General features: G+C 38.9%; 3 protein-coding genes across 8 annotated transcripts; 2 read left to right on the top strand and 1 right to left on the bottom strand.

The window, feature by feature from the left end:
* Window positions 1-15312: 15312 nt before the first annotated feature.
* Window positions 15313-47280, bottom strand: LOC309505874 (NACHT, LRR and PYD domains-containing protein 3-like; the record flags this gene model as incomplete). The annotated part of the gene is made up of 10 exons (XM_082179337.1): window positions 15313-15440; window positions 15492-15520; window positions 19823-19993; window positions 22484-22654; window positions 23343-23513; window positions 40585-40755; window positions 42957-44756; window positions 44831-44953; window positions 46701-46814; window positions 47249-47280. The coding sequence occupies 10 exons, from the start codon at window positions 47278-47280 to the stop codon at window positions 15313-15315; spliced, it is 2910 nt and encodes a 969-aa protein (XP_082035463.1).
* Window positions 30597-37013, top strand: LOC309505778 (putative N-acetylated-alpha-linked acidic dipeptidase; the record flags this gene model as incomplete). Its single annotated transcript, XM_082179237.1, has 11 exons — window positions 30597-30672; window positions 30793-30912; window positions 31021-31103; window positions 31573-31636; window positions 31794-31861; window positions 32014-32102; window positions 32211-32301; window positions 32419-32683; window positions 34125-34206; window positions 34390-34482; window positions 34806-37013. 11 exons carry the CDS (start codon window positions 30597-30599, stop codon window positions 35011-35013), a joined length of 1239 nt encoding a protein of 412 aa, XP_082035363.1. The 3' UTR covers window positions 35014-37013.
* Window positions 47281-53606: 6326 nt separating the features above from the next.
* Window positions 53607-62929, top strand: LOC309506300 (uncharacterized protein). 6 transcript variants are annotated; one of them, XM_082180101.1, is made up of 8 exons: window positions 53607-54302; window positions 55916-58283; window positions 58394-58502; window positions 58595-58678; window positions 58887-59003; window positions 59456-59732; window positions 61824-61983; window positions 62678-62929. In XM_082180101.1, the coding sequence occupies exons 2-8, from the start codon at window positions 57986-57988 to the stop codon at window positions 62848-62850; spliced, it is 1218 nt and encodes a 405-aa protein (XP_082036227.1). In that variant the 5' UTR covers window positions 53607-54302; window positions 55916-57985; the 3' UTR covers window positions 62851-62929. The 6 variants fall into 6 exon arrangements, with proteins under 6 accessions (XP_082036227.1, XP_082036226.1, XP_082036225.1 ...); XM_082180100.1 differs by having other exon boundaries at window positions 58848-59003; XM_082180099.1 differs by having other exon boundaries at window positions 58824-59003.
* Window positions 62930-72089: the final 9160 nt, after the last annotated feature.

Raw genomic sequence — 72089 nt, 5'->3', positions numbered from 1 at the left:
ATTGTGACATGAATTTTTAAACAATAAACAATAATATCAAATAAATAAGCAAATCCAAAATGAGTAAATATACATTTAGAGAGTAAAAGGATGATAAAATAAAAATTAAAAGCATAATACCATCTATAAGTATAAATGTTGGTGACTAACTAGCCACTAAATTAAACAGTCACAACTTCTGTAAAAGCACACAAACAAAAGATATTTCCTGTATATATTACCCTAGATATGTTCAGTAATATAACCCTATAATGAAGACATGTCATTTAGAACAACAACAACAACAAAGAGAAGAAAAAAAAAAAAAAAAAAAAAAAAAAAATGTTAAAACAAAGGAACCAAGACCATTCTTTATTTATTATTGAGCCCACCTCCAGGAGGAGGGATCTGACAACCCAAAAGCCCTAATTAACACACAAAACCATTTTTCTCATATCTGGAGGCAAGTGATCTATAAAAGGAGACCATACATTCTGAAAGCTCTGTATATTACCCCTAAGTACAGCTGCCAGCCTCTCGTGTGGTAAAACTGCAAAAATCTCCTTATACCACTGTGTGACAGAGGGGGGAGTACTTTTTATCCATTTAATAAGGATGCATTTCCTTGCCACAAGTAGCAGTTTATCTAGCAATCTATAACCTTTTGCATTAAGTGACAACGACATTGCCTGCCTTTTAGAAGGGAGCCCCAAAAGAAAGAGACCAGGATCCAGTTTCAATTTTATCTTAAGAATAGTGCTAATTTCGTATGCAATAAAGTTCCAGAATCTTGAAATGAACTTGCACCTCCAAAAACAATGAAAGTATGTTCCTAGTTCTGTATGGCACTTAATACAAAGAGATGGCATAGAGGGATCAATTTTATTCATTAAAACTGGCGTTATATGCAACCTATGCAAGATCTTATACTGAGTCTCTCTAAGCCGGTTACAAGTAAAAGTGTTTCTAACACTTTTCAGAGCCTCCTGCCAGTCATCGTCTATATAAACATTACATAGATCTTCCTCCCACTTTCGAGCCACAGTGTTTAAAAGTCCAGAGACATTAGAATATAAAAAAGAATAAAATCTAGAAATAAAATGAGCAGCATTAGTTGTGTTGATAAGGAAACTCTCCAAACTGCTAGGTGCTAATGGATCTGGCACCTGTTTTTGCTTTGAAATAGCATAGTGCCGAATTTGCAGATATCCAAAGTGATGTTGATTTGGGAGATCAAACTTTTGTTGTACTTGTTGATAAGACATTAGCGAGCCATCCTGAAACAGGTCTCCTAGCACACGAATCCCCTTCATGTGCCATGTTTTAAAGAGAGGTGAACCTATTCCAGGAGCAAAATCCTGATTCGAATATATTGGATTCAGCATGAATATAGTTCTGCCTCTCCCAAAGAACCTAGAGATCTGTCGCCAAACTTTAATAGAACTATAGAGTATTGGATTCTTTCTCACAGTCTCATCATACTTATGGGGACAGGCAAACAGGCTCCAGACAGAGAGCGGAGTGCAGGCCCAGGAATCCACAGTAGGACACAGATCATAGTAAGACCTAAACCACTCCCAAATAAGTCTAGCATGGCAAGCCCAATTATAATATAGAATGTTTGGCATAGCTAATCCACCCAACTCCACTGGCATCTGCAGAGATTTAAACTTTTGTCTAGGCTTTTTACCATTCCATATAAATCTAGAAAAAGCACTTTCCAGCTGAGCAGAGACTTTCCTGCTTAACCATAAGGGTAACATCTGAAGAGGGTACAATAGTCGAGGGAGGATATTCATCTTGATTAAACTTATCCTACCAAGCAGTGAAAGAGGGAGAGCTTGCCAACGGTTTAAGTCTCTTTTTACAGTATGAATAATTGGAGCATAATTAAGTTTCCATAATTTATTTAAATCAGTTGACACATTAATCCCAAGATAAACAAATCCAGATGTTGACCATTTAAAGGGGAAATTAATTAATGATTTAGTATCAAAATTACCTAGCGGTAATGCTTCCGATTTGTTAAAGTTAATTTTGTACCCTGAGATTGCGCTAAATTCATCAAATAATGATAATGTTGCTGGTATCGACAATTCAGGTGAGGATAGAAACAACAAGATATCATCTGCATATAGTGCAATTTTGTGCTCAGCACCCCTCATCGATATACCCTTTATATCCCTATTCTGTCTAATAGCCTCTGCTAAAGGTTCTAGAGCCAGCGCAAACAAAAGAGGGCTCAACGGACAGCCCTGTCTGGTGCCCCTAGCAAGCGGAAAAGAATCTGACCGTAGACCATTAGTAATAACACAAGACATAGGGGAATGGTAAATAGTTTGAATCCATTTTAGAAATTCACCCTCTATACCAAATCTCTGCAAAGCCTCAAACAGGTAGCCCCACTCAACCCTGTCAAAAGCTTTCTCTGCATCTAAAGATACAGAGATCGCCTCACAATTCTGCTGGTTGGTATACTGTATAACATTCAAGAGTCTCCTTATATTTGTGATAGAAAAACGTTTCTGTATAAAGCCCGTCTGATCTGGGTTTATAAGGTTAGGAAGAACCACCTCAAGTCTTCTGGCCAGCAGTTTAGAGAGTATCTTAGCATCAACCCCAATTAAGCTAATAGGTCTATAGGAGCTACATGAATCAGGTGGTTTATTCTTTTTAAGAATTAAATAAATATTTGCCAAATTTAAAGTGGGTGGAAGGTGACCATTTTTCAATGAATCAGTAAACATTTCAGTAAGTGATCCTACTATTTCTTTTCCCATTTTTTTATAGAATTCTGGGCAAAAACCATCTGGCCCAGGGGCCTTCCCTCCTCTTAGAGCGTTTATGGAAAAAAGAACCTCCTCCTCTGTAATTGGCCTACAGAGTTCTGCTTGCTCTTCCACTGTAAGAGAGGGTAATCTGATGTTATCAAGAAAAAGGTTCATCCTTTGCTCTGTCGAATGGCATTCTGATGAGTAAAGATTTTGATAATATTCTTTCATAATTTTATTAATGTATTTATTTTCAAACCTATGAGCCCCGGAGGTATCCTTTAAGGATGAGATTACATTAGTCTCTATCCTCCCCCTAGCCAGCCGTGCAAGAAGACGGCCAGGTTTATTCCCTGACTCATAAAGTCTGTGTCTGGCAAAAAAAAGAGAAGATTCAACCTTCTTGGTTAGTAGTTGATCTAAAGCCAAACGGGCTGCGTTAAGTTGTTGGGACACACCTCTGGATGGTAACAATTTAAAATCTCTCTCCAAAGACTTAATTTTCTTTTCAAGTTCTACTATGTTTTTCATTGCTGCTTTCTTTTTGGCTGAGGTGTAACCTATAATTACACCTCGCAAATAGGCTTTTGCTGACTCCCATAAGACTGACGGAGTGATCTCAGGAGCTTTGTTGATTTCAATAAAGATTTTCCATTGTTGTTTGAGAAAATGCATAAATTTAGGACAGCTCAGTAATGAAGGGTTAAGTCGCCACTGTCTACTACATGGGTCTCTATAGGGAGGACAGACTATTATTGTAATGGGAGAGTGGTCAGACAAAGTCCTAATCCCAATAGAGCTATCCACTGTTCTATCCAATAACTCCTGGGATACTAAAAATAGATCGATACGTGAAAATGTTTGATGGGGCTGAGAGTAGAAAGTATAATCTTTCTCCCTCATATGAGATACCCTCCAAACATCAAACAGTTCCAGATCCTTGCAGAATTCCAAAAGCCTAAGACTTTTCCTTTGTCTGATACCTCTTGAAGGGGACTGATCTATGGATGGGTCTAGAACGCAGTTAAAATCCCCTCCCAAGAGTATGCGAGAGCATGAAAATGAAGAAATGTCAGCTAATAACTTAGAAAAAAAATTAGGCTCATATACCGTAGGAGCATAAATGCAGCCAATCAGAACATGCTCCCCATATAAGAAACCTGAAAGGAGTACATAGCGACCTTCATTATCTGCAACTGATTTTTCAAATGTAAAGGAAAGATTTTTATGAAGAAGAATTGCAACTCCCCTACTATTGGACTTATACGAAGAAAAAAAAACTTGGCCAACCCAGTTTCTACGCAGCTTCATATGCTCTGTATCAGAGAGGTGGGTTTCTTGCAACAATGCAATCTGACATTTCTCCTTCTGAAAAAAAGAAAGAAGTTTTTGCCTTTTAACAACATGGTTAATACCTTTTACATTAAGGCTAATAAATTTAAGATCACTCATAATCAGATTATACCAATATATTTAAGTTGTCTTAATAATACAGAAATCCAAGTGTGAAAGGGTCTTGGGTTGTTGGAACAACACAGAGAATGGTCAAAATAAAGAACAAAAAAACACACAAAACCAAACCATAACCACCCCACTCCTTTACCAGAAACGAGTACAAACGCAGTTTGATAAACACCTCCCGCCCCCACAGCCAAACTTAAATGCAAATGTGTAGAGAACGTGAAAAAAAGTAGCCACATCACACCGAAAGACGGAGTATAACTCTATCTAACCCCCCCACTTCCATCGCGCAAAATCTTGCATAACAATAACTACGCGGTAATAAAATACGAGCCCTAGGCCAGACACCTCAAATGGAAAAAAATAATAACATCGCTCGTTATAGAACAATAAGAATTCCAGTAAAATAAAAATAAAAATAAAGGTCTTTAAGTGCACCATAAGTCACTCAAAACGAATTCAGCGCAGAACAGGTAAAGAATCAGCAATAAAGTCTTTAAATGAACCGTGTCTTTAAAGTACCTATCTGTCCACATATTTACCTAATGTGTAAAAAAGGGACACTGCGCTCCTCCCATCTGTTCGTGTAAGCAGTATAATGTTAGTCCAACCCGCTCAAAAACGCCCGGGCATCCTCTGCACAGCTGAAGGAGTAGTCTGATCCGTTAAAGTTGAAACAGAGGTTAGCAGGGTAGCGCATCACGAAACGGACTCCTCTTTGAATAAGCTGCCCGCAGACTTCGTTGTATGCCCGTCTCGCCTCCCTGACCTTGACTGACAGATCCTGTGTAAAATAAATGTCACTGCCTTCATATGCGAGATGATCCTTCTTCTTAGCAGCTGCCAGTATTTTAGTCTTGTCCGAGTAGTTATGAAGCTTGATCAACACAGGACGTGTGCGGTTTGGTTTGAGCGGGCCAAGTGTTCTATGCGCCCGGTCAATTTTAACAGCGGCATTTTTAGTTTCAATTCCCAGCATCTTAGGCAGCCAAGTCTGGAAAAATTCAACAGGTCTGCGACCCTCCGCGCCTTCTTTCAAGCCTATGATGCGAATATTATCACGCCGGCTGCGATTTTCGGCGTCTTCTGCTCTCTCCGAAAGGGACTGCACTGTTTTTTCCAGCGCCGCTACCTTATTGTGAAGTTCCGCCACTTTGTCTTCAGTCTGGGAAACACGACTCTCCGCCTCCGTGATGCGCTTCGTGTTGTCCTCTAAACGGGTTGCAATTGAGTCTAACGTCGACTCAAAACGAGCAAATTTCTCGTCCAGAAACGCACTTAAATTTTCAGTTACAGCCTGTGCTAGGCTGGACTGTTCGGCCGAGGAACCGCCATCTTTACTGCTTTGATTAGCGGCCGATTGGCCTTTCGTTGTCGTGCGACCCCGTCTAGTTTCTTGCTGGGAGGCGGCGGGACCGGTTCCCGACATGGTTAGGAATAAAATTCCCGGAGTTTAAGTGAAACAGCCACGCAGTTCGATGTGAATAAAATGAAAATAGCGCGACGGTCGCGGGAGCTCAGCGAAACCGTGCCACTTAGATGAAGAGCATCACGTCATCTCCAAACTCTGCTTTTTTGTTTCAGCAATTAAACATTGTTCTTAGGGGCGGCTTGTTACCACATCTTACCCTATAACGTTACATTCACTCACAATGAATGTCAGTTAAGAGCTATTAATGTCAGTCTGGTGTCCTGTACCTTAGAACATTAAATTAATTACTTCTCTGTTAAAAATGCCTAAAATCTCCAGAAACTTACTTTTTTTTTCTTTCCAAAGAAATTACGGATGTCAGCTGCTGCAGTCTTTCTCTTGTTCATTTTTGGCCACTACTGTGAAATATAACAGCAACGCAATTCCAAAGGGATGAAAATGGTGAAGTAAGAAAGAACAAATGGCAGGACTCTAAAATAACTTGCTAGATAATAACCCAATTCGGAAAACAGGAACGTGGCCCAAAACGCTAACGTTAGCTGTCAAAACTGGGTTTGGTACAGTACATTTGACAAGCCTGTCACTGACCGCTATCCCAGTTTGCTTTAAAGCCAGGCTACATGCTAGCGTGTATACAGTAACGTTAGCTAGCTGTCGGCTAGCTTGTCAATAGTCCCTCCCATTCATACAAGCTGTATAGTATTACAGTCGAAATTCACAAATTCTACAATTCGAAATTCTAGTGAAATTCACCTGGTCATTATCTAAGGCAGTGGTTCTCAACCTCTCCTGCAGGGACCCCCTGACAGGCCATGTTTTTGTTTTAACCCTGCAATGGCACACCTGATTCAATTAATGAGTAGTTATTAGAGTAGGAAGAGTAGGAATTAGTCAATTAATCAATTAGTCAACTACTCATTAAGCCTTTAATTAACTGAATCAGGTGTGCCATTTCAGGTTTAAACAGAAACATGGCCTGTCAGGGGGTCCCTGCAGGAGAGGTTGAGAACCACTGATCTAAGGGATTATGTCAGCCAAATACAGGATATTTACCATTCATAGATATGTGCCAAATGTCTGTCAGATTTCGCACTCCTAACTCTTCTTCTGTTTGGTTTTTCCTAACTCACTGACGGTGCACGAGCAACTAAAGGTATAGGGAAAACATGACATGGATTTCAGGAGAAATAGGTTTTGTTAATGTATAGTGTAAGCATAGACAGTATATAAACTGGACACAGCGACCCCATAGGTTTCAACAGGGAGAAGTGAAGCAAATTAGAAGCCCTCACTTCCTGATGGCTGAGCGTACTGCGCAGACTCAAACTGAGCTTGACGACGTAGATGTGACGTGAGCAGCCTGCCTGACAGTTGTAAGTCTTCTAGTAGTTGTGCCAAGCGAAATCTGAACCATTCCCTTCCGAATCTCGCAGAGACGGAGAGTGTGAGTAGGAGCTGTCCATGAGCTAGGAGCAGGAGCAACGTCATGACTCTCTATGGGCTTCTCCCTTGACTTTATCGGACTTTATGCCTCCACGCCCCCCCCGATTGACTGCGAGCTTCTCTTCCTGTCTCTACGGTAATTTCCAGAGAGTCGCATGGTTATGACCCAATCGTTAGCCTACTTTTACAAAAACTGCTTCTACAGGGCCATAACGTAAGATACAAGGTAATGGAGCCTTTTATACATTGTCGTGTTTCTTTAGAAATAAACAATGGACAAATGGAGTCTTTAAACGCCTCAGATGTAAAGTTATTCGCTGTCAAAGTGACGCCAAAATGAATGGGAGTCAATGGGATGCTAACAGCAGGTGAAGGCTTGTTAGCCAATGGCGGCTCCTGGGGGTGGTACGGAAATCGAGCGCTCGATTACCCCCCTGAGTGTAAGGCAAGTCGAATGGATTTGGGAAATGGACCGGCCGGGATTTTATATTTTCGGAGCTGGAAAGAAAGACGTATTTGCAATCACATCGATATTGCCCGCATTATCATACAGTATGATCAAATATTGGGGGGGACAAATTGTCCTTCTTTGAATATTGGGGGGGACGTGTCCCCCTGTCCCCCCATAGAATTACGCCTATGGTTGTAGTTGTTGAATGAAGTGTCATGAATGACCAACACAATCTCACGGCCTTCAGTCCTTCTTTTAGACTCTCATCCACAGGCTGTTTCGGGTGCAGGTACGGGTGTTTTTACTGCGGGATAAATATAAGCAGCACGGCACAACGGTTCATGTGCTCATTGTCTCCAAATTAGGACCTGACCCGTCATATATTAAAGGTCCCATATTGTATACCTTTCTGGAGTTTTATTTTAGGTATTGATGTCCTTAAGAATATACAGTATATTTGTGGTATAAGTACCAAAAACCATCTCAATATATTTTTACAGCCTCTTTCTCAGGAGCTCTGCCAAGAACAGTTCAATTTTGGCCCATCTAATTAATATTCATGAGCCTCTCTTCTGATTGGCCTGTTGTTTTCTGAGTGACGCACGGCCAGGCCAACCACAGGTAACTAGGGTAATGTATGCTCTACTATGGCTGTAGCCTGCGTTGGCTTGGTGATGCTCACAAGTTGTAATAATTAAGAAAAAAAACACCTGTAATGATGGACATTGCTGAGGGAAATGTTATATCCGGCCTTATATGTTCGAGCCGGACTCAGACCCCGAAGCGGCGGCGACAGGAGACAAACAACCACCTCCTCAAACGTGGATGTTTCAGAATAGTAAAAAAAAAATTTTTATTTTTTTTACTTTCCGCATTATTGTAAGAGTATTACATCAAGGCTGCACGCAGATTTAACATTAACGCTAATTTAAACTGTCTGTAAACAAACTAGTTTCTGTTAGCAAAACAAAAGACACAGAGACTGAGTGAACTCAATCTCACCGTCTTTAACTCAATAAAAACAACAGACACCAACAGGGCCGGTGTCTGTAACTTAGGAAAACGTATCACGTATTATTAATTTTTTTGTCTTGTTTCCAACAGATATTCGATCAAAGCTTGTGGCAACCATAGACTGTACAAAACAAAACAACACATCAGCATCAATTTGTATCCGTTTACAAACTATAATTTTAGATTATGCTGGCTCCATAATGTAAGATAAAATGTGTTAGAAGTTTATTTATGGGTTGCGAATTTGAGGTCGGACCCAACAATGTAGGGACTGCAGCATCTTTGAGGAGCTTCTTTGAAAAACATTGAAATGTGCCTGATTAACGAAGCAGTCACTTGTGAAATGTGCAGAACAGACGGTTAAGGTCGAACTAAATTGAACTAAATAAATAAACATTAGCCACTGGTCTCTTATATTAATTTTGTTGCCTGTGCAATAATGTAGTTTCCTGACATCCATCGATTGGACAGCGTTTTCTCGACATATTTCCGTGGTGTTGTTGCTCAGCAATGGCATGGACGCGATGTTGTCTGGGTTTGGGCAAAAGGAGTGAGGGACGGTGGGCAGTGCTCGGGGTGGGACTGAAGGCAGTGACTGAGTAGTTCTGACGTCACATTTCTACGGAAATCACAGTGGTGTGTGAAAAGGCACCGCTACTTTATGCAGGCTGTGCATTTGTCTGTGGATTGACTGTTTTGAAACTTATATGGTAGTTACAGTACATAGCCCCTAGACCTCTGTTATCATGAAAAAGCCAGGAAATTTCAGTTTTGACAATATGGGACCTTTAAGTCTGCTGTGCAAAACAAACAAACAAAGTATAAGAATAGTATGTGCAAACAGCTGGAAATATTTGTACAGTGTGTGCATGTCAAAAACTCAATTCTGATTTGAAGCTTGTGTCATATAAACACACACATCAACCCGATCATTTTATTTATCGTTAGGGGTGGAACGGTACATGTATTCATATTGAACCGAAACGGTATGGACGTCATGGTTTGGTGCATGAATATACACAGAGAATACACAGTATAAAAATAAATAAAACTCGCATGCAATTTGATTAATGTAATGCGGAACTACTGTTAAATACGCGGGTTCTTTAGGGACACCTAATATGCAGCTCCGCCTTAGTTCTGAAGCTCTGTGGCTATAATGAACAGGTTGCGATATCAAGATTGCAATGCTGGAATATGTTGTGTGTGTGTGTGTGTGTGTGTGTGTGTGTGTGTGTGTGTGTGTGTGTGTGTGTGTGTGAGAGAGAGAGAGAGAGGCGCGGGCGCGATCGAATAGTGGAAACATAAAAACATACTCATTTTGTTCATAGGATATCATTCAAACTGCAAAGTGTTTACTTATATTTGTGTACACTCGCAATAAAACACAACATTTTGCTTTTGTCAAACTGTTACACATTCTACATTGATTAAAAAAGAAAATCAAATTTGTTTTTAATGGTAGTATTATTTTATACATAAATAAATAATTTATCATTCAGATGAGAATAAAGTTAGTGTTAATCCCCTGAGGTCGGCTGTCGCGCCGGCGCAATAGGCTCGTTTTTTTCCTTATCAGTGCAACAGAGACGAAAAATAATCTGTTGATTTTGATCTTACATACTTGTGTTTTACATCACTAAATCCTGTTAAGTGTGTATTATTTTTATGTATACTCACAATAAAAACAAAGCGTTGTGCTTTTCGCCAAATAAAGAAAAATAAACATGATGCGAGTTCTGCTTTCTCTCTGTCAGTGTAGTCCATTCTGAAACGCGTCCGAAAATGAACTGTAACTGTAACAGCGAATACTCAGTCAAACAGGCATACAGACACACAGGCATGAAGCTTGAATTCTCTTCTTTTAAATGAAGTAATGTTTATAAAAAACAAATATTCACAGTTTATGTAATATGTATGAAAAGAGAGAGATGTCAGTCGTTCTCATCTCAGCTCATTAAATTTAATGTGACTCCGCCCACGGAGAGCGCGCGCTATTCAAACGCAAATGTGAGGCGATCCCATACAGACCTGTGAAACGCCCACATCAGCTGGATAACACACACCGCGAGTTCACTTTCAGACTGTGCTTTACGACGCTGTGAGGAATAATACTATTTTATAATAATCCTGGAAAATTTACCTCAGAAGTTCTGGAAGTTTCATTTCGAGGAGCAAACGGATCCGGCTGAGGAATAGGTCAGTTCTATTTGCTTTGTTCTAATCGCAAGTGTCTGTATGCAAAAAGACTGTTTAAATATGAATCGCGTTTCTGTGTGTGAATGAATGAACGCACAGATGCATGCTGTTGTGGAGCTACTACAGCTGGCAAAAATACTGTTTAAAAATGAATCGCGTTTTTGTGTGTGAATGAATGAACAGCTTTTTAAAACAGAGACTGATGTTGACATGGTTTGTTTATTTTGCTCACATTTGATTTGCTTAGAGCCCACATCAACGGGGGCATAAGCATTTACTGTGAGATACCTGCCTTTACTTTTGTTTATTTATCGCTCACAATTGCTTTGTTTATAGCCGACTGATTATTTTTTTATTTTGCTCACATTTGATTTGCTTAGAGCAAATTTAGAACATTTAGTTCCTCCACATAGAGGAATTACAATAAAACAGATTGAAAAACAAAACCTTTGAATCTCCTCTTTGTTCAGGCTTTGTAAAATGCTTTGCTATACTGAGATGAGTAAAAATTGACTGAAATATGTTGAAATAAAATGTCTTTGTATAAGCAACGTATTAAACTGCAAATTAACATTTATATGCCCTAATATTTCATAAAAACAACGTTACAGTCAGGCAAAATATGAAAGAACATTTTGTTGACTAGATTTGGGTACAGTTTTTACTGTAGAATATACTGCCACATCAAATAAGCTTTTGTTTAGCAATTGCTGCTCATATGTTCTATATATATATATATACTATTTTTGTCAAAAATAAAGTCATCAACTAAGATGTTAGCTGTTCCAATGTTGGCTATATTCAAACTAATTGTATAATAAAATGTAGGCCTATAATAATTTTTTTACAAAGAAAGAGTACACTTGAAATATTGTTGAAATTGTAATTATTGTTGTAATTGTAACCTTTTTAATAAAATAGCAAAACATATTTACAAGATAGATGTAAGCAAAATCTTAAATGGTCAATATAAGTCTAAATATATCTTTTGTCCTTGCATTCATTCTTGTGGCTCAGTCAGTGTCACACCTGAATGAATGGCTCATTATGCAAGTCATTACGCATAATGGGTGGGACATTGTATTCTCAGGTGTAAACCACTCCTCCTTCACGCCCCCCTCGCATATTGGCTTTCCAAGCAAAACCTGTCTTACACAATTTAAATCAATGTATTGTTTTATGTGAACGATAAAGCAATACTATTTTCACATAATTTTGAAGCCAGAACTCGAAGCGATAACATCCATTAGTCAAAAGTCTTGTGGACACATATTTTGTATGAGTTTTGTGGTCTTATTTCAGCAACTTTCATTTAAATTTTTTTCAATAACCACGCATAAACATTATTCTCTTAAAAATACAAACATCTACATACATGTTGCTCACATATTATGGTAGCCCTGTTTGTGCTATATAGAGTGAATTTACACCTTTGCCATTAACATGTTTATAAATAACTGAAAAAAGCACAAATGTCAGGGCATGTCAAAACATCCCAAGGGCCCCAAAAAAACCTCAGACCCCAGAGGGTTAATTAAAATTTTAAGGAAAACAAATATACTGATCTGAAATATAGGAAATTAATTTTAAATTCATTCAGGTACAATTACCAAACATATCTCAAGGTCTTTTTGTCTTTTTATTCATTTAATTAATAAACGAATTATATAAATCTATTTTCAATGCACTACAAATAAACTGGTTCTATGCCTTTACTTTATTAATAAAAACTATTTAAAAAATACAAGACTTAAGACATGTATTTTCCTTTGGTGGTACAGCCTGAGACATGCACAATAAAAAAAATTGCCTTCTACATTTTTGTTTTGCTTTTCCCTCCATTGTACTGTGGCGAAAATAAGGAACTACACTGACCAAAATGCAATGCGGTGTGGTGAGAGGGAAGTACGTAGCGAATTATTTAAGCAACAGGTGTGCGGGGCTTAAGGCGGGGAAGTTTGACAAACACAGTGGCCCTCATTTATCAAAAGTGCGTACACCACATTTCCAGCGTACACCCAAAACCACGGTGACTTTGAGATTTATCAAAATGGACGTTGGCGTACGGCACGCTCAAATCCTACGCCAGCTCAGGAGGTGGTGTACGCACGTTTTGTTAGTGCGGAAATGCGCAGAAAAACAATTCCTAACACCACAAAACGCACTGACAAACTAAAAGATATGATATATTATGACCCACTGTAAAAAAACAACAGCATAGTAATTATAAACTTCAGTGTTTATTTTTGTGCAACATAGACTTCAATGTTTAATTTGTGTGACTTTACCAAAGCATTTGATTTGTAGGCATATGTATTCCTTCAGTTGCGAGCCTGTGCGCTTTACCTGACGTTTCAAGCCTTGTTTATACTTTCGCCTGGCTCCGCAGCGCGAGTCTCCGCAGTCTGCGCGCGCACCTCCCCAAACGGACGAGGCGGTTATACTCGATGCGCTCGCCGTTGTACTATTCTTTGAAACGATGGTTAGGCCAGGGTTAGGCCCGGCAGGTGCGCACGGACTGCGTTCAGTAATGAAAGGCTTTCAATGACCAAAAAATAATTCAGACTGACAAAATAATAAAAATGACATTCTTCTTCTTTTAAATAATAATAATAATAACACAAATAATAATAATAACGACATTCTTCTTCTAAATAACAATAAGCGTCATTAATAATAAAAATCATAATAAGAATAATAAGAATATTACAAATTGTCATGCAATTATTAATGTGAATGAATGGTACTCCACATCACATCATCATCACTATTGTACACCCCAATACATGTGACGTGATACGAAATTAAATGCTAATTGTTTCAAAACAAGTGCTGTAAAATAATGCATTGTGATAGGTCATTTGCTCATCCAAGTTTCTCTTCTTTGCCGTCTTCCGTGTGTCCATGGCGTAAAATGAGGGCGTGGGGGAAGCGGAGACTTGAATATATAGGGGCGTGTTATTCTAATGACGATCGTTTTCAGCCGCGGCATTTATCAAGGGCAGGTATTGCGTACACCTGGATTTCAAAGGTACGCACAGCTTCATAAATCAGGCGGTGAGAGGAGTGTAAGCATAATCTTACGCCAACATATACGCCTGTTTCTACGCAAGAATGATAAATGAGGGCCAGTGTGAACGAGTTCGAGCAGCTGCTGGAGTTTCCAAAAAACGCCTGAGTTACCTGATGTCTAACCACTTTGCTGGCTGCGTTGCGGGAGAGTGTTGGGATTTGTGCTGTTGCTATTTCTAAAAGACGCTCGTTCGCCGGTTGCGTTTGAGCTGTGCGTGAGTTAAATAGACATTGTTTTGATTCTCTATTACAACGCCGCTGAAAGGAGAAAACTCGAGGGAAGATTGCTGTGTTCCTAAGTAACTGCTGGCTGCACTGTGAAAGAGTGTCTGGATTATTGCTGTTGCTTTTCCTGAAAGACACGTTATCAGAGGTGCCTGGGCTGAGCACGAGTCGAACGTTACAGCGCTGCGACTGCGAGTGAGTTACCCTTTTCATTGAAGACTGTGAGATCAAGATACTGTGCGGTTGACTCCAGGTAGGACTGGAACAGTACACCACTCTTCCTCTTACAAACGATTCATTCACTCGCCCACCCACGGAAAAGACGCTACAAACCGAACTGTGATCTTCTACGCGCGCGCACACACACACACACACACACACACACACACACACACACACACACACACACACACACACACACACACACACACACACACACACACACACACACACACACACACACACACACACACACACACACACACACACACACACACACACACACACACACACACACACACACACACACACACACACACACACACACACACACACACACACGCTAACATTTCTGAGGTGGTTTGTTTACGAACTGTTAGAAAAGTTTACTCGCATTGAGTTATTGCTGTTACGTGATAGGAGTTAAACCAAAGACCTTTATTGTCTTGTTTTATTTTGTGGGCCTCAATACATGAAATGTTAAAACTGATGAAATTGATGTTACATTTATCCCAGTGTTGATGAAATACTTTGTTTCATTATGATTCATGATGATTCTGTGAAAAATGTTTAATTTCTTTTGACATTGTTTTTGTTGAAAAAAAGGAAAAACGAAAAGATTTAAGACAGGCCTAAGACTAAAAAAATAAATAAAAATGTTATGTTGAATTGGTTGAGTAATTGTGTACTGTTCTGTAACGGATGATAGGTTACTTCAATTGCACCGTCACAGTACCGAACTCGTACCGAACCGTTATGTCTAAACCGAGGTATGAACCGAACTTTGACTTCTGTGTACCGTTCCACCCCTATTTATCGTTCATGTAAACACTACGTTTGGATCCATCAATCGGAATGAATTAATTCCAATTTTCTAACAAAAGTTGTAGGGATGAAAATATTCATATAGACCTAGCCTCACAGATCATATTCACATCACATAATTCAACACTTATTAAAAACAGTTTACAGAGACTAAAGTGGAGCTGAATTATTATATTCTCCAGTTACACACGTATGAGACCTGTTACTGAAATTGGGTAAATTTAAAGGCTTGGAATAAAGATATACTTACAGTAGAGTAATGTCTCCAGTTTATAATGTGGATCATCCTTCAGATCAGAGAGCAACTTCACTCCTGAATGTCCTTTTTTATTCCCAGACAGATCCAGTTCTCTCAGGTGTTCAGGGTTTGATCTCAGAGCTGAAGTCAGAGCAGCAAAACCTTCATCTGTGACGCCACAATTACTCAACCTGTAGAGAACAATGACACACACTTCACTCTCTCAGTTCAGATCAGATCAGTTTAGCAGTGAATTCATTATTAAAGAGAAAGTTCAAACTTAAAGCACAAATTAATATTTTTTGATGGATCATTAGCTTGAGATCCAAAATGTCACAAAACATGATCATAAAACATCTAAAGTATCATTCAATCAGGAAAAATAATCTCTTCAATTACACTATTCACTACATAGGCTAGTTTTGCTATGTTACTTAGATCTGTATGTAATATCCATGGAGTAATAAATTGGTGTGTGTGTGATTTTTATTAAATGAAAAATACTTTAAAAAGTGTCAATGCAGAAAGATGAACAATTAACAGTAAGAATGAATCCAGCATGTTCTTCATTAATCAGTTCTGACTGTGTTGAGCTCGAGTCTGTTTAAAGTCAAGAGACTGAAATGTTGATTGTGTGTGAAAGTGTGTATTTCAGTGTGACTCTCAGTCCTGCAGTTTCATGTTATTGAGGATCAGCTCATGTGTTCAATCATTTACAGCTCAATAATCTGAACTCACAGCAGCAGAAAGAGGCTGAACACTTCAAATATACTTTACATTGTGATTCATGTGTGAGAGTCAAATATGATCTTACTGTAATTTCTCCAGTTTACAGTGAGGATTCTGTAGTACATCAGACAGCAATCCTCGTCAAACAATCCTGGAGCACCGACAATACGCCCAAAATGGCCACTTTATTTGCCTAGAGAACTACAGTGCGTTATACTGAGCACAGTGTATATTCCTCCCACGGCTAACGAGTATAATGCACTTAAAGAACTCCACGACATGATCAGCAGGCACGAAAACTCATTATAATGTCCTATTAGTAAACACAATTACAATGAATGATTTTAGTGGCACTTACATCGGTTGCCATGAAGTGTCTGGAGAAGCTGGTCCTACAACATATAAATGATGTGGTTCCAGACACACTAGACCAGTGGTTCTCAACTCCAGTCCTTGGGACCCACTGCTCTGCACATTTATTATGTCTCCCTTATTTAACACACCTGAACCAGATCATTAGCTCATTAGGAGAGACTCCATGAACTGAACTGAGTGTGTCAGATAAGAGAGACATACAAAATGTGCAGAGCAGTGGGTCCCGAGGACTGGAGTTGAGAACCACTGTACTAGACCCTCTTCAGTTTGCCTACCGCTCAAACAAGTCAGTGGATGCTGCGGTGGCACTGGCACTTCACTATATCCTGCAGCACCTAGACACTCACAATACATATGTACGGCTATTGTTTCTGGATTACAGCTTCGCCTTTAATATGATCCGGCCAATGAAGCTGACCGGTAAGCTGGCAGACCTGGGTGTACCAACGACCACTTGTAATTGGATAACGGACTTCCTCACAGACAGGCCACAGGTGGTGAGGATGGGAAAGAAGGTCTCAGCTGAGCTTGCAGTGAGCACTCTTTTCACTGTATACACATGACTGTGTCACCAACCAGGACAATAATAATATCATCATTAAGTATGCAGATGATACAACTGTCCTTGGCCTCATCGGAGGGGGCGATATATCATCATACAGGGATAGGGTTCACAAAATCACAGTTTATGGGGAAACAATGATCTTGTTCTTAACATTGACAAAACCAAGGAACTACTCCAGGGCCCGTATTCATAAAGAATCTTAATGCAAAGAGTAGCTCCTAGTGACAAAATTCTAAGAAAATTCTTAGAAATGTGGGCGTTTACTCTTAAAATTAAAGAAAAAATCCTAGTAAAGAAAAAAGTAATTCAGAAAGCATCTTAACCCTTAAAAGAGGTCTTAAGGTAAAAATTGTTAGCAGCATGGACGAGGACTTTTAAGAGGCTTAAGAGTTTCTTTAGGAGAGGAGAAAATGGCAGAAAGACGAAGAGGGAGAAGAAATGTGTTGCAGACAATGAATAACAGTGAGTTAATAAGACGCTATAGCATATCGCTATATCGTGCAGGGATCATGTTTGTGACTGATCTTATTAGAGACGCGCTAACATCTCTGACACAGCACAGAAATGCCATAGCGCCAGAAATGAAAGTAATCACTACATTACGATATTTGGCAACTGGGAAAATTCCATGTTTGATACATTAAAACCAACATTCAAACCACCACTTAAATAGACATGCCAGCAATCAGTGTAATTGGAAAGAGTGGAACAATTTTTATCATTCTAAGCCAATCAAATACCTTATAGGAAATTAACAGCATGGTAAAAAAAAAAAAAAAGGATTTATACACATATATAATGTGTGTGTGTGTGTGAGTGAGAACAGTCAAATAGGAAAAATGACGCATGTAATTTCAAAGTGAAGGCTTAGAATAGACCCTATACTTAAAATCACTTTTTTTCTTTTTCTTCTTGGACAACCAACCAATCACAGTCTTCAAAAGATTGTGTCATACATAGCAACGGGGTCAACCCCGCCTCCTTACTAAGATGAAAGTTTTTGTCTTTTCCTTACTCAGAGTTGCTCTCAGATCTGTCCCGAATCGCTTTTAAGCTAAGACTCCTACGTAAAAGTTTTTAAGCTAAATTAAGAGTTTTCTTAGAGGATTCTTAGAATCTTTATGAATACGGGCCCTGGACTTTAGGAGGAGAGCTACCCTTCTACAGCCTCTCACCATCAAGGGGACTGAGGTGGAGCGGACTGACAGCTATAAGTTCTTAGGACTTCATATCTCAGAAAACCTCAGCTGGGCTAAAAACATTGAGGCAACAGTGAAAAGTGCTCAGCAGAGGCTGCATTTCATCAGAGTGTTGAAAAAGGCCGGACTTCAATGTCAACCCCTAACCCATGTCTACAGAGGCCTTGTTGAGAGCATCCTCACCAGCGGTATGACAGTGTGGCAACACCACCCTGGCTGAAAGGAAATCACTGCAACGGGGCATAAAAAATGCAGAGAGGGTTATCGGCTCTAACCTTGGACACCATGGGCACTATATACACCCAGCGCTACATAAGGAAAGCACAGAGCATCCTTAAGGACAGACACCACCCAGCTTATGATTTGTTTAAGTGGGTGGACACAGGCTACAACCTGAGACACTGCAGGCCTGTGAGCATCAGTACTCACAAGGCCAGTCTGTTTAACAGCTTCTTTCCAGCCACTGTTAGGTTAGTGGCACAGGACATTAAGGAGGGCAAATATTAATATAAAGGTTAATAAAACATTACACTCACTTCTTCTTCTGGAGGTGCAGCAGGAACACGAATAGTTAGTACCGATCCTTTTTTCAGGAGCAGCTTCTTAGCAAAACCAGCTTTATACTGACCCTCGCTTGTAAAGCAGTCTGGTGTGTGAAATGATTCGCGCAAGTACATGAAAGCATTGACGTTGATCGTGGGGAATATATCCCTTCGAAAACAAAACTCAGCCACTGCGTCTTCAGCGGTTCGGATATAGGAACATCAAAATGACTGCTGTGTTCGTTATTACACCCAAGAACAAAACACCACAATCGCTTAGACGCCATTCTGCTCATAGACAGTGCACCAGTATCAACAATGACGCGCCGGTCCGCGCGAACTATGATTGACAGCTCGCTCACGAGCGAGGACAAGTCTATGTTGAAACGCTGCTGTCAATCAACAATCGTGGGAGGGGCATCGATTTTGTGATGTCACAAAATCGAACGACTTGATTTGAGTGAGGGGAAAACATATAAGAAGATTAAAAAAAAAAAAAAAACACTGGATGGATTTTTATCATTTTATGATGCTTGTGTACAGGCACTACCAACACACATTTCAGTACAATCAACTTGTAAAAGTGCATGTACCATTATATGACCCCTTTAAAATTCAGTCTTGTGCAAAATCTGCTTTAATAAATGAGACTATTCACAACATAGGTTAGTTCTACTGTTACTTAGATCTGTACTATGTAATATGTACAGTATGGAGTCTCAATTAGTGTGAGTGTGTGTGTGTTTCATTTTATAAAATTAAAAACAATAGTTTAGAAAGTGTCAATGCAGAAAGATGAACATAATTAACAGTAAGAATGAATCCAGCATGTTCTTCATTTCTCAGTTCTGACTGTGTTGAGCTCGAGTCTGTTTAAAGTCAAGAGACTGAAATGTTGATTGTGTGTGAAAGTGTGTATTTCAGTGTGACTCTCAGTCCTGCAGTTTCATGTTATCGAGGATCAGCTCATGTGTTCAGTCATTTACAGCTCAATAATCTGAACTCACAGCAGCAGAAGGAGGCTGAACACTTCAAATATACTTTACATTGTGATTCATGTGTGAGAGTCAAATATGATCTTACTCTAATTTCTCCAGTTTACAGTGAGGATTCTGTAGTACATCAGACAGCAGATTCACTGATTTTCCTATTTTATACCCAGACAGACTCAGATCTCTCAGGTGTTCAGGGTTTGATCTCAGAGCTGAAGTCAGAGCAGCAAAACCTTCATCTGTGAGATCACAATCACTCAACCTGTAGAGAACAATGACACACACTTAACTCTCTCAGTTCAGATCAGATCAGTTTAGCAGTGAATCCATTATTAAAGAGAAAGTTCAAACTTAAAGCACATATTAATATGTTTGATGGATCATTAGATTGAGATCCAAAATGTCACAAAACATGATCATAAAACATCTAAAGTATCATTCAATCAGGAAAAATAATCTCTTATTTGCACTATATTAAAATTCAGTCTTGTGCAAAATCTGCTTTAATAAATGAGACTATTCACAATATAGGCTAGTTTTACTGTCACTTACTAGATTTGTACTATGTACCGTATTTTCCTGACTATAAGTCGCTCCGGACTATAAGGCCTTGTTTACACTGTCAGTGAAATGTGACCCAAATCCGATTTTTTGCTCATATGTGACACAGATCGGATGTGTTCCATGACAGTGTAAACCGGAACAAAACGCATGCATTCGGATATTTTGAGTTCGGTTTCAGGCCTCATTCATATGTGGAAATAAATCAGATATGTGCCAATGCGACTGTCATGTAAACAGGCAGATCGGATTTTCTGAGGCATTAGGCAACGTCTCCGCGGTTTAATGATGAGAGAAACCCCGACGCGCATCTGCAAAGGGACCGATGGCCGACGAAACGTTGTGTCGTCGTAGGAGAGGAATGTGGACAAACGTTGACACAACATATCAAAGGTTGGCTTGCTCATCCTAAAATGTAGGACCCACTGCTCCTCGTTAAAGCCAATATTTAAATAGAATATGCTCCCGCCAGTCCTTAGATCTCTCTCGCACACAATAACTGAAGCATATGCGCACGCTGCAATGATGGTACTGTTCATCCTCCTCAAAATCATGGTGATGTTTGGCGAACTTTGCTTATATTGCAGAGCTGGCATCAAGCATATTTCACGTCCGTTCATTTGTGCAAGATAATTTAACCCTTTAAGCATGCGCGATGTTTCAGATAGTATGGCAAGTGTAAACACATGAACCGGATATGGGTCACAGTTGAAAGAACGTATAAACGGACGGTCAAAAAAATCGGATAAAGGTAACAAATCAGAATTGGGAATCAAGACCTGCAGTGTAAACAAGGCCTCAGTCGCATCAGTCAAAAAATGCGTCATGAAGAGGAAAAAAACATATATAAGTCGCATTTATTTAGAAATTTATTTAACAAAAAAAAAATTATGTTACAGATGGGACAGTTATCTGTTACGGACTGAGGCCTTGTTTACACTGAGCGCTCTGAAAGCGGCACTATAAGACTGCTTTATAACTTTCACAGAGACCTCAAACAGAAAGCACAAAGCTTGTCTTTAAATTTAATTTAGTTTTGTATTAATTGTATCTTAATTTTAATCAATGTTTCATCAACCAATTGCCTGGATTTAATAAATAAGAAGTAAATAGTAGAAAATGGATAACCACGACACGAAGGCGCCGGCGCGTGAACTGGAGCTCGTCTCTTAAATTAACCGAAACTCAGCGTATAAGGTAGCCTACTTGCCTCACAGACCTGAGACATATATAGAAAGCTTGAAATGTCGACTTTTAAACAGAACAATTCAAAAAGAAAGAAAACAGACTGCTCTCTGCTTATGTAATCCGTATGAAATGTGCATTTCTCTCTGGCGCGTTCACTTCTGCAAAGATCGCGAGTCAGCATCGTCAACTTCATCTTTGCAGCCGACACTGACACAGAAAACACTTGTTTATTAGTAAACAATAAAAATGTCTCCTTGCTATATTTGACATATTCATAATCATTACTTTTGCCGGTTCTTTGTGACAGCTTTTAGGTGCTTTATTGGCAAGGCCACCCTTACATGTTACATGAATGCGTCACTACCGCATCAGCACCGAAAACATGGAGATTTTTTTTCTTTTTGGGAGCATTTTGTTTGAGTTCAGGCTTTCTCAGTTGTCTTTAGGTTAATGTTTCAGTTAACAGTTTTTCAGGGGTAGGCTACAGGAGCAGCATCTGTACTCTCGTGGCTGTAGACAGTAATGTTTTCTCTTGGTTCATGTCAGTCAGTATGAATTAATTTTGATATATAAGTCGCACCTGACTAAGTCGCAGGACCAGTCAAAAACTATGAAAAAAAGTACGACTTATAGTCCGGAAAATACGGTAATATGTATGGCGTGTCAATTTGAGTGTGTTTTCATTTTTAAACATTAAAAACAATACTTTAGAAAGTGTCAATGCAGAAAGATGAACATAATTAACAGTAAGAATGAATCCAGCATGTTCTTCATTTCTCAGTTCTGACTGTGTTGAGCTCGAGTCTACTGAAATGTTGATTGTGTGTGAAAGTGTGTATTTCAGTGTGACTCTCAGTCCTGCAGTTTCATGTTATTGAGGATCAGCTCATGTGTTCAATCATTTACAGCTCAATAATCTGAACTCACAGCAGCAGAAAGACGCTGAACACTTCAAATATACTTTACATTGTGATTCATGTGTGAGAGTCAAATATGATCTTACTCTAATTTCTCCAGTTTACAGTGAGGATTCTGTAGTACATCAGACAGCAGATTCACTGATTTTCCTATTTTATTCCCAGACAGATTCAGTTCTCTCAGGTGTTCAGGGTTTGATCTCAGAGCTGAAGTCAGAGCAGCAAAACCTTCATCTGTGACGCCACACTTACTCAACCTGTAGAGAACAATGACACACACTTCACTCTCTCAGTTCAGATCAGATCAGTTTAGCAGTGAATCCATTATTAAAGAGAAAGTTCAAACTTAAAGCACAAATTAATATGTTTGATGGATCATTAGATTGAGATCTAAAATGTCACAAAACATGATCATAAAACATCTAAAGTTTCATTCAATCAGGAAAAATAATCTCTTATTTGCACTATATTAAAATTCAGTCTTGTGCAAAATCTGCTTTAATAAATGAGACTATTCACAACATAGGCTAGTTTTACTATGTTACTTACTAGATCTGTATCATGTAATATGTATGGAGTGTCAATTTGAGTGTGTATGTGAATGTGTTTTCATTTTACAAAATTAAAAACAATACATTAGAAAGTGTCAATGCAGAAAGATGAACATAATTAACAGTAAGAATGAATCCAGCATGTTCTTCATTTCTCAGTTCTGACTGTGTTGAGCTCGAGTCTGTTTAAAGTCAAGAGACTGATATGTTGATTGTGTGTGAAAGTGTGTATTTCAGTGTGACTCTCAGTCCTGCAGTTTCATGTTATTGAGGATCAGCTCATGTGTTCAATCATTTACAACTCAATAATCTGAACTCACAGCAGCAGAAAGAGGCTGAACACTTCAAATATACTTTACATTGTGATTCATGTGTGAGTCAAATATGATCTTACCACAGTTTCTCCAATTTACAGTGAGGATTCTGTAGTACATCAGACAGCAGATTCACTGATTTTCCTATTTTATTCCCAGACAGATTCAGTTCTCTCAGGTGTTCAGGGTTTGATCTCAGAGCTGAAGTCAGAGCAGCAAAACCTTCATCTGTGAGATCACAATAACTCAACCTGTAGAGAGATGAAAATCAAATAACATAATTTAAACACTATCAAATAGCTTTCCAACAAATGTAAAATTCTAATCCAAGGTTCATGGTCAAATGTTTCTATTTACAACGTGTTTTTGCCGCGGTAAGAAATGTAGCCAATCACAGACATGTTTGCAGATTTTTTTGTTTGCGAATCCTCTCATTTACAAAAAGACACATTTTATTTATGCAGTGTAGACAACTTTATTGTTTATAATGGAACTTTGAGAGATTGTGAACTGAGATGAGTGACAGCTTTATAATGATTGTAAAGGGAGCGCTCTTTCGAGGCTATACATAATCCATTGAATAAAAGTTTTGTTTTTCTGCTGCTGAGAGGACCGATGGCCAATCACACGCTTGCAAAAAGACATGTCAAAATAGATACGCACAACAGATTAATAGATAAATAGAAAAATATTCATATCGAATTCGAACTGTAATGACAAAAGTAATGGCTTGTAAATAATCTTAAATGTCTCATTGTACATTGCTATTCTTGTTATGTAAGAGTCGTTGCTACACATTAAATCTGCACTTTACTAGAGAACCATCACTAATTTCACATACTCAGGGATTTGATTCTTTGTCAATCTCACAGTAAAATTATAATGTGAAGTTTTAGTAAACTTTAATCTAAACATCAAGTGATGTTTAATTGTCCATCTAATAGTAAAATTTAAATGTATGACTCTGCTGTGTAAAAATGTTTATGTGCAAAACATTCAACTAGTAAACCTGAATTTGTGTGAATTATTGTTTTCACCCACTTTTTGTTATGGATTTGAATGTTCATTTTATAGGCTATTGACAACTTTGACTAAATTTGTTTACGCCGCCGCCGTTGTTTATGCTCACTGGGAAACGCGAAGCTAACGTTATCTTGCTATTATTGCGTCCTTGTATGGGAGCTATAGTTATAGTTATAACCTCAGGTGGCGAAACGATTTTAAGACAATGTTTCTCTTTTTCTGCATTCTGTTCTGCAATATATAAAAGCATTTATCTAACTTGGTGACATTACACATTGAATGAAGTATCAGTAAAACTTAACTTTGTTTTTAGTGACTACTTTGACTTTCCTTTATGCCGGAAGGGAGGGGAGGAGGGAGGAGACGGGATGAGGAGGAGGGAGGGTCTAGCTAGCCTCCGTTTTGTTTGACAACAATTCGAATGTCAACACTCCCGGCATCACTTAGAGCACCTTTAAATAAAAAAACTACTGAACGAAAGATACACTGATTCAATTACACTACTAATTGCAGTTTGAATAAAAAAATTCGAACCTTTATCTAAAAATTTTATTTTTATATTTTTATATTTTATATAAATTTAAAACATTCTGTCTTTTTCAGACTTTCTTCTGTGAACACAAAAATGTTTTGCAGAATGTTCATTGAACAGTCATCAGCTTTCTTTGTCATCATTTGCTTTCATATTTTTCATACAATGGTTGTAAATGGATACTGTGGCTGCCACTGCCTAATATTCTGCGTAACATCTTTTGTGTTCCTCAGAAGAAGGTCCTCTGGTTTGGAACAAGTGTGAATATTTTCACTTTCTTGTTAACTATCCCTTTAATATTGTGTACTTTTTTATGTTAATATTTTGTTTCCCCCATGTTGGCAATGTAATACATACATAAATGATATATACATCATCCATATTTCCACATTTGTATTAATGATGCTATAACGCAAACCGAAAGTTTCTCGTGCGCACGCGAAAGTCCTATTTTTTTTTTTTTTTTTTTTTTTTTTTGTTGTTTTTGTTGCAAAGGTCCCCTCAGGGGCTCCGTAGTGAACTGATTGTTCTGATTGATACTTACTGAACTGATCTGGATTCTTTAATCACAGGAAGCAGCTTCTGAAGAACCTTTAGTTGTTCAGTTTTATTGTCTCTTCCAACAAAATCATTAATATTAAACTCATCCAGCTTCTCCTCTGATGTCAACAACACAAAGACTACAGCTGACCACTGAGATGAAGAGAGTTTGGCTTCCTTTATTCTTCCAGATTTCAGATACTGTTGTATTTCCTCCACTAGTGAACGATCACCCAGTTCATTCAGACAGTGGAACAGATTGATGGATTTCTCTGGAGAGTCAATGATCCTGATCTTCTTCTTGATGTACTCAACTGTTTCCTCATTGCTGTCAGATCTTCTTGTCTGTTTCATTAGTCTTTGTAGGATAATCTGATGAGACTCCACTGACAGACCCAGAAGAAACCGCAGGAAAAGATCCAGATGTCCATTTTTACTCTGTAGAGCCTCATCCACAGCTCTCTGATGCAGTGCAGATAATGAAACATGTTCTTCTGGTGAATTGAGCTGAAACCAGTCTATGACATTTGAGATAAACACATTTCTGTTGTTGATTGTACAGGAGAGGTGCACATATAGAGCCGCTAGATGTTCCTGAACACTCAGATGAACAAAGTAGAAGACTTTCCCCTCATACCAGCCAAACTCCTCTCTGAAGATCTGAGTGCACAATCCTGAGTAAACTGATGCTTCTGTCACATCAATGCCACACTCTCTCAGGTCTTCCTCATAGAAGATCACATTGCCTTTCACAAGCTGCTGAAAAGCCAGTTCCCCCAGTTTGAGGATCATGTCTTCATCTGTCACGTTCTTCTCATAGTCCTTCTCATGTTTGATGTTGGTCTGAAGGATCAGGAAGTGTGTGTACATCTGAGTGAGAGTCTTGGGAATCTCTCCAGTCTCTGCTTCGCTCAACATCTTCTCCAGAACAGTGGCTGAGATCCAGCAGAACACTGGGATGTGGCACATGATGTAGAGGCTCCTTGATGACTTCAGGTGTGTGATGATTGTATCAGCCAGACTCTGATCACTGATTCTCTTCCTGAAGTATTCCTCCTTCTGTGGATCATTGAAGCCTCGTACCTCTGTCACTCGATGGACACACTCAGAGGGGACGAGATCGGCTGCTGCTGGTCTGGAGGTGATCCAGATGAGAGCAGAGGGAAGCAGATTCCCCACAATGAGGTTCGTCAGCAGCACGTCCACTGAGGTCTCTTTGGTCTGATCCCGTAGAGTCTCATTCCAGTGAAAGTTTAAGGGAAGACGACACTCATCTAGACCATCAAAGATCAACAACACTTTATATTTGTCTTTGGATATTTCCATTTCTTTAGTTTCAGGGAAAAAGACATGAAGAAGATCTGAAAGACTGAGTGTTTTGTCTTTCATCAAATTGATCTCTCTGAAAGGAAGTGGAAATATGAGCTGGACGTCCTGATTCTCTTTCTCTTCAGCCCAGTCCAGGATGAACTTCTGCACAGAGACTGTTTTTCCAATGCCAGCGACTCCCTTTGTCAGCACAGTTCTGATGGGTTTGTCTTGTCCAGGTAAAGGTCTAAAGATGTCATTGCATTTGATCGGTGTTTCCTCTGTTGCTGCTCTCTTGGATTGTGTCTCAATCTGTCTCATCTCATGTTCATTACTGATCTCTCCACTCTCACTCTCTGTGATGTAGAGCTCTGTGTAAATCTCATTCAGGAGTGTTGGGTTTCCCTGCTGTGCTGTTCCCTCATACAGACACTCAAACTTCTTCATCAGATTTGATCTAAACCTGTCGAGAACTTCATGGCTGTAAAATTTAAATACCACAGTTTAATAAACACAATGTCTTTTTTAAATCATATATTTTGTTGAAATGTAATACCTGAGATCAGTCTGTGTATCTCCACTCTTAAAATATAATGGCGGATTCATAGACCTGTCTCTCCTCATAGACACACAACTGGGCTCTGGTTCTGATCTCTTCTGATGAACTGAACTATAACATAAAAAATAATAATTAATGGTGATAATATTTTAATATAAGTTCTTAAAAAGTATTTTAATTTTTTTTTGAAACTGGCTGGTCTAATGGTTTTCAATTAAATAAAAGTTTTTAACTTAATAAAAACATCTTCTTGCCTATAATTTAAAGATGATTTAATCTGGAGTTTATTCAAAATACCTGCAACCTGGATACAAATCTTCATCTCTGGATGTTTGAGTTTCATCCATGATGAAGCTGAACAGTTGAAACAGAATCTGATCTTCAACACTGACTCTGAATGGAAATGACAAACAATAATTCAGCTGAACGGAACCTGAGATTCAGAGAAACAGGATCATGAGACGCGGCGTTCACTCAAATACGTTCACTCAAATGTTAGTCGTATATTAACACAAATGCTAAATAAACCACAGACAACACGAAACCAATTAAACCAGGTTAATTTGAAATATCATAAAACTAAAATTATCAAATACATGTCAAATAACTATTTACATCCTTTGTAAAAAAAAAATTAATGCGGAAGTCACATGTAAAGTAAAGCGTCTCAAGACCTTAATACTCACCTTGATCAACATTTAATTACATATCGATTAAAAAACCTCCTCCATCTGTTCTTTCAAGTAGCTACATAAATGCACATTCACGGCTTGGTTTTTATTAAGGTTATTATAAACCTTTGATACTCCATATAAAATCGATTCTGGTTGTTTTAGATGTGTGGTAGTGCATGTGTAATCTTTTTTTTATTACATTTATATCTGCATTTATGTCAAAACCTAAACTTTCAAACATCAAAATGTAATTTATTAATATGTATTCATGTCAAAATGACATACAAACATCTTTTCCTATTCTATTTTGCCAGGAAACGCTTCCAACAGGCTTGCATGAAAAATAGGCGTCGGTTCTATTTCTAGCATGCACGCGTTTTCCGCGCGGCTCGTGCCGCAACTGAGACGCGCGTCTCACGCAGGCTGTGTGCAAGCTCTAACCTGTTAACATGGGAGCCGAAATAAAAACGGACACGCCACGCAGCCAGTGTGTCGCCGACCTAACCCCTCATTTACACTGCACACCTCTGCGGTGCATTACGTCTGCGACAAGGTTTTTTTCCGTCCTCCACGCGGTGCCAACTCACACCAGGAGCATTTCAGAAGCGGAGCGACTGGATGCGCGAGACCACGTGATTTGCCTGTCCAACGTGGTTTTTCTTGATTTTTGAGTTTCTACCTTACAGTCTATGGTTTCTACCAAGGATATTGGAGTGTAATACGTTTGGGAGTTTGCACAGGGTGTTTATTTTGAATTTGACAATGTTTTCTAGGCGCCTATATTTAGCGAAGCGGCGCGGAGAGCCGTCTTAAGCCCTGTTCACACTGCCAGCGATTTTGTCGCTGCATGTCGCTAGTCTCTGTACTGTGAAGTCGCTTGTGGGCGTTCATAGTGCTGTCGCTCTAATATGACTGGTAGACTGCACGTCTGGCCAAATCTATACAAAATACCATCACAAGTGATATATACAACTATATCATTTTAATTTGACTAGGATTTAGGCTCAAAAGAAACAGTATGCTGTTGGGAGAGTGTTTTTATATTACCACAGCAGTGTTCAGTGGATTAAATCATTTAGCCTACTGGATTAACGATCGATCAATCAACAGATTAACTCATACTGTCATAAATTACTAAAACGTCATTCGAATTTGACAAATAATCAATTTTCTTGTCCCTAATAGTCAACATAATGCAGGGGAAACTGTAAAGTGATCTGCAGCAGTGCTAAACAACACTCGAACTAAATGTGTGAATTAAACTCACTGAGACTGTCGACAGTTTCTTTTCCATGCATCATTTTATTATATCCATGTATGTGGTTACAGTCAAATCATATAAAACAGTGAAATCGCCCTCGAACTCTTCTGTCTTGCCTGCACTCGAGATGGTGACGTGAGCTGAGCTCCTCTGAAAGTCTTCTTTCCTATTGGTTGTCGCTCGCGAAAATCGCTTCTCATTTGCATAAAGTTGAAATTTCTGAACTTTTGTCGCGCGTCTCGTGTCGCTTGACACGCCCACATTCTGTCGCCAACGGTCACTGTCGTTCGTGTCGCCGGAAGTCGCCAGCGCTCCATTGAAATGAATGGGATCATGTCGCTTTGTCGCTGCGTGTCGCTGGCAGTGTGAACGGGGCTTTAAGTGTGGTCTTAAGTTAGTGGTATTTCCTCGCGAGACGGATACTTTTGTGCGACAAATACGGCATATTGCCTTGTCCAAATTCACCGGCTTCCCCTTAATTGTCCCCTGCCTCAAAGGCGACACAGTATTCGGCTTAGACACTAGATTCGTGGCTATTTTTTGAATAATGTCATTCGGCTAGCGCCGTCAACTGTTATTGCCTATACATAAGAGAGATCGCTACTTGCAATTAAAATCTAACTCTTTACGTTATGCTTGTCTTTTATGCCTGTGTTTGTTTGTATTTAATTGAACATTATCTGTAAACATCACAAGTACTGAAACCTAGCAGTTAATTAATAATAATCAGACACACAAAAAATAAATCCCCCATGTTTAACGGACTGTCCCTCCCTTGTGCAGGAAGCGTTTTTTTTTCTCCAGAAGCCCTTGAACATGGGACTCGCAGAATACAGTAAATTATAAGCAAATATTAATGTGTTTATAGTTCATATCACACACCATATGCACTCCTGTAACTTTCAGCAAAAAAAAAAAAAAGTGCGGTGATGACCTCACACCGCGTAGGCATCTTATTAACGCGATATTGCGGTGATGCGGTTATCGTCACACCCCTATATAAATCATTTCATAAAATGACTTAAATACAGAAAACAATTCCAAACTGAGTTTTCTTTCACATTTTCTAGCGCTAGAATGGTTTAAAATCGCTTGAAAGTTTAAACTGACAGGACCTAAAACACTGCAAATGATGAACTTTAGCTCTATGATGGTTAAACTTTGCAATAATCAGAGAATCGTGTGCGTTTTGAACCGTGGTTCCTGGTCTTTACAATCCCTATACTTGACATCGCACATTCTGCAGTGTGACTATCTGTGATATCGATGCTAAAACGATATATAATGAAGCCCTAGTCGTTATCGTTAGTTGTCGTCGTTGGTGTGAACAGGCCTTTACCTGGGAAAGAGTACAGGAACGTATTCAGTCTCATGTAAAATACTGAAGCTATTGAATAAAGCATTGTTTTGTCTTTGTGATATTTTAGTAAAGTACGTATGAACATCCACACCAACAATCAGGTGACCCGTATCTACAACGTGATTGGCTGGATCCGAGGAGCCGTGGAGCCAGGTGACATTACATTATCTGGTTTATTTTGCGGGTCATTTTTCGGAGTTGAGCTACTCTTGTTTGAGAGTTTGCGTAGCTTTATTTTATACTATCTAGTTGAGTTTGGTTGTGTGTGTTCAGACCGGTTCGTGATTCTGGGCGGCCATCATGACGCTTGGGTTTTCGGAGGGATTGATCCCGTGTCAGGAGCTGCTGTGGTGCACGAGAACGTCAGAGCGGCTGGAAAACGTATGAAAAGAGGTGTGTGTCATCTCACCATCTAGTTTAATGCCTGTTTAAACAGGACACTTATTTGGTTCTCAGTTTCTTTTGGTGATGACCATGTGTTTGTGTCTCTGTGTGTGTCAGGTTGGAGGCCGAGGAGAACGCTGATCTTTGCCAGTTGGGATGCAGAAGAGTTTGGTCTGCTGGGATCCACAGAATGGGCAGAGGTACGAGCAAATTAATGAAAGAAGGAACAAATGCGTGACTGAATACATGAGTCAATGTATTTTAACTGATTTAATACATAGAAAATATAACTAATGATGAAATAAATGAATGATTGATTTGATTGATTGATTTAATGAGAAAATGCCTGAATGAATCATTGAATTTATGAAAAAATTGCACAAAAGAATGAACAAAAAAATGCATTAACTAAAAATGCATGAATAACAATTGAATGAATGAACTACAGAATCAATGAACACATGAATGAATGCTTGATTGAATGAACAAATAACAGATAATGAATGTACAAATGAATAATGAATGAACAGTTGAATGCAAAAATAAACTCAGTGTTCATTCTGAATACAGTGAATCATTGAATGAATGAATGAATGAAACGACTGCATGAATCTACTCTCTCTGTATCTCAGTTTGCTGAAAGCTGCATGTTCTTCTGTGTGTTTGCAGGATAAAGCCAGAGTCCTGCAGGAGCGAGCCGTGGCCTACATCAACGCAGACTCTGCTATCGAGGGTTAGTGACACACACACACACACACACACACACACACACACACACACACACACACACACACACAGTATCTGAACAAGACGAGATCAACACTGCATTTACTGTCTGTCTATCAGAGATACACTCAAAATGGAGTGTGTGTGTGTGTGTGTGTGTGCAGGTATGTACACACTGAGGGTCGACTGCACCCCCTCCCTACACACTCTGGTTTATGACATCACAAAGACGGTGAGATTAATTTTAGAAAAGTTAAGATCTATCTTTCTGTCTGTCGGTCTGACTATCTATTGTTCTATCGTTCTGTTTTACTATCAATATTTCTCACTGTATAAATGTGATGTTAATATGTGATAAAGTGTAAATAAGTGATGTTTCTGAAGGTTTTGAGTCCAGAGGAAGGAGAGGAGGGCATGAGTCTGTACGAGAGCTGGCACAAACGAGATAACTCCACAGACAGAGATGCACCATGGTACTGACGTGCAGCTTCAGGAACATGATGATCATAATCATCTATAAGACCATCTGACTGATTATAGATTCATGACATGCATCTCAAATGTGTGTGTTCTCCCTGCAGGATCAGTAAACTGGGCTCTGGTAGTGATTTTGAAGCGTATTTCATCAGATTAGGGATTGCGTCTGGAAGGGCGAGATACACTAAAAACCGGGTGAGTGTGTTTGTGTGCAACACTGTATTTATTTAAGTCCTGTCAGTGTTTACATCTACGCAAAATAGATTTTAAATCTGCAGCATTTAAATTGTTTTGTACCACCATTTCCCCCAGAAAACTGAGCGCTACAGCAGTTACCCGGTTTACCACAGCGTGTACGAGACCTATGAGATCGTGGAGCGCTTCTACGACCCGAGTTTCCGCAGGCTGGAGGCGGTGGCCCGTGTTCGAGGTGGACTGATCTTCAGTTTGGCTGATTCTCTGATCTTACCTCTGGACTGTACAGAATACGCCTCGTCTCTCAGCAAATACGCTAACAGCATTCACCAGCTAGCACTGAAGCATCCTGCCGCCATGCAGCAGTTCGGCATCTCATTCGGTACGCAAACTATCCATCATTTAATATGCAAGATTAGTATGATCAAATCATGCACTCTAGCCGCGTTTTTGTCCAGGAACAATTTGTCCCAGGAACTTTTTCCCCCCGGATCTGTTGCTGTCTGCGTTTCCACCGCGGTCTAAAGTACTGTGAAGATTAATAAAGTAATAATACAAATAATTAATAAAATAATAATAAAAAAAAAATAAAATAAAATAAAATAAAATAATAATAATTTAAAAATAAAATAATAATAAAATAATTAATAAAGCCTGAGCCTGAAGTGTTTCCTGGGGAAAGTTCCTGCGGTGGAAACACGGCTTCTGAAAAATAAAGGCTCTTTATTGGCATTAAGTTCCATGAAGCACCTTTAACATCATGTAATCTTTCCATTACACAAAAGATTCTTTATAGTGGAAAACGTTTCTTCAGATGATTAAAATGTTATTCACACTCAGAAAAAATGGTTCTTATAAAGAGGACCTATTACATTTACATTTACATTTATTCATTTAGCTGACGCTTTTATACAAAGCGACTTACAATTGCTATATATGTCAGAGGTCGCACGCCTCTGGAGCAACTAGGGGTTAAGTGTCTTGCTCAGGGACACATTGGTGTCTCACAGTGGATTCGAACCCGGGTCTCTCACACCAAAGGCATGTGTCTTATCCATTGCGCTACCACCACCTATTATGCTTTTTCCCCATGTTTATCTTTCTTTAGTGTGTAATGTTGCTGTTTGAGCATGTTTGAGTTCTTCTCTATATCAGTGTCAGTGTTTCTGAACTCCCTGAAACGCCTCCATTGTAGTCTTGAGTTTCTTCTGGGAACGAACACGTCACAATATTCCTCTTTTAAAGAATTAATACGCAGAATAAAGGGGCGGGGCCTGGTTGAGTTAGTTAGTAGTGTGTTCAAACTTGAGGTTATGGTAAGGGATGGGACATTTCCCAAACATACTTGAAGCGCTCGACCAATCACAACACTCTGATCCAGCCGACCAATCAGAGCACAGTGTGCTTTTCAGAAGGAGGGGCTTCATAGAGACAGGAACTAAACAGAGCGTTACGGACAGACTGGGAAGAGAGGAGCTGCAACAATGGAGAATATGAGAAAATAATGTTTTTTTTGAACAATTACGCATTAAACCCTGTTCTAGAAGAGCCGGAAACAAAACCAAGACTTTGAAAAAGGACATAATTGGTCCACTTTAAGTTTCTTTGAAGAACCAAAACTGGTTATTCTGTGCCATCGCTGTAAAAACACCCTTTTATAACCTTTATTTTTTAAGAGTGTAGCACTTAAAAAGTGTGCCATAGATATGAGTATAAGAATTGGATGCATCCCATCTCTCCACATGCAGTTATTTCCATGTCAAATGCAAAACTCTTGATTTATCTCCTGACAGTCAACCTCTTTCTTTATCATGTGTTTCTAGACTCTCTCTTCTCAGCGGTTGAGAACTTCACAGTCGCAGCGCGAGACTTTCATCAGCGTCTTGATCAGCTCGACACTTCTAAGTATGAATGACAAAACAACAGCACAGTCTTCAGCACTAAACGCTAGGTTTGAGTTTACGCACAGGTTAGGTGTTGTGTCACAGTGCTGTTATAGAGTCTCATGGCCTGTTATATGATGACGTGTTCCTGTGTCACATCTCATGACACATTACAACTGTTACCTTATCTTTATCTGTCTCTCAGTGCCCTGGATGTGCGGATGGTAAATGATCAGCTGATGTATTTAGAGAGAGCTTTCATTGATCCGTTGGGTTTGCCTGGAAGACCATTTTACAGGTAAAGCACAATCTATCATTACACTGTGAAGTTCATAACTCACGTTTAAAACTTAGGATTAGTGGTTTAAGTCTAAAAACAGAAACAATCACACGTTTTGTAGTATTAGAGCTCTAAAGAATGGCTTTTTCTTGGTATAGTTCGCTCCTACCCACAATGCACTGTGAAATGCCACATTTAGCATAACCTGTCCTTCCAATAAGAAGGTAATAACACTCAACAGTGTTTTGTGGATCAGTTTAAGTATTACCCGTGTCTGATTAGATGTTTTCTGGTCCATGCACAAACAACATGTTTGTCTTTTTGTCTTTCGTTTCTTCCAGGCATGTCATCTTCGCACCCAGCAGTCACAATAAATACGCAGGCGAGTCTTTCCCAGGGATTTATGACGCTTTGTTCGACATTGAGAATGCGGTGAACCCGCAGAAGGCCTGGGACGAGGTCGAACGCCAAATCAGCATCTCTGCCTTCACCGTCAACGCAGCCGCCGGGACGCTAAAGCCGGTCGTCGGACAGACAGACTTCCTTTAAATCTGCTTTTCAAAACATGCTATTGATGCACGACTACAACATGTCAGCAAAACAGTTAGTTAACATGTCAATGTTTGATCAAACGCAGCGACTATAAGGACCTGACATGCAGATCTGTCTCTCGCGAGCGAGCGGATAGATCGTCAATATTAAGCAGATTTCTTTCATCCAAAGAGATTTGCAGGGATGGCAATAATTTCTTTAATTTAGTTCACAATCTTATTCAGTTAGGGTTAACTGTAATGTTACTGTCAGCAACCCTGATCTAGAACCAATAGGCAATCACTACCGACATATTTTACAGGTTTCACAGTGTTATTTTTGATGAAGTGTACTGTACAATGTCATAAAGTTGAACATTTCTATTGACTTACATTGTAAATTGTAAAAGCAATGTTTTTTGTTGCTTGCAAATCTTGCATAAATTGTGACATTTGAGAGAATTATTTGTAAAACTATTCTTACATACACATGTAAAATTACAAAACATGCAAATAGAACTTGTTTCTGAACTTGAATTCATTGTGAAATCAGACCCGATACGATAAGGTTCAACGCGACATAATCTCGAGTCACAGCCAATCAGAAGAGCTTGTGGGCGGAGTCTCTGTAAGTGAAATGGACAAATAATTCATAATTATTACACTACTTTAACATTATTGAAAATACACCGACTGAAACAATCTTTGTCATAGAACAGACTTATTTGATCACACAGAGTTGACAGTTTCAAAGTTCTTGTTTGTTTTATATTCAGGATTTGAGGTGAATTATTACATTTACATTTATACATTTGGCAGAAGCTTTTATCCAAAGCGACTCTTGCATTTCAAGGCACACATTTACATTCTTATCAGTTCTTCTGTTATCCATTCTGTTATCCATTGTCGCTGTCAGTGTGTCTATAAAGGTCACCCAAACTGATATTCACACACTCATTAGATGCTTTTAACATTAAGAAAAGCACATAAACAATACCTGAGATTATCATTGTCATACTTTGTATATGTTGTTGAAGCCGCGACTTTGCAGAAACAGAAACGTTTATGTTTTTATATATATAAAACATTCATGTGACAATTTAATGGTTTAATAAACAATTTCCAGAGAAATTCTTCCTAATAAAAGCACTGTTTTACAAAAATAAAATATAGAGAATGCATGCTATTTGAAAATTAGATTTAGCAAGTAAAATCTCCTGAAGTTAGACACATTTGAGTTTAATGTTTACAGTAACATGAGTCTCATGAACAGTAGATTCACAAAAACACATTCATATTTCATTCTATGAAATAATGAAATTAGCATTTCCACAAATTAAGTGAAAAAAATTATGTGCAGGGGGGACAAAAGAAAAAGTGATGCTGCATTGATGTCATATTAGAATTACCATAATTACGAGTTCCTGATTAATAAAACCAACTGGTAAAATTACTAGTTGACTGTTGTAATGTCATACAAAAATAACCAAAATTGCAGCAGCTCCAACAGTTAATGATAGTTAGGTAGTTATTTGGATGCATTAGTTTGATATTTACTATATTTTGATAACGTTTTAATATTATTATAATATTAATGTAAAGATGGTGTAAATGTACTTCTATCCCTCACAGCTTCATTTTCATTCACATCTAAACTGATTAGAGTGTAAAGCAAGAACAGCGGCTGCGCTCATCCTACACAATCTATATTATCAGATTATCATAATATCGGATTATTATGAACTCCACTAAAATAAATCAATAATCTCACAGATTTGCCAGATCATACAGCGGGTGAGGATGCAGGTTTAGTTGATCACTGCTGTCTGAGAGCCTGAGCGTGTCGGCGGGAGTCAAGCGATCATTTTCTCTTGGTCTTGATCCTCTTTCTTCTCATTGGTCGGTTGAGGCTTTGGAGGGGGCGTGTCCAGCCGCCTCCAGGTTATAGGCTCCGCCTTCTTCATGACCACCTCCACTTTAGAGGCCATCATGTTAACAACACTCTTACTGATGTCAATCACCTGTCAAACACACAATCATATATCAACAAAACGACCCAAATACACGGCAAAATCATGAACTTTGAATTCTTCTTTTGTCATTAATATACAGTCTCTTTTTCTAACTTTTTAGTACTAATGTAATCCAATCAAATATGGCATAAATAAATGGATGTATGAGAATTACATAGTTAAACAAATGTAATATATATTATAAGGTCAACTATATTTACTTTTCCTTCCACTAACTTATCATTTAAAAAAATTAAAAAACAAGTTTGTATGTAGGCAAAATGTATATTTGTCTAACCAGTGTTGTTTTAGTATTATTTATACTATTGAAGTATTTATTATTTTGAATCAGATTTAATTTTTTTAATTTTCAGCTTTCATTTTAATTTCAGTTTTAGTATTTTTGTTATGTGCTTTTGTCATTTTTATTTCTTTTAAGCTTTAATTTACTTTTTATTTCAGCTTTAGTAATTTCAGCACTTCAACTTGAAATAATTTCTTTCAGTTTTTTCAACATTTCACATTTTTTACTTTTCATCTAATATTTATATTTCAGCTTTATTTCAACAACACTGTCTACAAAGTAATTTCATGCACTTAAGTAGATTTTAGAGAAAAAGTTTTAAGGTCATAAACAAATTCAAACTTTTCAATGCATGTGTAAAAAAATAATAAATATAAATATAATAAATATTAATTAAATTAATAAGTTTATCAAATTATCTGAACAAATTGTCTTATTATTATAGTTAACTAAAAAAAACATTTGTTACTTTAACTAAAATAAACATCAACTGAAATAAAATTAAAAAAAAAAACTTTTAAAAAAAAACTTTTAAAAAATAAAAGCTAGTTCAAAATATGAATAAATCAATAATGTTATCTCAATGACACTAAATGGACAGATAATGGATGGTCACTGAAACTCACCCCCCACAGGCTCATCTTCAGCTCAAACTCTTTTTCTCCATCAAAGATTAAACGCATTTTCAGCTGCAGAAAAAATCATTCATCAGACAACAAAAGTACAGACCATTAATAAATAACATCACCACACTGGACAATGGCAAAAACACACAGGGCGTCGTTACACTACATCCTTATGCATCGCTTTCTGTCAGGACTTTTACATGCTTTTCCCAAATCACTGAAGTGACCTCGACGTCCGGGTTAGCGTTAGCATTAGCCATCAGGCAAGTGTTATTTAAATAAACTCCTGATGTACTTACAAACTTTCCAATGTCTCGTTTTATGTGTACAGAACCACTGTATAAGTTTGGTACATTCTGGGTTTTATTAAGCCATCCGGCTGATATCTCTAAATAAGCTCTAACTTTAATAATGTTCAACCAAGGGAAAAAATGCTTCTGGGGGGTGTTTGGCTCGAGGTCATAGTGCAAAGGACCCTAGGTTGATTTTACTCCGAACCTCCCTTTAATGAAAAACTGGAAAAGGTTAGTAACAGTAAATGATAATCAGCACTCACTTTATCACACACACACACACACACACACACACACACACACACATCCAAACAAATAATCTGTTTGTAATCAGATTGACGGCTCGGACTGAAAAGCCTTCCTGTAAACACCTTAATTGAATGAACTCGAACCGAATGAAATTTCGATTGGATTGGGCGGTTTATTCCTTTTCTAATCCGATCGAGAGGACATGTAAACACTTGATCAGACTGAAAACCGAATCTGGAAAGTTCTGTGTGTGTGCAATGACGTAATGACGTATGATGCGTACGAGCTGTTGTAGTTGTTGAATGAAGTGTCATGAATGACCAACACAATCTCTCGGCCTTCAGTCCTTCTTTCAGACTCTCATCCACAGTTTCGGGTGCAGGTACGGGTGTTTTTACTGCGGGATAAATATAATTATAAATCCTAATTAGGACCCGACCCGTAATATATAAATATTAAGTCTGCTGTTTAAAACAATCAAAGTAGGAGAATAGTATGTGCAAACAGCGGGAAATATTCGTGCAGTGTGTGCATGTCAAAAACTCAATTCCCATTTGAAGCTTGTGATATAAACACACACATCAACCCGATCATTTTATTTATCGTTCATGTAAACACTACATTTGGATTCATCAATCAGAATGAAATAATTCCAACTGAAACAAAAGTTGTGCATGTAAACATGGATGAAAATATTCATATAGACCTCGCCTATTCATAGATCATATTCACATCACAGAATTAAACTCCTATTAAAAATAGTTTACAGAGACTAAAGTGGAGCTGAATTATTATCTTATATTCTCCAGTTACACACATATGAGACCTGTCACTGAAATGAGGTCAATTTAAGCTTGAAATAAAGATATACTCACAGTAGAGTAATGTCTCCAGTTTATAATGTGGATCATTCTTCAGATCAGAGAGACACTTCACTCCTGAATGTCCTATTTTATTCCCAGACAGACTCAGTTCTCTCAGGTGTTCAGGGTTTGATCTCAGAGCTGAAGTCAGAGCAACACAACCTTCATCTGTGACGCCACAATAACTCAACCTGTAGAGAACAATGACACACACTTCACTCTCTCAGTTCAGATCAGATCAGTTTAGCAGTGAATCCATTATTAAAGAGAAAGTTCAAACTTAAAGCACAAATGAATATGTTTGAGGGATCATTAGATTGAGATCTAAAATGTCACAAAACATGATACTTTAGATGTTTTATGATCATTCAATCAGGAACAATAATCTCTTAAATGACACTATTCACTACATAGGCTAGTTTTGCTATGTTACTTAGATCTGTAGGTAATATGTATGGAGTAATAAATGGCTGGTTTCCACCCTGGCAATCTTTAATAAAGACAGTACACCTCAGCAGCTACAGATTAAACACACAAGAGCCTCAATTCTTCATCTTAGACGACCCAAAACGAACAGCACTGGACGGGTCTCAGATTACAAGGAAAACTTGCATTACTTCAATTGGCTGCAAAAAAAGGAGGCAAAAAGGCTTGCGAAATTCTGCTCTGTTTCAGCCATCATAGGGAGCATGCAAATATGGAGACGGAGATGTTTTGTTTATCCTTAATGTGTTGAGTATTATAAATGGAAGGACCTGTACAAGTATGTGAGCCATGAATTGTAGACCTGTCACCGTGTCAAAGACTCTTCCCAGAGTATTTGGATCTTGTTTTCTTTGTAATGTCTTTCAGGTCCAAATAAAAGCATTCAAATGTGTGCGTGCGTGAATGTGTGTGTGTGTGTGTGATTTCACAAAATTATAAACAATCCTTTATAAAGTGTGAATGCAGAAAGATGAACATAATTAACAGTAAGAATGAATCCAGCATGTTCTTCATTTCTCAGTTCTGACTGTGTTGAGCTCGAGTCTGTTTAAAGTCAAGAGACTGAAATGTTGATTGTGTGTGAAAGTGTGTATTTCAGTGTGACTCTCAGTCCTGCAGGTTCAAGTTATTGAGGATCAGCTCATGTGTTCAATCATTTACAGCTCAATAATCTGAACTCACAGCAGCAGAAAGAGGCTGAACACTTCAAATATACTTTACATTGTGATTCATGTGTGAGAGTCAAATATGATCTTACCACAGTAACTCCAGTTTACAGTGAGGATTCTGTAGTACATCAGACAGCAGATTCACTGATTTTCCTATTTTATTCCCAGACAGATCCAGTTCTCTCAGGTGTTCAGGGTTTGATCTCAGAGCTGAAGTCAGAGCAGCAAAACCTTCATCTGTGAGATCACAACTCCTCAACCTGTAGAGAACAATGACACACACTTCACTCTATCAGTTCAGATCAGATCAGTTTAGCAGTGAATCCATTATTAAAGAGAAAGTTCAAACATTAAAACACAAATTAATATGTTTGATGGATCATTAGATTGAGATCTAAAATGTCACAAAACATGATCATAAAACATCTAAAGTATCATTCAATCAGGAAAAATAATCTCTTAAATGACACTATTCACTACATAGGCTAGTTTTGCTATGTTACTTAGATCTGTAGGTAATATGTATGGAGTAATAAATTGGTGTGTATGTGTGTGTGTGTGTGTGTGCGTGTGCGTGTGCGTGTTCACCCGACAGAGAAGTAGTTGCTCTCAACGACAACATAATCACAGATCCGCTGGTTTCCACCCTGGCGATCTTTAATAAAGACAGTACACCTCAGCAGCTACAGATTAAACATGCAAGAGCCTCAATTCTTCATTTTAGACAGACCCAAAACGAACAGCAAAAAAAGGAGGCAAAAAGGCTTGCGAAATTCTGCTCTGTTTCAGCCATCATAGGGAGCATGTACATATGGAGACGGAGATGTTTTGTTTATCCTTAATGCGTTGAGTATTATAAATGTAAGGACCTGTACAAGTATGTGAGCCATGAATTGTAGACCTGTCACCGTGTCAAAGACTCTTCCCAGAGTATTTGGATCTTGTTTTCTTTGTAATGTCTTTCAGGTCCAAATAAAAGCATTCAAATGTGTGCGTGCGTGAGTGTGTGTGTGTGTGTGTGTGTGTGTGTGTGTGTGTGTGTGTGTGTGTGTGTGTGTGTGTGTGTGTGTGTGTGTGATTTCACAAAATTATAAACAACCCTTTAGAAAGTGTCAATGCAGAAAGATGAACATAATTAACAGTAAGAATGAATCCAGCATGTTCTTCATTTCTCAGTTCTGACTGTGTTGAGCTCGAGTCTGTTTAAAGTCAAGAGACTGAAATGTTGATTGTGTGTGAAAGTGTGTATTTCAGTGTGACTCTCAGTCCTGCAGTTTCATGTTATTGAGGATCAGCTCATGTGTTCAATCATTTACAGCTCAATAATCTGAACTCACAGCAGCAGAAAGAGGCTGAACACTTCAAATATACTTTACATTGTGATTCATGTGTGAGAGTCAAATATGATCTTACCACAGTAACTCCAGTTTACAGTGAGGATTCTGTAGTACATCAGACAGCAGATTCACTGATTTTCCTATTTTATTCCAAGACAGATCCAGGACTCTCAGGTGTTCAGGGTTTGATCTCAGAGCTGAAGTCAGAGCAGCAAAACCTTCATCTGTGAGATCACAATAACTCAACCTGTCAAGAGATGAAAATCAAATAACATAATTTAAACACCATCAAATAGCTTTCCAACAAATGTAAAATTCTTATCCAAGGTTCATGGTCAAATGTTTCCATTTACAACGTGTTTTCTGCCACGGTAAGAAATGTAGCCGATCACAGACATGTTTGCTGATCTCTTTTTTTTGTTTGTGAATCCTCTCATTCACAAAAAGACCGATTTTCTTCATGCAGTGTAGACAACTTTATTGTTTATAATGGAACTTTGTGAGATTGTGGACTGTAATGACAAAAGTAATGACTTGTTAATAATCTTAAATGTCTCATTGTACATTGCTATTCTTGTTATGTAAGAGTTGTTGCTACACATTAAATCTGCACTTTACTAGAGAACCATCACTAATTTCACAAACTCAGTGATTTGATTCTTAATTGTCAATTTCACAGTAAAATTAAAATTCGAAGTTTTAGTCAACTTTAATCTAAACATCAAGTAAATGTTTAATTGTCCTTCTAATAGTTAAATGTATGACTCTGCTGTGTAAACCATACATCAAATGTTTTAGGAGATTTGAGCTACTTGATAAATGAGCTGTTTCTCCAGTTGTTTGCTTGGTCTTCATTTCTTTATAATTTTTTTTGAAATATTTGACATATTTAAATTCCTTCTTTATGTGCAAGAACATTCAACTAGTAAACCTGAATTATTTACTCACACACAAATTTTCGGACTTTGTTTGAATGCATGAAGGAATTTTACATTGTCACGGTTTAGGAAACACATCAAATACTGACCACTGAACTCTAGACAACATCTGCAGCTCTGAAGATTCATGAACTTTTATTTTCCTAATGTTTTAACAGTGAACTGATTGTTCTGATTGATACTTACTGAACTGATCTGGATTCTTTAATCACAGGAAGAAGCTTCTGAAGAACCTTTAGTTGTTCAGTTTTATTGTTTCTTCCAACAAAATCATTAATATCAAACTCATCCAGCTTCTCCTCTGATGTCAACAACACAAAGACTACAGCTGACCACTGAGATGAAGAGAGTTTGACTTCCTTTATTCTTCCAGATTTCAGATACTGTTGTATTTCCTCCACTAGTGAACGATCACCCAGTTCATTCAGACAGTGGAACAGATTGATGGATTTCTCTGGAGAGTCAATGGTCCTGATCTTCTTCTTGATGTACTCAACTGTTTCCTCATTGCTGTCAGATCTACTTGTCTGTTTCATTAGTCTTTGTAGGAGAATCTGGTGAGACTCCACTGACAGACCCAGAAGAAACCGCAGGAAAAGATCCAGATGTCCATTTTTACTCTGTAGAGCCTCATCCACAGCTCTCTGATGCAGCGCAGATAATGACACATGTTTAAACATGAGCTGAAACCAGTCTATGACTTTAGACAGCAAACTCTGTTTGGTAATTGAGTCAAACACATTTGTGTTGTTGTTTATACAGGAGAGATGCACATATAGAGCCGCTAGATGTTCCTGAACGCTCAGATGAACAAAGCAGAAGACTTTCCCCTGATACCAGCCAGACTCCTCTCTGAAGATCTGAGTGCACAATCCTGAGTAAACTGATGCTTCTGTCACATCAATGCCACACTCTCTCAGGTCTTCCTCATAGAAGATCACATTGCCTTTCACAAGCTGCTGAAAAGCCAGTTTCCCCAGTTTGAGGATCATGTCTTCATCTGTCACGTTCTTCTCATAGTCCTTCTCATGTTTGATGTTGGTCTGAAGGATCAGGAAGTGTGTGTACATCTGAGTGAGAGTCTTGGGAATCTCTCCAGTCTCTGCTTCACTGAACATCTTCTCCAGAACAGTGGCTGAGATCCAGCAGAACACTGGGATGTGGCACATGATGTCGAGGCTCCTTGATGACTTCAGGTGTGAGATGATCCTGTTGGCCAGACTTTGATCACTGATTCTCTTCCTGAAGTATTCCTCCTTCTGTGGATCATTGAAGCCTCGTACCTCTGTCACTCGATGGACACACTCAGAGGGGACGAGATCGGCTGCTGCTGGTCTGGAGGTGATCCAGATGAGAGCAGAGGGAAGCAGATTCCCCACAATGAGGTTCGTCAGCAGCACGTCCACTGAGGCTGATTCACTTACATCACACAACCTCACATCGCTCTGAAAATCCAGAGACAGACGACACTCGTCCAGACCATCAAAGATGAACATCACTTTATATTTGTCTTTGGATATTTCCATTTCTTTAGTTTCAGGGAAAAAGACATGAAGAAGATCTGAAAGACTGAGTGTTTTGTCCTTCATCAGATTGATCTCTCTGAAAGGAAGTGGAAATATAAGCTGGACGTCCTGATTCTCTTTCTCTTCAGCCCAGTCCAGGATGAACTTCTGCACAGAGACTGTTTTTCCAATGCCAGCGACTCCCTTTGTCAGCACAGTTCTGATGGGTTTGTCTTGTCCAGGTAAAGGTCTAAAGATGTCACTGCATTTGATCGGTGTGTCCTCTGTTTCTGCTCTCCTGGATTGTGTCTCAATCTGTCTCACCTCATGTTCATTACTGATCTCTCCACTCTCACCCTCTGTGATGTAGAGCTCTGTGTAAATCTCATTCAGGAGTGTTGGGTTTCCCTGCTGTGCTGTTCCCTCATACAGACACTCAAACTTCATCAGATTTGATCTAAACCTGTTGAGGACTTCATGGCTGTAAAAATTAAAATACCACAGTATTAATAAACACAATGTATTTTTTTAATCCAATATTTTGTTGAAATATACCTGAGATCAGTCTGTGTATCTTCACTCTTAAAATATACTGGCGGAATCATAGGAATCATAGATGTGTCACTCCTCATAGACACACATCTGGGCTCTGGTTCTGATCTCTTCTGATGAACTGAACTATAACAGAGTTTAAAGTTAAACATATTTGCCATATTCAACATATTACATATCCATTTATCAATAAACAATCACTCTTCTTGATTTATCCTTAAAGAATTTATTTTCACAATGTTGATAAAAAACCCTGTAAAATGAACTAAGTGCTCTCATATACAGTGGATATAAAAAGTTTACACACCCCTGTTAAAATGCCAGGTTCTTGTGATGTAAAAGAATGAGACAAAGATAAATCATGTCAGAACTTTTTCCACCTATAAAGTGACCTATAACCTGAACATTTCAATTGAAAAACCAACTGAAATCTTTGAGAGGGAAAAATAAACTCACAATAACCTGGTTGCATAAGTGTGCACACCCTTAAACTAATACTTTGTTGAAGCACCTTTTGATTTTATTACAGCTTTTTGGGTAGGAGTCTATTAGCATGGCACATCTTGACGTGGCAATATTTACCCACTCTTCTTTGCAAAAGCGCTCCAACTCTGTCAGATTGCGAGGACATCTCCTGTGCACAGCCCTCTTCAAATCACCCCACAGATGTTCAATTGGATTCAGGTCTGGGCTCTGGCTGGGCCATTCCAAAATGTTAATCTTCTTCTGGTGAAGCCATGCTTTTGTGGATTTGGATTGATGTGTGCTTTGGGTCGTTGTCGTGCTGAAAGGTGAACTTCCTCTTCAAAATTGCCTGGTATTTGGTACTGTTTATAATATAATTCCCTCCACCCTGATTAATGCCCCGGTTCCAGCTGAAGAAAAACAGCCTTATAGCATGATGCTGCCACCACCATGCTTCACTGTAGGTATGGTGTTCTTTGGGTAATGTGCAGTGTTGTTTTTGCACCAAACATACTCTATGGAATTATGGCCAAAAAGTTCAACCTTGGTTTCATCAGACCATAACACATTTTCCCACATTCTTTTGGGGGACTTGATGGTTGTTTTTGCAAACTTCAGCCAGGCTTGGATGTTTCTCTTTGTAAGAAAAGGCTTCAGTCTTGCCACCCTACCCCATAGCCCATTCATATGAAGAATACGGGAGATTGCTGTCACATGTAGCACACAGCCAGTACTTGCCAGAAATTCCTGCAGTTCCTTTAATGTTGCTGTAGGCCTCTTGGAAGCCTCCCTGACCAGGTTTCTTCTCGTCTTTTCATCAATTTTGGAGGGACGTCCAGTTCTTGGTAATGTCTCTATTGTGCCATATTTTCTCCACTTCATGATGACTGTCTTCACTGTGTTCCAAGGTATATCTAATGCTTCGGAAATTCTTTTGGAAGCTCTCTGCGGACCATGGCTTTTGCTCTGAGATGCAACTAAGAAAAATCCTACTAGAACAGCTGAACTTTATTTGTGATTAATCAGAGTCACTTTAAATGATGGCAGGTGTGTAATGACTTGCAACCAGGTCATTGTAAGGTTTTTATTTTTCATTTTTCTCCCTCAAAGATTTCAGTTTGTTTTTAAATTGAATCGTTCACATTAAAAGTGAAAAAAGTTCTGACATGATTTATCTTTGTCTCATTCTTTTACATCACAAGAACCTGGCATTTTAACAGGGGTGTGTAGACTTTTTATATCCACTGTACGTCTCTCTGTACATACATTAAAATATTAGCTACACATAAAAAATAACTGTACGCAATGTCCAAAAAGAATTTCTCATATCTTGTAGAATATATTACTGAAAATGTTCTGATAATACAAAATGCCATACTATAATCATATTTTTATAGAAATGAAATACCTGAGATCAGTCTGTGTATCTTCACTCTTAAAATGTATTATATTATCCATAGACGCGTCACTCCTCATAGACACACAGCTGGGCTCTGGTTCTGATCTCTTCTGATGAACTGAACTATAACAAAAATAGATTAAAGTTAATACTTTGAATTACTGTATTCAAAAGTCAAATATTAATTTATCCTTAAAGAATTTATTTTTACAATGTTGATTAAAAAAAACTGTAAAATGAACTAAGTGCTCTCATATACATCTCTCATGTGAGAGTAACACAACATACATTAAAGTGCCTCTATTATGGATCATGTAGTGTGTAACATAGCTCTAAGTGAATGAAAACATCCTGCAAACTTTTAAATCTGAAAGTGCACCGTATATAAACTTATATGTCTTTCAAAAGTAAGAGTCGACTCTGAGTCAATTAAACGAATCGTTTTTCAAACGAGTCATAAGCCGTTTCGTTGTGACGTCAAGACGAAACATTAGCATATTGCCCACCCACTTATTGCGCGCGCAGACACCAGGGAAAACTTGAACCTCAAACACTACAGCTGATTCCTGTGGATGCTGGACAGCATCATGTCGAGAAGACGCTGTGCTTTACAATGTGAAGGTAAAGACAGTTTTTTCCCACTGCCCAAGGACGAGCATGTGAAGAATCAGTGGTTAAAATTCATTTTTACCATGATATCACAGCAGTATAATCCTAAAATTTTGCTGTGTTCCCTTTATTTAACTGACGACTGCTTCTCAAATCTCGGAGTTCAATGCAGGATTCGCAAACCACTTGCTTTTGAAAGATGGTGTTCAAAATACTTAGTTTTGAGTTTTATATTGTGTTGGTCTCCTGCTAACTGGTTAACTCACATTATTAATACTGATTAATGCTAATCAGTTGTGGGCCACTATTACCTAAAACTGTCTATTAATGCAGATTGTCTGCCATTCTCATTACTTTGAGGAAAGATTAATCATGGAGCAAGATTTGTTTTACCAAAGTTTATGTTACATCAGTCATTCACGCTAGAGCTCGGCTAATGTATGCACTGTAATTGATACAGTTTCCACATGTTCACCGCAATGAACTAGAAAAATACTCTGTAAATAAATAAGTATAAGTAAAATAAAATAAATTGCAGTTGCAACATCCCATAATGTACCTCAAACTGAGTAGTGTATCACTGAGAGACGTCCTGCTAGAGTCGTCATTGCGATGGAGGTTCGGGTTGAATGACTAGTTCATTCAATTCAATCAGTTCATTCAAATCTCAGAGTAAAACTGGGAGTTGTGAAAAATATGATACACTGGTGTTTTGCCAGATGAGAAGTTTATCTATATATCATCTTTTTACTCTTTTAATTCATTTTATAACTGTATCATACATCTCTTTTAATTTCTTTTATAACTCATTTAATTTTCCTTGCTTTTATTTTGGGATTATTTTAATTCCTTTCTGTAAAGCACTTTGAATTGCCATAGTGTATGAAATGTGCTATATAAATAAACTTGCCTTGCCTAGTTCTTCCAGTGTTTCATCTTCGGACTCGCGCTCGGATTGATATGGTAAAATCTACGTCATTGTTCGTTACTGTCGTATTGTTGTTATGGCAATGGGTGTTTTTGTTTTCAACGCGCACGCTCACGGCTCTGCGAGCGCTGTACGCGGTAGACCAATCACAACAGACTGAGCTGTCTGGCCAATCAGAGCAGAGTAGCTCGCGGAAAGGAGGGATTTAGAGAGATTGGCCCTGTCCCAAATGGCACCGAATGGCACCCTAAGCACTCGCGGTCTTCCTCTGAGTCCACACTTATATCTTGGTATCTTGCTTTATTATTATTTCTTATGAATTTCTTAAACAACAAAAGGGCAGATCCGTTGAGCGCTGCAGCTGACGCGGTGAAGTGACGCTCGAGTGATCAAGTATTCCAATGTATAAAAAAAAGTTACATTCGATTATTCCGTCCTCATTTTCTCTCCTTGCAGCCTTCCCTCGCATCTTACAGGGGGTGGAGCTGAGATGCGAAGAAAGGAAGCGAGGAAAGGAAACGAGGATGCACAAATAAGAAATGAGAAGCACCCCAAAAGTGCATATGAAGTGTGCCATATGGGACCGGGCCATTGATTCATCTGACGAGTCGTTTGAGAATCATTGAAAATGTGGTGATGTGCAAATGTATATTATGAGAAAATTAAACAGTTTTTTGACCTTTGATGCATGTAAACCTGTTGTAGGAGACTCCAAAACAACATTAGGAAACTTTAAAATAGCATAATAGGGGCACATTAAAATATTAGCAACACACAAAAAACAAATGTAAGCCATGTCGAAAAAGAATTTCTCATATCTTGAAGAATATATTACTGATAATGTTCTGATCATATAAAAGGCCATACTATAATCATATTTTTATAGAAATGTAATACCTGAGATCAGTCTGTGTATCTCCACTCTTAAAATTTATTATATTATCCTTAGACGCGTCACTCCTCATAGACACACAGCTGGGCTCTGGTTCTGATCTCTTCTGATGAACTGAACTATAACAGAAACAATTAATAATTAATGGTGATAATATTTTCAAATAAGTTCTTCAAAGGTATTTTAATAAAAAAAAACTGGCTGGTCTAGTTGTTTTCAATAACATTTTAGTTTTTAACTTAATAAAAACACCTTCTTGACTATAATTTAAAGATGATTTAATCTTTTAAATTCAAAATACCTGCAACCTGGATAAAAATCTTCATCTCTGGATGTTTGAGTTTCATCCATGGTGAAGCTGAACAGTTGAAACAGAATCTGATCTTCACCACTGACTCTGAATGGAAATGACAAACAATAATTCAGCTGAACGTTCTGAGATTCAGAGAAACAGGATCATGAGACGCGGCGTTCACTCAAATACACAATGTTAGTCGTATAACACATATGCAAGATAAACCACAGACAACACGAAACAATGACACCATGTTTTGCTGAAAATATCAAACACATATAAAATAACTAATATATTCTTTAGGGGAAATATGCGAATAGTGGCCTAAATGCGTAAGTCACCCGTAAAACGTCTCGAGGCCTATGCTCGAGACCTGAACACTCACCCTGATTAACGTTTGATCACATTCAGATTCACAAAATCCACCGCCGTTTCTATCAAGTAGTTACACGTAAATTCGTGTCTTAGCTTTTGTGAAGGTTTCCATGAAACACTTTGGATTTGATACTCAGTATAGAATCGATTCTAGCTGTTTAAATGGCGAAACATCAACTCCGATAATTTACTTTCACTTTTTACTTGTTACGCGCAAAACAATGATGGCGTCACGCTACGCGCGCGCTCACAGTCCTGCACGTGCACGGGTTCTGTTTGGTAAACCCGCACTCGCAGTAGCAACTAAACAGAATAGACTATAGCAGTGATATAATATAGTGTTGTACCCTTAAAAAGGGAAAAAGTAACGGCAGAAGGTTTAAGAAACACACATGACGCAGCTCTCGCCTTCACTCGTCTGTATTGAATGAGCTTTTGAACAATGTATACAAGAAAACATACATTTCAACATTTGTGCACTCATCAGATTCAGGACCACAGTCACAACCTTTTTAATGCTTTCTAAATTATCTTTTTAACTAAATTACCATATGAAATGTGAATTGTTTTAAACAAAGTTATCAAAATACATTTTAATACTCCTTTTTAAATGAGTTCTCAAGTAAAATTAATTGTACTTTTAACAGTATTCAGCAGTATTCAGTATCTCAGCATCACATGAAATCATCCTTATAGTGATAAATACACAATAAACTTTACAGCAGAAATATGTGTACGTAGTAGTAACTAGCTTAAACACAAATGACACAGTAAACACTCGTATGTGTCGAGACTCGGTCACGCTAGCAGCTGGATACATAGATATAAATATATATAGACAGCTAGATTAATAGATAGATACATATATAGATAGATTATATATAAATACATAGATAGATTATAGATAGATACATATATAGATACATAGATAGATTCATATAGATAGATACATAGATAGATTGATTTGGATAGATAGATAAAATGGAGGCTCCCCAGAAGAGATGCCGTACATCTGTGGTGTGGGAGCATTTCCGTTTAGAAACCCCAAATAAAGTGAGATGTGTGTATTGTGATCGGCTGCTAGCCTACTGCAACAATACATCATCCATGATGCGCCATTTGAGAATTTGAAATTTGCGTATTTGCCCAGAACTCATGATCCACTAACTTACTGGAAAGAGAGAGCAGTAAACTTTCCTCATTTGTATGTAGCTAAAAAATATCTTTGCATGCCAGCAACAAGTGTCCCTTGTGAGAGGATTTTTTCAAAGGCTGGAGAAATTATCTGTAAAAAAAGAAGTAGGCTAAGTCCTTCCACAGCAGAGAAATTAATATTTTTTAATAAAAATCTCTAAAAAAGTGAGACATTGTGGCTTGATTTCTTTTATTAATATTCATTTTGCAGGACCAAAATAACATTATGCACAGTGAGGAGCCTATAGGTTACAAGCTTCACATATTAGAAAATTACAATAATAAAAAAACAACACATTTTTTTAATGGGTCGTCAAGGTTGTTTCAGATCAACACCTGCAAGTGACCACTAGGTGTCACCGTTGAGACGGGTGTCGGATTGTTTCGAAGCCTCGAAACAATATGGACCATTTGGTTCAACTGTTTCATTGCTTCACGAAGCCTCGATCTGCCCACCTGTCGATCTGTATTACTGCCCTCCACAGGTCAAAGTTTGACTTAAATTCTTACATACAGTCCTGTATCATGCAAGAACTGAAGAACTGCCTTGGAGATACATGACGCAGCTCTCGCCTTCACTCGACTCTGTATTGAATGAGGAAGAGAAGCGCGCTGCGCGCATATGCGATCCCCCTACAGAAGCCCCGAGGCATTACCAACACATCGACGAATAATCAACCCATAGAAGGATCAGCATTATCTGCATTCCACTTCTCAATATTACTCGTCTAGTTTTTAACAGTGACAACCTTAATACGTTTTTTAACAGTGACAACCTTAAGGTTCTTAAGAGCACAGTGGCCTCCATAATCCTTAAATGGAAGACGTTTGGGACGACCAGAACCCTTCCTAGAGCTGGCCGTCCGGCCAAACTGAGCTTTCGGGGGAGAAGAGCCTTGGTGAGAGAGGTAAAGAAGAACCCAAAGATCACTGTGGCTGAGCTCCAGAGACGCTGCAGGGACAGGACGACTGGTTGCAATCGAGGGAAAGATGAATGCGGCCAGGTACAGGGATATCCTGGACGAAAACCTTCTCCAGAGTGCTCTGGACCTCAGACTGGGCCGAAGGTTCACCTTCCAACAAGACAATGACCCTAAGCACACAGCTAAAATAACGAAGGAGTGGCTTCACAACAACTCCGTGACTGTTCTTGAATGGCCCAGCCAGAGCCCTGACTTAAACCCAATTGAGCATCTCTGGAGAGACCTGAAAATGGCTGTCCACCAACGTTTACCATCCAACCTGACAGAACTGGAGAGGATCTGCAAGGAGGAATGGCAGAGGATACCCAAATCCAGGTGTGAAAAACTTGTTGCATCTTTCCCAAAAAGACTAATGGCTGTATTAGATCAAAAGGGTGCTTCTACTAAATACTGAGCAAAGGTTCTGAATACTTAGGACCATGTGATATTTCAGTTTTTCTTTTTTAAAGCTGCAGTTGGTAACTTCTGTAAAAATGTATTTTTTACATATTTGTTAAAACTGTCATTGTGTCCTGACAGTAGAATGTGAGACAGATAATCTGTGAAAAAATCAAGCTCCCCAGGCTCCTCCCAGTGGTCCTATTGCCATTTGCAGAAATACACCACTCCCGGTAAGAAACAACCAATCAGAGCCAGGAGGAGTGTCTTAGCAGTGTCAATCATGCTTGTGTACGCGCTGATCATCACCCCCCTCTCTCGCACAGCGCGTACCGTCGTTCAAAATCAAGATAGCCGGTGTGCCGCGCAGCTGTGCTAATGGCGGACAAACAACTAAAACTGCCAATTTCTCGAGTGGCACCAGCTCATGCAACAAAGACAGGTAAACGGAAAAAGACCGATGACGATAAACAAGCCCGTCGGAGGCCAATGACTAAAGCCGCCTTTCCACTGCAAACGACAAACGACAGCCGTCGGACCGGAAGTCATTCATTTCCAATGGAGAGTCGTACGGGAGCTGCGGGGAGTTCCGATCATATGCGTATGCGGAAATTTCGGATCCGATTTGAGCTTCGGATGCGTTGAAATATCTGAACTTCTGCGGCTAGACCGTATGCGACCGGTCGACCGGATGTGATGTATTCTAATCAAAACTATGAGCGCGAAGCTAGAATTGCCAATATTTTAATACTTTATTGTAAACGCTATTCCTGCAAAATGACGGTTATTAATAATAATGGCTGAAAAAATATTTGTATCATTATTAAATCTATATTTATATTGATTAGCTCTATAAAATCGACTGTTTTTTATATTAGATGTATTGGGTCATTCGTTTTGTGTGGATATATTCATGCATGCATTATATTCATTAAAATCATTAATTTTACCATTGTGAATAGCCGAGGGTAACGGTTGCTTCACGACCAATTTCAAAGTTCCGTGCGACTGACACCAGGGGGTGATATGCGACAATCGAATGTGAATGTCGTGCGCAGTGGAAAGGCGGCTTCAAGTGTCAAAACTCTAGCCGCATAACATACAGATAAAATGTCACGCACTGTGCAAAGCAACAATAGAAACCTGCTAATTCACTGGCTTGTCATGTTGCTGAAATAATGTACTAGCAAACCTTATTTAGCATTACACATCGCTAGAATAATTACTATACTGTAACGTTACCATTATTATCTTGCTACCCTGCAAACACGTCCACTTGGGGCCCACATGGGCCTCACTTGGGCTAGTTGGGCTTCGGCTGGGCATGGGCTCAGAGTGGGCTTTGTTGTTGGGCCCCACATGGGCAGTAGATGGGCTAAACTAAGTGGGCTCCAGCTGGGCTCCACTCCTAAGATATTATGTTTTCTATATAATAGAAATAGATATTAGATATAAATATATAGTATTTATACTATTATATAATATAGCCTAATATAATATCTTATATTTCTAATTTCTGTCGTTTTTGCATTTTTAGTTTTTGTTATTTATTATTAGATATTAATATTTATATATTATTTTTAGATATTATGTTTTCATATATAATTATTCCAAATTGATTATGTCAGACATGGATGCTATTTTTAACAATAGCCACTGGGCTAGGTCCACTTTTTATACGAATTTTATTAGACTATTAAGCTATTTAGAAGCCATAGCAATTTAATAGTGGTCTTAAGCACTATACGACTTTCAACAGACAAGTTTGCCACAGCAGGTTTCCCCACAAAATGTTAAAAACCTAAAGTAAGAAGTGCGCACTCTGTGCAGCGCACATCCGGAAAGCTCCACCCCCATCACCGAGCGAAAGAAGTTTGCCCAGCAACAACTTTGCCGCCTTTGAGTCTGCTGTCCGTTAAGGATCCATCCATTACGGTGTCGTGTGGACAAAAGACAGGTAAGAATCTGCCTCAATGTAGGCTATAATAAACAGGGGATGATTTTACCGTATGATGAATGTTAACCAAAAGCTTTTTTGTAAAGTATTAGTTAAGAGGCCAGGGAACTAGCTTTTAGCGAATATAAACCAGTGAGGTAACGTTAGCTTCGGTAACGTTAATTAAACCTGGTTAAAGCATGGCGTTGAACAGACGAGTTTAATTTATTAAGTCAATATCATGCATATGTTGAGCTTAATTTGAGTGGTTGACTTGAATATATTGTTTAGAAGGATTTGGTTGTGAACTTTGTTAGCAAGGCAGTCGAACAGGCATAACATAGCAAGCTGTTAAAAAAAAAAAAAAGCTGTAAAATGCCCATTTCTCCGCTTTTACCAGCTGGTGGCATTTTAATGTTTGCACTTGTATTTACAGTTAACGTTAAAGCAAAAACACAGATGAAAGTCCATTTGAATGTCAGCAATGTTTTATCGGCTAGGGTGTCGTGTCAAGGCACTTATTCCCGCCAGGATTTGCATCCTCTGGCCGCGGGAGCACGCAGAGAAGCGGAGTTTCCTGCACTGCGAATTCACCTCTTAAATGGAACAAATAGCGACGTGGAAGGGTTTTCCATAGTAATAAGGGACTCATTTATCTACATAAATATGTTTATTTGTCTGTTACATTAAGGCGACGTGTGAATTGTTTAATGCGTCGTTTAATATTGTGGATTGATCGACAGTGTTTTCCATATTGCCATGCACCTTATAAGCTACATAGGCCGACTGATACAGGGGTTATCCTGCATTTTTTCGCGGCCAATTTTTTTTGTCCCGCCAAAGCCTTATTTTGATCGGTGAATGACTGCGAGCAGAGAGAGAGAGAGACCCGCCCGCCCACTCTCACCGTCTTCAAACAACACGAACGAGCAGAGAGAGAGAGAGACCCGCCCGGCCGCGCGCGCGCGCACACTCTCACCGTCTTCAAACAACACGAGCGCTGTCTCTCTCTCTCTCTCACGCATATTAAGGCGAGACACTACAGGTGAATAGGGTAAAAATGTTAACTAGGAGATATCACCATGAAACTTTAACAGTTGATTACCTACATTAAGATGAGAAAAAAATGTATTACAAGTTTTCTGTAATTTAATGTTTAAATATGCAAATTAGGCATATGATTAAGAACGCCAAATTTTGTTGAATTTATGAGAAATCTACAGACGCAAACAGACAAAGTGTAATACAATAAAGACCTAAATGTGTATTTCTGACTTTTTTTCAACACAAGTCTGAAAGAAGACATGTTATTGAAGACAAATATCCAAAAATCTCAAAATTGACCAGTAAAACAAAACGATGTTTTTGCCTGCCTTGTCTCGCCTTAATCGAAATCAATTGACACACGGTAGTAAAAGGTTAGGCCTTAACAGAGATTAATGCTATCTTTAAAATAGTGTACTGATCAAATTGAAGGCTACTAGAAGAACAGTAGGTAAAATCAGCCACATTAATACCAGCTTCACCAAACTATATGAATTGCAATTGTACTCTAGAGTTTGTCATTCCCGATCCCCTGTAATCATAGCTAAAAACTAAAATGCTTTTTTTATTTTCTATTTTTTTTTTTATAGAAATAATGGCGTGTTCAGAAAGAACTAAAAGGAGGAAAATATCAGCGAAAGTGGAGGAACATTTGCGTCTACTTGAAAAGGAGTCTATGATTGATGATTTGTTGGCACATGATTCTGAAAAGGAAAACCCACTGGATGATTTGTTAGAGCATACTGAAAACGAAGATTCCACGGACACTTTCTACGATGCTTGTGATGAGATTTGTTTTGAGAATTCATCAAATGATTTAGAAGATGAAAATTCCTCAGATTCTTTTTATGATTTTAACATTTCCTCATTTGATGATTTGGATTCTGAAAACTGGGTGCCTGGTTGTGATAGTGACTGTGATTTGCATGGAGATGAATGTTCTGACTTGGAAGATGATAATGATGATGATTCGCATGGGCTTGCAGAGTGGGCTGCAGAATTCAACATACCACAAACAGCGCTGTCTGCACTTCTTAAAATCCTAAGGAGAAAGGGCCTTGATATCCCAATGGATGGCAGAACTCTTATGTCAACTGACAGATCTTGCAATGTGGCGAATATGGCTGGGGGGTCCTACTACCACTTTGGAATCGAAAATGCTCTCATAGCTGAACTAACATCTTTAGGACATTTAGCAAATGTGACTGATACTCTCACACTTCGAATTAACATCGATGGATTGCCCTTATTCCGTAGCTCCAGTATGAGTCTGTGGCCTATTCTGGGTATGATTAAGGAAATTCCAGAGTGTAGTGTCTTTGTAATTGGAGTGTACTCGGGTGCGTCCAAACCCGCAAATGTGCAAGAGTATTTACAAGAATTCATTGTAGATATGAAAGCCGTTTCTCAGAGTGGTATTGTGTACAATGGTGTACATTTCAGGGTACCATTACCCGATGCTTTTATTTGTGATGCACCTGCTCGTGCCTTTCTTAAATGCTCCAAAGGCCATACAGGCTATTATGGGTGTGAGAGGTGCACTCAAAAAGGCCAGTACATTAATGGGAAGGTGGCTTATCCTGAAATATCAGCAGAGCTCAGGACAGATGAGCAATTTGGTAGGCAAGGCTATCAACAGCACCAACTGTCAGCCTCCCCCCTAAATGATCTGGGTATAGGTTTAGTTACCAGTTTTGTGTTAGATTATATGCACCTTGTGTGCTTGGGGGCAATGCGTAAGTTAATATTTCTTTGGTTGAAGGGGCCGCTGAAATGCAGGCAATCTATGAAGTTCTTTGTTGTAATGTCAGCATATATGGTTTCTATCAGGCAATATTTACCTAGCAATTTTGCAAGGAAACCACGATCCTTGTTTGAATTCAGCACATGGAAAGCTACAGAGCTTCGGCAATTTTTACTTTACACTGGCCCTGTTGTTCTCCTCAATAATATCCCCAGTATAATGTACAGAAACTTTTTACTTCTATCTGTATCTATGAGAATTCTTCTGAGTCCTGCCTTGTGTTCTCCTGACAATTGTGACTATGCTGAGGAGATTTTGAAACTCTTTGTAACAGATTTTGCTGCAATTTATGGCACTGAATTTGTCAGCTATAACATGCATTCATTGATCCACCTAGCTCAAGATGCACGAAAATTCGGTCCGTTAGATAGTGTTTCAGCTTTTCCCTTTGAGACATTCTTAGGTAAACTGAAAAAACTTGTCCGTCGGCCTCAAAACCCTGTCCAACAACTCGTCAGGCGGATCCATGAGAAGCAGAAAGTGGCAAGCCAAAAGACCACATCAGTTTTCAGCCCACTTAAACAGCTCCACTTTTCTGGACCATTGATTAATTCAATTGCAACATGGGAACAATACAGGCGTTACAATGATGGACAGACACTGATCTCCTCCTCTCGTGGCGATGACTGTTTTTCTGTAGGGGGAAAGATTCTTATTGTGCGGAACATTTTGTCACATTCTGGAACTGTTAAAGTCCTGTGTAATTTCTTTGAAACTGCCAAATCCTTTTTCACCTATCCAATGGACTCATCATGTCTTGGAATCCTTTTTGTTTTTAATTTATCTGAAGACTTGCAGCTGTTACCCGTGGAGGAGTTAAAAACAAAAATGGTGTTATTGCCACTCAAGACTGGATATGTGGCATTGCCACTCCTGCACTAGTGTGCTACTTATTTGTTTTGTTTTTTTTGTTTTTTTATTGTTTAAATTTTTTGTATGTATTTGTTTTTCTTTAAGCATGTTACCTTTTGCAATAGTAGAATTTATAAATAGTGGAGGATTGGCAGTTATACCGACCAAATGGTTTATCGGGCCTGAGGAGGATGAATGCTACTGGCCACCAGCAAGGATGAACATGTCAAAGGCGGTCATAGAGCAACAGGACCCTCACACTGACTGGGCGACATACAAGTTGACAGTCAAGAGAAAAGTCGGTAAGGTGTCCATTTGTATGAGATTATCTGACATGATGAGTTCACTGTTGATTCAGTTTAAATTAGCTCTGAATGAAACTAATTGCCACTCATTTGTCTCTTTCCCAAAGCAACGTATGAAATTGCCCGCACAAAATTAGTCGAGTATGAACAGAACACAGATGTACCAACTGAGTCCGATTCTACAGAGAAGACGGGAAGGGGGAAGCGCAAAAAGAGGTGAGGCTATTTGAATTACTACTACTAAATGGATGATGAAAATTTGAATTTGAAAAACTCGTTGATTGTGCTTGTATATTATACATTTCTAGGCGAGTGATTTTGTCCAGTGAGGATGAGGATGATGACAATTGGTCCGGCAGCCAAATCAGGCCTACACCTCCACCCACCCTCAGGTAATCACCTCCACACTGTAATTTTTTTTACCATTTTGGTGATGATCGCTTCCTTTGGTTGGGTGGTTTGATTCTTGGCTTTTTTGTGTGTGTTTTTTTGTTGTTGTTGTTGTACAAGATTTTTACAGTGTGGATTTTTAAACAGTGCACCGGCTCCATCCACCCTCAGATCTGTGCTTACACTTCCACCGCCTCCATCCACCCTCAGGTCAGTGCAGACACCTGCACCGCCTCCATCCACCCTCAGGTCAGTGCAGACACCTGCACCGCCTCCATCCACCCTCAGGTCAGTGCAGACACCTGCACCGCCTCCATCCACCCTCAGGTCAGTGCTTACACTTTTCATTATCTCATTTCATTATCTTCTCTCTGTCTCTAGCTCACTCTCTCTGCTCACAGGTTGCTGTGAGTGGCTGAGTCGGACGTCAGTTATCATTAAGGCGGCGCTTGAGAGCCAATCGGAGGCCACCCAGCTGGTTTAAAAGGATGGCGTGTTCATTCATGCTTTCTCTCGATCGCGAACTGAACTCTCTGTAGTGGACTGAGCTCTTTGTAGTGGACTGAGCTCTTTGTAGTGGACTGAGCTCTTTGTAGTGGACTGAGCTCTTTGTAGTGGAATGAGTTTTCTGTAGCGAACTGAGCTCCTTGTAGCGCAATGAGTTTTCTGTAGTGAATCGAGTTCTTGTGTCTGTCTCTGCCCGCGAACTGAGTTGTGTGCTATGTGCTTGATCTTCGTATTGTGTTGTCTACTTTTTCATTTGCACCGGGTAACCTTAGATGGCCCGATGTTTCAACCCATCACCACGTCACCACGTCACCAGAAACCCCTCGAAGACAAATCAGGGACAACATGTTTGTTCGCATCTTAACACTGCTTGAGGAGATGAAAGAGACACAAAGAATCCAGGGGAGGATGCTACAAACGCTTCTACAACAGCGTGGCAACATGAGCACCACCGTCTCTTCTACCCCAGAGGGTTTCCCCCTAAAGACAGTTAGGGATGTGGAAATCATGGAAGAAAAACTGGCAAACCCAAACTTCATGTCCGAACTGGTATGTATGTTAAGTCTAGGGTAGTGCAACTCAATTAAATTGTTATTGGGGGGCTTGCAGTGAATTTGATCTGAAACTCCCCAGGTGTGCTCACACTAGGGGTGGAATGGACACAGAAGTCACGGTTCGGTTCATACCTTGGCTCAGACATCACTGTTCGGTACGAGGGAGGGAAAAGCAAAAAAAAAGAAGCATTTTTATTTTATTTTGCATTAGGGATGTCAACGATTAATCGACGATCGATTAATTGTCGATAATACATTTAATCGATACAACTTATCGATCATCGATTAAGCAGGTCTTCATGCGCGTGCGCGCTGCTCAACCGCGAAACATGTAAAGCCAGCGCGCCGAAGTTATGTTTGGGACCATTTTACACCTTCATCATGACTATAAGTTTGCGTGTGCATTCGCAGCCTTTTGTTTTGTGCAAATGTAAGTTGTAATACCGTTTATTTTCTGTAGGCCTATCTATATCTGATGTATCTCATATTGGATGCATTTGGTTAAGAATGAACTCTGTAGTAAAGCGTCAGCTTCAGCGCGCGCAGCTCAAACGGCAGTGCACGACTAATAATGACTACTGGGACTGTAATATTACATAACATTATAAAGAGAACAATATTGTAATAAAACATTGTGAATTATTTGGGTTTAGTTGCCGTGTCGCGTTGCTCCAGGAAGAGCGCGTCCACAACATGAGTAGTTCTGAATGAATGGCACGTAACTTAGTTCAAGTTCACTTGTGCATGAATTTGCGTCATTTTGTGCAGATATAATTTGTAATATTATGTTTATTTTGAATATATCTGATTAATCTCATATAGGATGCGTTTCTTTTAGATAAATAACGTTCTTTTAGATAAATAAACTGGAGCAAACAAAGTGCTCCAGTTTAACGGTAGCAGATTCATTCAGCGCGTGCAGTTGTTCCAGGAAGAGCGCGTCCACAACAGTCACACATTCTAAGCGCATATGAGGCGGCGTTGGTGACACGTTGTATTAGTAGTTATATTTGATTATTAAATAATTAATTTAATTATCAATCACATCGAAACATTTTACAATCCTACTAGCCCTTTATTTACATTTAAAACCATTCTAATTGATTTGGTGACGAACATAGCGTTTTGAGCAGCATTTGCAGACCCTGTCATGCTGTCATAGCTACTGCAGTAGACGCATATCGCAGTATTAAGGCTAACGATTAATCGATTAATTGATCGTTAATTTAAATGACGATCGATCATGGAAATGTGTGAAAATTGACATCCCTATTTTGCATATATCAGGCTGTACCACCAAAGTAAAATAAATGTCTTAAGCCTTGTATTTTTTAAATAAGTTTTATTAATAAAGTAAAGGCATAGAACCAGTTTATTTGTAGTGCACTGACAATTTTATATAATTAGTTTATTAATTAAATTAATAAAAAGACAAAAATATTTTTTTTCTTTGTTTAGATATGTTTGGTAATTGTACCTGAATGAATTTAAAATTAATTTGCTATATTTCAGATCAATATTTTTGTTTTCCATCATTTTAATTAACACTAACTTTATTCTCATCTGAATTATAAATACTTTATTTCTGTATAAAATAATACTACCATTAAAAACATTTGATTTTTCTTTTTTAATCAATGTAGAATATGTAACTTAAAAATAAACAGATTAGTGCTCTGTTCAAGAAATGAAAACCAATGCAATATGATGAATGTCCAAAAGACGGCACCGACAGACTGTTTTTAAATGGGGTTGGATAAATATTGTTTGCTTTTAAACAGTGTGTGTGTGTGAGAGAGATTTTGGTTGGGTGACAGTTGTAGGTTACAGTTTGACAAAAGCACAATGTTTCGCATTACATTAATTTGCACGCAAGTTTTATTTATTTTTATACCGTGTATTCTCCGTGTATATTCATGCACCGAACCGTGACACCCGTACCATTTCGGTTCAATACGAATACATGTACCGTTCCACCCCTAGCTCACACCCATGCTTCTGGCAGTTTTTTCATGTTGAGTGGTTTACGCCAGTGAGCAATATACTGTGGATAAAATAGCTTTGTATTGCCTTTGTTCCCCCTCAGGTTGCAGCTGTGACTGACATAGGGGGGGGAACTGTTGACGAGGCCACAAAAAGGATGATGACCTTCCTCCTAGACCATGGCCTATCCAGGCAGTATAACTTTCTGGGCCGAAATGGGAAGAGAGAGTTCAAGGCCTTAAAACTGTATGAAGTAATATATGGTAGGTGTGCATGTGGATAATGTTTTAAGTTGTACCGATAATAGAAAGGTGTCACAATACCCTAACATTATAAACATGTCGATTTTAAATATTGTTAATGGAGCGTTTGTTGTCCTGGCTAAGCAGTGTGTTCGCACATGTCTCTCAGTTGCTTAGCTTGTGTGTTTAAGAGAATGTCTGTATTTCTAATAATAATCTTAATTTATATAGCGCTTTTCTTAAAGGAATAGTTCACTTTAAAATGAAAATTCTGTCATCATATACTCACCCTCAAGTTGTTTCAAACCTGTATGAATTTCTTTCTTCTGCTGAACAGAAAGTAAGATATTTAGAAGAATGTCAGTAACCAGACAGTTTCTGATCCCATTGACTTCCATAGTAGGATACTATGGAAGTCAATGGGATCAGAAACTGTCTGGTGTCAGTAACCAGACAGTTTCTGATCCCATTGACACTATGGAAGTCAATGGGATCAGAAACTGTCTGGTTACTGACATTCTTCTAAATATCTTACTTTCTGTTCAGCAGAAGAAAGAAATTCATACAGGTTTGAAACAACTTGAGGGTGAGTATATGATGACAGAATTTTCATTTTAAAGTGAACTATTCCTTTAACATAGTTGTCTTTACAGTCCTGGCTGAGAGTTGTGTTGGCACATATGAAGTAAGTGACCGTTATATTTGTTTCTTGAAGGAGGCTTAAAGAAAAACGCCATGACCAGCCAAATCACCCGTAAAGATGCCGAGAAGGCGGTCTCCAAGTGGCTCATTGGTGCTAGGGACCGGGGGGGTAATAGACAGGCCCGACAGGCAACCCCTCAACAAGGACTTCAGGCTTCATGCTCCTTTGAGGTGGAAAGAAACTAATTCTGTCTGTGACAGTGAGGGAACATTGCAAAAGCATGTTGTCATAAATTTTACTTAAATAAAAACGTAATTAATTCTATTAGTGGTCTCTTTGTTATTGTAGCTTGTGTTCGGGTCTGTGGGACCCGTTTTCAATGTTTGCTAAAAGAAAAAGTTTTCTGTGAAGAACATAAAAAATTACTTATTTTCAATGACTGCACATGGTACACCCTCCTACACATAACTATTACATATGAGGTGTTCGGCTCTACTGAACCTGAGAATAATAATTGTAGGTGCTATGAAACTTAACTGTGTCCTCCTCCTAACTGGGCCTGCTGTGTGTGTGTCTTGTCTGTGTGCCTGAATGTTTTTTTTCTGCAACTGCTATTCCCACACAAAGTTACAAAATCGTTACATTTCAAGCAGTTTCACCTGTTCTGATTAAGTTCTAAGAAACGAGCACCAATAATGATCAAAAATCTTGTTTCTTTTTTTTTTTAAACATTTTTTATAATTGAATTTCCTTGTTTTCTCACAAAACACAACAACTATCATATGATCATAATTGTGATCTCACAGGGGTAAATGGCGAATAAGAACCATAAATTATGTATATACCATTGGTAATATTGAGCTAAAGTAAACATCTGTTAAGTATTTTTACATAAATTGTTATGGCTGTATTGATTTAAAAGCCTAATAATGTGTTGGGTCCACCAGACCCGGGAATATTGGCTGTGTAACAAAAATATTAACATCTTACAGTTGTTGAACTGTATGGGCTGACTGTAAAATAAGTCCCAAAAATGAATTTTTTAGCCCATAATAATAATGGTTATTACCCATATGGGTAGAATAGCAGGGACCCATAATCAGCCCACATGGGGCCCAGCTAGTGTGGGCCCCAGATGGGAGAAACCTGGGTTGCCCATGTGGGTTTTAGCTAGGGCCCATGTAAAGCCCACCTTCAGCCCATCTGGGCTTGCCCACATGGGGCCACCATGGAACCCCCGGACAAAACTAACTGGGCCCCATCTGGGCAGCCCACATGGGGCCCACTCACCAGCCCATATCCATCCCTTATGGGCCCCACATGGGTGCTATTTATAACTTATAGAAAGAGTGCAACGTTATGAAGTTACATTACATGTATTGCAAAATACGTAATGATTTGAGGACCAAGTTTGTAGTCAAAGTATGGGCAGGCCATGATAGTCAATGTAAAGCATATTGTTGATGTTTCGTCCCTACCAGTGAATGTGCGATAACTGTTTATCCGCCGTCATCAGTGTCCCTGCATGTTTACTGCGTGTTCATGGCAGGCTCCGCTGTGGAGGGAGGGCTGTAGCGCTAAAATACATCTTATTTGTTGATAAAGATAGATTTTTTTATTACATGTGATTCTGACATGATGTCACTGCATGCACTGCACTGCGCTCCTCTCCGCTCGTCTCAGGTAAATGCGTCTTCCAGCTCAGCGGTCGGAGTCGCGCGTTCATGTGTTTTGGGGGCGTGGCTTTGGAAGGAGCCCAGAAGGGAGGGGGTGGAGTGAATGGAAATAATGAGCTGTCTTTAAAACAGTCGTGAGAGGTCTACAGACACTCGATTTTTATATTTTCTTTTTCAGAGTACTTACATTTTAATTATGTATTGATATATAAAGTAACACTTCTCTTTAAAATACAAACAAGACTTTATTGATTATTCTAACACACAAAACTAATATCTAACTCAAACGCACGCACACACATTCATACAAGTTGCAGAAAGAAAGAGAGTGAGGAAAGAATGAGTTTAAGAGTGAGATGATGAAATCCCAAGTTTCTATATGCACTTATAAGACATAACCTGAACGAACCATCAATCATTAATTTAACCCTTCTATCGTTTCTTAGGCGGGTTATTAAATTTACAGTGGGTACGGAAAGTATTCAGACCCCCTTAAATTTTTCACTCTTTGTTATATTGCAGCCATTTGCTAAAATCATTTAAGTTCTTTTTTTTTTTTTTCATTATTGTACACACAGCACCCCATATTGACAGAAAAACACAGAATTGTTGACATTTTTGCACATTTATTAAAGGTTGGGTAGGTAGGAATTGTCGAAAAAACTTCTTTTCCAAATTTGTTTAAACTTTATTTATATATCAATACATAATTAAAATGTAAGTACAATTTTGTTATGTGCTTACGAATTTAATGTCTTAAACTGCTGATCCAAGTTACTTTGCTAATAAATAGTGTTTCACTAGTTTGGATATTTATATCCGCTGCAGAGCTGTAAGTTATGACCCGTTCAAATGAACGCTGGACGAGTCATTTGCTGGGCCGTAATAAGTGATTCTTTCGAATTACCTATAAATTAATTAAAGGGATAGTTAGCCCATTTAAGACATGAAGTTGTATGCAATCCTTACCTGCACTATAGTGCATACACACTGACCCACTCTGTGGTCACCTCCCTGGTCAGAGTTCTGGCCGCTGGAAGTTTTTCAAGAAAGTAGTCTCGGTTAGTTTCCGGGGCCTCAAAACTGTGCGTTTTTAAGTGAAAAAATGATATGCGTTTCAAAGCTTGATTAATTTACATCACAAAAAACACTCCAGACAAAATTCATACCTCAGTTTTAATCGGCACTATTTTCTTTCCATTTCTAGCAATCCGCGCTGCTGTCAACTTCAACAGTGCGCACGTTCCGATCAGCTGTTCCATAGTGTTTACACAATCGAATGACAACGACGTAAAAAGTAGAAAATTAACAATTAAATTAAAAATTAACAACCAGCTTTGGCTGGTTGCCATCGGCTACTCTGCGGGAGCTAAAATATCCAGAATCAAGGATTTTCGTGTGTGCAGTGCTCACTTCAGCGAAGACGATTACATCCCCAACCAAGGAGGAAAAAGAAGTGGGTGCAGACATGCATACCTTGGTAAACACAAGATCAAATCAAATGTTATTGATTGCAACACAAAACCTCAATTGTGTGTGTGTTCAATCAAATAGTTTTCTCAGCAAATTGTACCTATATCCCTATACTGTTTTTATATTAGACCTCTTTTCACGTGATTTCCACTGGAGTCTAAACATATCAGCTTGTTTACCGTACAGTTTAGACATGGGATCATAAAGTTAGTAAATAGAGCTTACCCGTGGTACTGGTACAGCAAAACTCTTTAAAATCTGTTTTTTTCTTTCTTGGTTGGGGGTGTAATCGTCTTCGCTGAAGTGAGCACTGCACACACGAAAATCCTTGATTCTGGATATTTTAGCTCCCGCAGAGTAGCCGATGGCAACCAGCCAAAGCTGTCTCATAGCTATATCCGAAACAGGAAACCGATGGAATCTGAACGGTGATCCCGGCACATTCTTGTGGTCACAACCTGGGAATTTACAAGTTCGCACCATTGTTAATTTTCTACTTTTTACGTCGTTGTCATTCGATTGTGTAAACACTATGATCGGAACGTGCGCACTGTTGACGTTGACAGCAGCGCGGATTGCTAGAAATGGAAAGAAAATAGTGCCGATTAAAACTGAGGTATGAATTTTGTCTGGAGTGTTTTTTGTGATGTAAATGAATCAAGCTTTGAAACGCATATAATTTTTTCACATAAAAACGCACAGTTTTGAGGCCCCGGAAACTAACCGAGACTACTTTCTTGAAAAAACTTCCAGCGGCCAGAACTCTGACCAGGGAGGTGACCACAGAGTGGGTCAGTGTGTATGCACTATAGTGCTGGTAAGGATTGCATACAACTTCATGTCTTAAATGGGCGAACTATCCCTTTAATAATTCCTTTTGAACTAAATTGACCTGTCAGAATCACTACATTACAGATGGGAGAACCTACAATCAAAACCTCAGTTTTACTCTCATTTAATTGGAGAAAGTTGCTAGAAAGCCAAAGTTTAATGTCACTGTAACATTCCTGTAGTCTGTCCAGCGGGCAGGTTTTATCTAAGCTCACAGGAAGATAAAACTGGAGATCGTCAGCATAACAGTGGTATGCAATACCATACTTCCGAAAAATAGAGCTTAGAGGAAGCATATACAGAGAGAACAGCAACGGTCCCAAAATAGACCCCTGAGGAACACCACAAACTAAAGGGGCCAATGTGGAAGAGAAGTCTCCCAGATTCACAGCAACTGTCCTGTCTTTTAAATTTGAGGCAAACCACTGAAGGTCTGTATCCTGGACACCAATCCAACTCTCCAGACGGTTGAGAAGAATCTCATAGTCAATCGTATCAAAAGCAGCACTTAGATCTAATAAAACTAGAACAACATGTGATCCTGAGTCCAAAGATTATAATATATCATTAGTGACCTTGAGCAATGCAGATTCTGTGCTATGACAGGGCCTAAAGCCTGACTGGAATGTGTCTAAAATATCAAAAGTAATCAAATGAGAATATAGCTGTGAATAGACTTTCTCTAGAATCTTGGAGATGAAAGGCAGTTTAGAAATAGGTCTATAGTTGTTATACTGTATGATCCAAATTAGGTTTTTTTTAACAAGGGATGAAGAATTGCATGTTTGAATTGCATTGAGTAGGGAGAATATCCAGTCTGCAGCTACCTCCATTCATTTTCAAGACAATATCTGCCAGCTGTGCTGATGAAACTGGTTCAAAGTCAGTGAAAAAGTTAGACGGCGCAGGATTAACTGATGAACAGGAATGTAAAGGTACAATTGCACTTCTGATCTTCTCAATTTTTTGAGTAAAAAATAATAAAAACTCTTCACAAGTCTCTTGTGTGGCATCTCTCATAACATTCCTTGAGGGGTTTAAAATAGAATCAATTATGTCAAACATTACTTTTGGCCGATTTGCATTATGTGAAATTACCTTTCATTTTTTCCTCCGTTACTACCTTCTGATAGTTAGCCAGGGACTCTTTTAACATCTCAGACGAAATCTGAAGTTTATCTCTCTTCCACTTCCGTTCAGCTTTTCTGTACTCTTGTCTAAGAGAGCGGGTAACATTGCTTAGCCAAGGTTGAGATGTTCCCTTATGTTTATGTAAGAGGGGAAACCTCTTAAACAATCTAAGAACGATCTAACAATCTTTACATTACAATTTAAGGCAAGAGTACATGACTTAGTAAAAGCCTCAACCAGCACTTCAGTGTCGTCTCCACTTAAGACGTTGTCTGTAACGTGATAAATAAAATTCAGAAAAAAGGTTTGCAGTTGAAGAATTAATGGACCTAGCATAATGTAAAGGCTGAGAAGAGGTTGGATGGATGTAAGAACAAACAGCATCGAATACCACTGAATAATGGTCGGAAATGCCTACGTCTGAAACCACCAAATTAGATACAGAAATACCAAATGATAACACAAGATCTAGTGTATGACCTTTCTTATGAGTAGAACCAGTAACATGTTGTGTGAAATTAAAAGACTCAATAATAGAAAGAAATTCATTAACCAATGGCTTTGATGGGCAGCATAAATGAACATTAAAATCCCCCAGGACCGAAAGTTTATCACAGCGAGACACCAATGTAGAGAAAATCAGAAAAATCCTGGATGAAATCCTTATTCAGTTTAGGGGGTCTATACCAAAGCACAGAAAAAATAATCAAGAGTATCAATCTTTAGTAACTGTACCTCGAAGCTCGAATAGGTTTCTGTGGATAGTAATCTGCATTTAAAAGTGTCTCGGAAAACAGTGGCAACACCACCTTCTCGTCCTGTGGTCCGAGGGGAATTCAAAAAGTCATAGCCTGGTGGTGTCAACTCACCCAACGCCATCTGATCACCAGGATTCAACCAAGTAAAAGCCTTGTTCAGTATAGAACGTGCATTTAAGAGACATGCACATAAGTCTAAATCTGCTACAGGATTTATGTACATTATTTATGCAGCAGCCGCATATCTTACATGATCTGTGTCTTATTAGAATGATCTTCATTAGCAGTAGCGAGTCCAGACTTGCTCTGTAACAGTAATAATCAACAGCAGTGTAGCAGATCTAATCCACCAAGACCAAATACATTAACATTACCATATTCAATAACATGCTACAACTATCTGAGAGTTGTCATGATTTAAATTATTTTACACTCAAAACACTTAAAAATGTTTAACATTTGTGAATGATATAATCATTAGTGGCAGGAGTGTATTATTGTAAATTTTTTACATTACTGTTTTTATTATTTTATTCACTTTTTTTTGCTTAAATAAATGTTTGTTGAATCAGAGTAGCTGAACCTGAATAAGGGAGCAAAATCCAAGAAAAACAATGTTTCAAGGATTTTCTGTAAAATTATTCATTTTTCTCAGGAAAGTTCAAGAAAAAGCTCTTTATTATAATTAGACGTAAACTTGGGTAACACTTAAAATAATATTAACAAACATGATATGCATGTTTGTCAAGCAGTGTCAGCGTGGCATGTGATCAGTTTAATATATTAATTATTATTATTTAATAATAGTAATTCATATAAAAATATACAATCTAAAATTATTTTAAAGTTAATGCTTCAAGTATGTAATGTTTCAGGAAAAAAATAAGGCAAATAAATTAAGTTATGTGACATTTTCCTTTACAAATGAATGATCTTTTATACATTAAATAATGTTTGATGATCTTTTATTATAATGTAAGAGCCCTTGATAAGGAGGAGAGCACATAATTCATTGAGCTCTAATAGTATGCAGTGCTGTCCAGTTCACAATAACACACATACTGTACATGCATTATATTCTACAAAGCAAGCTTATTAACAAGACTGCATATATTTCTGACTCCGTTGTGTTTCTTACACAAGAAACCAGAGCTATGCTTGCTTTCGTTTGGTCATTGAAACGTAAGAGTATGAAGGTAAATAATAGATAACGCGGTATACAAAATAATAAGTAACACTTTCGACTATGATTAAACTTTGTAACTAGATTAGTGTAACAAACACTCACACTCCGGATTGATTTCTGGATCAAATCGCAGCCCTCACTCATATCACTGTTTTTTGTTGTTGTTGGCTTTAGAAATACTTGATACATCAAGAGGAATATGATAGAAACTAGATGTACCGCATCGCGGTACAAAATATGACCGCCGCTCAGGCCTGCACTGGCTTTCCACAAAAATAAATGACGTGGAGTAATTTGGCTGTATTGCGTGTTTATGTATATACCTAAAAAAAGTAATAGTATGTGCATGTCTGTCTGTGTGTGTGTGTGTGTGTGTGTGTGTGTGTATTTGTGTATGTGTGTGTCTGTGTGTGTGTGTGTGTCTGTGTGTGTGTGTGTGTCTGTGCGTGTATGTATGTGTGCGTACATGTGTGCGCGTGTGTGTTTGTGTCTGTGCATGTGGATTTGTATGTGTGTGTATGGGTGTGTGTCTGTGCGTGTGGATGTCAGTGTGTGTGCATGCTTGCGTTTGTTTGTATTCCTGCATGTGTGTGTGTGACAGTATCATCCTAAACCAGCAACCCTTCGCTCAACAGCACCATCTACAGGCCGATGAGTGTACAGTCACTAAATGTGCACATAAATGAATTTATTTTATACCCCCCCATGGATGAAATTCTACCAAACTTAGCAGAGGATACCCCCAGAGGTTGTCAAGTTAATCATACACATGAAATATGGTGCAGTTCTGAACATCTCCACTGAAGATAGGGGCGATTAAAGCAGAATAATATTGCATTTTCATTTTTTATGGGAGGGGCGCAAATCACAAATGAGTGATTATGGTCTAGGTTGATGTGCCATAAAAATTTCTTCATCCTCGGTGCCACGGTTCAGGTAGTTATTTAGGAAAAACTGAATTTTTTTGGGTTTGGGGGGGCCCAGCGCGTGGGGGGGGGAGTGGCCCCCGGGGAGCAAACGAAATTTTTCCGTAGAAGTCTAGTGGGGCTACATGCCCACCAAATTTCATGTTCCCCGGTGTTTCGGTGTCCCTGGTATCGTTGACGAAAAATTTACGGGGGCCCCAGCGCAGGGGGGGGAAGTGGCCCCCGGGGACCAAACGAAATTTTTCCGTAAAAGTCTAGTAGACCAACATACCATAAAAATTTCTTCATCCTCGGTGCCACGGTTCAGGTAGTTATTTAGGAAAAACTGCATTTTTGGGGGTTTGGGGGGGCCCAGCGCGGGGGGGGAGTGGCCCCCGGGGACCAAACGAAATTTTTCCGTAGAAGTGTAGTGGGGCTACATGCCCACCAAATTTCATGTTCCCCGGTGCTTCGGTGTCCCTGGTATCGTTGACGAAAAATTTACGGGGGCCCCAGCGCGGGGAGGGGGGAGTGGCCCCCGGGGACCAAACGAAATTTTTCCGTAAAAGTCTAGTAGACGAACATACCATAAAAATTTCTTCATCCTCGGTGCCACGGTTCAGGTAGTTATTTAGGAAAAACTGCATTTTTTTGGGTTTGGGGGGGCCCAGCGCGGGGGGGGAGTGGCCCCCGGGGACCAAACGAAATTTTTCCGTAGAAGTCTAGTGGGGCTACATGCCCACCAAATTTCATGTTCCCCGGTGCTTCGGTGTCCCTGGTATCGTTGACGAAAAATTTACGGGGGCCCCAGCGCGGGGGGGGGAAGTGGCCCCGGGGACCAAACGAAATTTTTCCGTAAAAGTCTAGTAGACCAACATACCATAAAAATGTCTTCATCCTCGGTGTCACGGTTCAGGTAGTTATTTAGGAAAAACGGCATTTTTTGGGGTTTGGGGGGGCCCAGCGCGGGGGGGGAGTGGCCCCCGGGGACCAAACGAAATTTTTCCTTAGAAGTCTAGTGGGGCTACATGCCCACCAAATTTCATGTTCCCCGGTGTTTCGGTGTCCCTGGTATGGTTGACGAAAAATTTACGGGGGCCCCAGCGCGGGGGGGGCAAGTGGCCCCCGGGGACCAAATGAAATTTTTCCGTAAAAGTCTAGTAGACCAACATACCACAAAAATGTCTTCATCCTCGGTGCCACGGTTCAGGTAGTTATTTAGGAAAAACTGCATTTTTGGGGGTTTTGGGGGGCCCAGCGCGGGGGGGGAGTGGCCCCCGAGGACCAAACGAAATTTTTCCTTAGAAGTCTAGTGGGGCTACATGCCCACCAAATTTCATGTTCCCCGGTGTTTCGGTGTCCCTGGTATCGTTGACGAAAAATTTACGGGGGCCCAAGCGCAGGGGGGCGAAGTGGCCCCCGCGGACCAAACGAAATTTTTCCGTAAAAGTCTAGTAGACCAACATACCATAAAAATTTCTTCATCCTCGGTGCCACGGTTCAGGTAGTTATTTAGGAAAAACT

Source organism: Leuciscus leuciscus (genome assembly GCF_965113295.1).
Source record: "Leuciscus leuciscus genome assembly, chromosome: 9".
NCBI classification, from domain to species: domain Eukaryota; kingdom Metazoa; phylum Chordata; class Actinopteri; order Cypriniformes; family Leuciscidae; genus Leuciscus; species Leuciscus leuciscus.
The sequence above is the reverse complement of the archived record's forward strand: the minus strand, read 5'-3'. Positions and strand labels throughout refer to the sequence as shown.

Bases quoted from the DNA above. Each gene is read 5' to 3' on its own strand.
- LOC309506300 (XM_082180098.1), top strand. From the start codon at position 57,986: ATGTGGCATTGCCACTCCTGCACTAGTGTGCTACTTATTTGTTTTGTT. The intron at 58,503-58,594 runs GTGAGGCTATTT...ATACATTTCTAG, and splicing joins AGGGGGAAGCGCAAAAAGAG to GCGAGTGATTTTGTCCAGTG. The intron at 61,984-62,677 runs GTAGGTGTGCAT...TGTTTCTTGAAG, and splicing joins ACTGTATGAAGTAATATATG to GAGGCTTAAAGAAAAACGCC.